Source organism: Brassica napus, chromosome C2, assembly GCF_020379485.1.
Source record: "Brassica napus cultivar Da-Ae chromosome C2, Da-Ae, whole genome shotgun sequence".
NCBI lineage: Eukaryota > Viridiplantae > Streptophyta > Magnoliopsida > Brassicales > Brassicaceae > Brassica > Brassica napus.
In genome coordinates, this window is record NC_063445.1 from 30340690 (window position 1) to 30411808 (window position 71119).

Sequence of the window (71119 nt, forward strand, 5' to 3'; positions counted from 1 at the left end):
AGAAGTTATTTAAATTACAATGTGGTGAGTCAGATTTTAATTGATGAATGAGAGAACTAAACGGAGTTAACGTCTCAAACGTCTGAAAAAAACAATAACGTCATTTTTTTGATTAATAATATTAAATTTGTGATGTTAACATCACAAAATTTAAGAATGTTGCCATGCATAACATATACTTTGTGTACCTAGATATACATTAGTTTAAACTGCATGGCTAGCCAGAGGCGGATATTATACCCTTACCGATACTGGGGCACGTGCTCCCTACTCTTTTTTATTATTTTTTGTTAAGAACATATGCTAACTTGTTTAATTGTTCTTAGATCTAGACATGTCAATTAGGTCGAAGTCCGCTGCCCCAGCCCATCCAGCCCTAAAAATTACCAGGTTTGGCCTTAGTTTTATAAGCTCAAAAAATAAATTGGACCTTTCGGGGTAAGTCCATTTGGGCTTTAGGTTTTTTGGGCCTAAGCCCGTTTGGGCTAGAGCCGGGTTGAAAACCCGAAATTTTATACTTTAGCTTAAATATTATTTTTCTTACAATCAAAACAATTATTAGTATTGACATATTATTTAACATTTTAATCTAAACTCTAATAAAGCAAATATAAAATTTGTTAATACACTTTGCTGTTTGATCATTACAAGTTTCTCATTTTAATTTTTGCAATATGTACCTTTCTTTCATGTACAACATTTTTTTTTATTTCAAATTACAAAGTATGAAACGTTTGACCATATCATAAATTTTGTTCTCTTATATGTTTAGTTTTAATTTATATTTAATTATTTAAATCTTGTTAAATTTAGTTTGTTTATAATATGTTTTTAAAGCATACGAAAAAGTAAAACATATTTGATAAAGAGGAAAAGTTTAAACTCACTTTATATTTTAAACAAAAAAAATAAAATTATTTTTAATGAAAATTCACATGTATTAAAACGATTGAAGTCACAATGAAAATCTATTTTTTTTGAAAAGCCAAAAAAAGCCTGAATAGCCATATAGCCCTATAAGAATCGTGTCGGGCTTTAAATTTTAGGTCCAAAATATTTTTGGATAAAACCGGACTGAGTTCAAATATTTACGGGTTAGCGGGTTTAGGCCAGGCCGGACCGGACCAGCCCGCATTGACACCCCTACTTAGATAAGTGAATAAACTAAACAAGTGCCCCAGTTCATAATTCTTTTGTTTTGTTTTTGGTATTGTACTCCCGACTAAAAGCATTTTTAGATATGTTACTGTAGCTAACCAAGTGGTGGTTAATACTTCAGATATATAACAATCATTTTTTCTATAAATTAAAAATAATTCAACCAATTATAAAATAAACATATCTAATATAATTAGTCGCATTTAATAAGAGTAATATTTACCTCTAAATATGAGAAATTATATTTTGAAACAACAACTATCGTAAACAAAAAATATTATAAAACTAATTCAACGATTTGAGAATTTTATATCGATCTACCTACGGAGGAGTATTATTCTAGTAGAGTAACTTTTTCATTCGTTGACTTAGACTTTTTTGTAATATTTCTTCAGATATTTTCCATTCCGGGGTTTGTAACCTTGTCATAAGAAAATAAGTCAACTGCCCTAGTAAATGCTTTCGAAAAATCAGGTTGGGAGGCAATTAGCACCGAAAATTAAATGCATCACTGATTTCTTCATTTGAGTTATTGGCATTTGTATATAATGTACTCCATAAAATAATTATTGGCATAGTTATCTCACTGAGAAAGAAAAATAGAGAGAGTCAACGCTGAGTGATAAATGCATTTTGCATACTGAAGTTGGCAGGCCATCTACTCGTTGTCTGACATCTCTCAAGTTGTTCCGTTCTGTTATACTTACACACACACTTGTTCATTTGTTCATTTGTTCATTTGTTCGCAGTTTACAAAGTCAATGTGCTGCAATATATGGAGAAAAAGAATCAAATGTAGTTATTGCATTTAGCAAAAAAAAAAAGTAGTTATTGCAGTCTAGAGTACCAGAGTTTAGAAGTTTGAGAGCATGTTTATCTCTAAGAAATCCATTGGGTTTTTTAGGTTTTTTTTTGTCTAAAAGAAAAAAAAATTAAAAAGCAAACCAACCGCAGACCGCCACGAGTCAGTGGGGCCCGCGAACAGTGTAAGAAACTCAATAAAATCGGTTCTTAATTAGTAGTTTTTGTAACCGATCCTTAAGGGTTTTGTGGGGACCCACACACTAAGAACCTCACTAAGGATCCCGGATAAACATGCTCTGAGAACAAAAAAAAAATCGTAATAAATGAATGAAGAATCTTTAAGCCAAAAAAAAGAATGATGAATCCATGTCTCCAGATCCATCTAAGAATGAATAATCGCTCAGGATACCCTTTTTAGCTTCTAGAATCTATTTCTTAGTTAAATATCTCTCTTAATAACTGGAATCAAAGAATTAGTAGATTGGTACCGCCCAAAATGGGAATGGACTAAGGTTATTGGCAAAAAGAACTATTTCCCCAGCTTGAATCTCGTTCAATCCATAAACTTGTGCAATCCCATCTCCAAGAGACCACTCAACAAAGCTAGAATGCTTATGTTGCGTATAGTAGCCAGGGGCCGAGCAAGAGACACAGGCTCATCAAACAGCGCTTTCTAGTTTTCTTCAGGATTTAGCCTGAACCGTGGGTTGGTATGGTATGAGAAGTTATGGAAAGAGTATATTACAACATTCTTAATTCGTGAATTTCTTAAAGATAATTACATATTTACAAAATACCATCTCAATTCATCCTTTCATCTCGGCCTTAGACTGCTACGGTTAGCTCTTTCCCGAGCACATGGACTGTCAATTCCCGCTTCGGCCGCTTCAAAAACCTCGAAGGATTTCTATTTTAAGGCCGTTGCTGTCTAACGACCCCCCCCCCCCCCCTCCCCCCCAACTCACGTCCCTTCTTGGAGCTTTTGGAGCTGGTTGGTCATGAGGCAGTGATGTTTGGGTGTTTCATTGGGTCTTCATTTGAAGAAATCAGGTTGGAGCTTTTGATTCTTTATCATGTCCTCTATAGCGTTAAGTCGCTTATCAGACCTTTTCTTAAGTAAGGTGTCGTCGCTCAATAGTTGGATTTGGTGGTAATTTGTTCAGTGCAAAGTAGCGGTGCTTTGAAGTTGTGCTATTCCTTGGTTTTTAACTTACATGTTTTCTAAATTTCTTTGCAAGGGATTGTGGATCATTAGCTCAATCACCTTCGGTCTTGAGTAGTTGAATATTAACCATGTTCTTCTTCGGCTACTTGGGTGGAGATCCATTTTTCGCGGCTTTCAACAATTGAAGCTTTTTCTGAGTGACGGTTGCTCTTTGTTCTCCTTGTTGGAACTTTTCTTGGAACTCTTCTCGTATATCAATAAATCTACATCGACCATCAATGTTTTCTTATTCAATATGACTTCTGAATTTGTCTTGCTTCACATTTATGTTGTGATGTTATATTCTTCAAAAGTTCTAGTGCTCCTTTTGTACCGTATTTTATTATTAAGTTATGTAATCGTTGTGTTTCTTTGATTTAGCTCTGGGTGGTAACACTTACCACGCCGGTTTTTGGCTCTGGCGAGGTGTCGTATCCTTGCAAGCTTTGTGTAGTATCACAGTTAAGACTTAAGTGGAACAAAAATCCAACAAATGAAAAAAGTAAAAAAAAAAAAAAAACCTTGTGTATTGATAAATGTAGTCGGGTAGGCCAAAAAGGTCTCGAGACACTCAACCAAATACACAAGAAAATGTATATCTTTCTTGTGGGGTTAATCAATTCACTCTAACAATTTCCTCGCCATTGAATCAAAGAAAAAGAAGCAAATTGGATAAAAGAGTCAGGAGCTGCTTACCAAATCCCCGAAAATAAAAGAAAGCTGATAAACCAAGCGAGAAAATTAAAAATCACGTCTTCTTTTTTCTATTACAAGATTATAGCCTTAACGAAATCAAATTAATTAAGGGGTACCAAATCATCAGCTTTCAACAAAACGTGATCGTTGGTTTACGATCACTTATAAAGTCAGACCTAAAATGTGCTATTGGTACACGACGTAACCATATACATTAGTTATATCATGCAGACCCTAACGTCATTACCTAACTATACATTTGTTGATCTCTTCTTAGTTCTTACGCTTATTAAATGTGAAATAGTAAAAAAATAAAAAGATTTTTTTTTCTTTCCCCTAATTCTTCTATTCTTTCCATCTTTTTCTGTCCTTCGGTTCTCAACTAATCTCATTTAATCTAGCACACATAGATAGACACACAATCTATAATACTATATAATATATGGTAATACTATCTTCTTCCACTTGCCCTCTCCCATATACTCTCACAATTTTACTAAATCCTCGACTTCAGAATCTGAACATTCTTTAATTTATCTCCAAACGAATTGTTTGCACTGATAGAAACTTAGCCAAATTTTCAAATCCCATTCAATTAGTATACACTCTCTCAACAGTCTCCATTAATGAGGGTTGCTGCTTCTGATGGCTAGCAGTAACAGTTTTTATTTTCCTCCACTTGTTTTTTCTTCTTAATGCCGTCTTCTCTCTATATATATTTTCCCAAGAAAACCAAATCCTTTTGTATTAAACTTTGATTTAATCTCAAACTCTAGTTTCGGAAACACCATTCAAATTCCTTAACTTTCCTGGAAAAAGAAACAACCATTTCATTTCCATATTAATCAATAATCACAACCTCCAATTACTATTTCGAGAGAGAGGAAAATCAAGTTGACCTCAGATATGGATGTATCCAATACGATGCTGCTTGTAGCGATCGCTGCAGCTTACTGGCTATGGTTCAAGCGGATCTCACGGTGGCTAAAGGGTCCACGTGTCTGGCCGATATTGGGCAGTCTTCCGGGTCTGATCGAGCAGCGTGACCGTATGCATGACTGGATCACTGAGAACCTCCGTGCCTGTGGCGGTACGTATCAGACATGTATCTGTGCAGTGCCTTTCTTGGCCAAGAAGCAAGGTCTCGTGACGGTCACTTGCGACCCCAAGAACATTGAACACATGCTCAAGACCCGCTTCGATAACTATCCTAAAGGTCCCGCGTGGCAAGCCGTTTTCCATGACTTCCTCGGCCAAGGAATCTTCAACGCTGACGGCGACACCTGGCTCTTCCAGCGCAAAACCGCCGCTCTTGAATTTACCACCAGGTAGATTTTTAAAATTGTGGAAGTAATTAATTTAGGCACACTAATTTTCTTAATTCAATCATCCGGTTTTATTTTGCTGGTTTGGTTCAGTATATTAATATGAACTGCTGGCTAAATAATTTGCAGGACGCTGAGGCAAGCCATGGGTAGGTGGGTAAACCGGGGAATCAAGCTCAGGTTCTGTCCGATTCTTGAAGCGGCTCAGATCAAATGCGAGCCGGTCGACCTCCAAGACTTGGTTCTACGCCTCACATTCGACAACATTTGCGGTTTAGCGTTTGGAAAGGACACTCGAACCTGTGCGCCAGGACTTCCCGAGAATGGATTCGCTTCGGCTTTTGACCGAGCCACCGAAGCTTCTCTGCAGCGGTTTATTCTGCCGGAATTCCTGTGGAAGCTCAAGAAATGGCTGGGGCTCGGCTTAGAAGTCAGCTTGAACCGGAGCTTGGGAGAGATTGATGGGTATTTAGATGCAGTCATTAATACACGTAAGCATGAACTGCTGAGTCAGCAAGAGAGTGGGGTCCAGGGACACGACGATCTCCTCTCCCGTTTTATGAAGAAGAAAGATCAGAAAGGTCAGTCTTACAGCGAGGGTTTCCTGCGGCACGTGGCGCTTAATTTCATACTAGCTGGTCGTGACACGTCATCAGTAGCACTGAGCTGGTTTTTCTGGCTCGTCACGACGCATCCAACGGTGGAGGATAAGATCGTGCGCGAGATATGCTCCGTTCTGATCGAGACGCGTGGAACCGACGTCTCGTCGTGGACGGAGGAGCCCTTAGGATTCGATGAGGTGGATCGATTGGTTTACCTCAAGGCGGCGCTCTCGGAGACGCTCAGGCTTTACCCATCGGTGCCGGAGGACTCGAAGCACGTCGTGAACGACGATATTCTGCCGGACGGAACCTTCGTACCGGCGGGATCGTCGGTGACATATTCGATATACGCGTCGGGGAGGATGAAGACGACGTGGGGAGAGGATTGCCTGGAATTCAAGCCGGAGAGGTGGATCTCGCCGGACGATGGAAAATTCCTGAACCACAATCAGTATAGATTCGTGGCGTTTAACGCCGGACCAAGGATATGTCTGGGGAAAGATCTAGCGTATCTCCAGATGAAAACGATAGCTGCGGCGGTTTTACTCAGGCACAGACTGACGGTAGCGGCGGGACACAAGGTGGAGCAGAAGATGTCGTTGACTTTGTTCATGAAGAACGGACTTATGGTAAACGTGCACAAGAGAGATTTGGAAGGCATCATGAAGAGTCTCATAACCAAGGAGAGTAACAACGTCATTGTCCTCAAAAAATGCAACGGCGTAATTGGCGAAGGCATTTCCGTTAATGCTGCTGTGGCTGTTGCGGTGTAGGCCTATAGTATCACAGCTTATCGGGTTTATCATTGATATTCTTTATACTATTTACTAAATACATACATTTTCGTCCGGGTTTTGTGATTGTGAGGTGGTAAAAGTCAAAGAAATTGGTTTGGTTGTGTGATATGAAACTTGTTACTTGTTATAATCAAAACAAAGGTAATGGTGTGGTTACTTTTGTTTTCTTTTCTCTTTTGTAAAAGCTTTTTACATTATGTAAAACAGGAGTACGTTTTGGAAATAGCCCTCAGTTTTCCACAAATATTACATCTTTATGCCACTGCCTTTAAAACACAGAGTTTTGATTTATTTTCTAAACCGAGACAAATGTTTCATGTATTATAATTTTCTAGCGAGGTTTTAGTTCTTTCTTTGCAAACCAGCTATACCGTTTTATATTACCAATTAATTATCGGTATTGTTTTGTCTACATAATCATACCATATCTATCCAAAATTCAATTATATAATTTATATCTCAATTGTATACGTGTTTCAATGCCATTAATTTATCGGTTTGGTATTTTCTACAGAATCACATACAAGTAATCAAAATTTCAATTTCATACTACTTTATAACAATTTTATATAACCTACCACATCAAAAACCGTTTCGTAATATATTTTTGTTGTCTAAGTATGGTTTTAATATATTTAAATTTTGGGCCTACTAAAAAATTTTATTGGACTATTAATAATTGGATTTAAAGAATATATGATCCATTGAATTTATAGATAGTATAAATTAAATAAATATAATTTAATGTTGTAATACTATATCTCCATATGTTAAAAATTTAAATATTTGTCGATGTTAACTTTTAAAATTACAAAGATTTTTTTTAAAATAACAAAAATCATATTATCTAACAATGATTAATTTTTACTACCTTAAACCGATGAAAACAAATTTTAAACTATATAGTTTATTTTAAAAATTAAACAAAAACTAAATGTTTAATTATTTGCTCGATAATATAATTCTATGAACCAGAAAGTTTAATTTTTAAAAAACTTTCTAAATTTGTGAAATGTTACAATATCTTTGAATATGACAATAAAACAATATTTTACTAATCTTTATATATATAGTTACGATTTTAATAATGAAATAATAATCTAAAAATATATATATAGAAGAAGATACAAATACATGTGAAAGTTTAAAAAAATCTATTCAATGAAAAAAATATACCGTAAACTTATTATGTTTTGAAAATTGATAGACACATATATTATAATATATACCAATTTAGAATTGAAAACAAAATATTTATATAAAAATAAATGAAAACAAAAATCCGCGCGGTTGCGCGGGTCGAGATCTAGTTGTTATATTAATTTTTCAATCGGTTGTTCTTATATATACAACCCCTTTGTGATTAAAAACCTTTTTTATATATAATTTTGAAAATTTATTTAAATGTGTCAAAATGGAGAATATTCAAAGATAATTTTGGTCCACCAAATCTAAACTAATAAATTAGTTGCACAATTAAATCAATAATATTTTATAAACCTTTCCTATTTTTAACCAATTAGCATTATTAAACAGATAACAATCAGCATCATCCATATATTCTCAAACAAACCACCTTGCACATCACGTCCAATTTAGCTAACAAAACAAATACTGTTACCAAAGATTTTACTCCTATTAAATGACCAATATTTATCCTTGCAAATCACGTTTTACTTACCTAATTCACGAATATACTATTATATATTTCTTTAACAGTAAAAGAATGTTTATTGTGAAATCTTTCAAAACGTATATTCTGTTGTTATAATTAATTCAAATCACAACTGAATAAATCTATACTATTAAAGCAGAATCCCTATTAGGATTATACCCTTGATTTTTAGAGTTATTTGCAGGCTATGTCATTCCTTTATTAAGATTTTTTTTAAATTATTTTGACCAAAAATTAAACACACGTTAACACCTATTTTGAAACTTAAATCTTTACCATATATACTATATTCTCTCATGTATCTAAGGAATATTCCAAAAGCAAAAAAAGTTAAACACTCTAATAATTAAATCTCTCCTATAATACTGGAATATAAATCTTTATTGCTTAATATTTTTTTTGGGTGCAATAGTTTCTTAATATAATGTATTAAATATATAATTACATGACAAAATATTTATGTGATCTACAGCCTAATCATTTACGGTTCTTTCCTACAATTGATTAATAACATCATTCAAATCATCATTAATTATCATTTTTAAAACTTGATTATATTTCAACTAGGATCGGTCCGGGCTACGCCCGGGATTTTCCAATAATTTTTGTTATATGTTTTGTATTTATATTTTTATATATGTATGTATAGATATGTGTTATAAAATGTATGGCGTTAAGCAATTTTAAAATTATTTTCAGTGTTTTGTCTAAAGAAAATTTTAATAATAAAAACTTGCTTTTTTAGGTGTTTCAAAAATAAAACTTGCTATTTTTATTATTAAAAGCTATGTATAACATAATGAGCAAAATGAATAAATAATGAATTAAATCTTAGATATGGTCTGAATATTTTTTTATCTTTCTTATTTATGTTTAATGTAAAATAATTGTTAAAGATACACTAATTAAATTTTACTTTGGCTTTAGAACCAATAATTTCGTAAATTTTAAGTGTCTTAGAACATTTATTTTTTAAGTTTTTTATTCAACCTATCCTACATATATTTTGAATTATTTGTACCACCTATATTTTCAAATATATATATATATATATATATATATATATATAATCAATTTTGAACAATGTTCATAATCTTATTTGCATAGTATTGTTATTTTCTTGAACAAAATTGTTATTAACAAAATTAATCTTATTTGGATGTCATATGATAATGTGTACTTTGACATTTTCCGTTTAAGAAAATTAATAAAAATTTGGAATTAAATATTAAGGTTTCAATAATTGTTAATGCAATTTCTAAATTAATATATTTAAGTATTTTATATGATATATACTTTAATTTAAATAATATATATATATATATATATATTCTGAATATCTATTAAACGATATTTTTATTCATATGATTTTATAATCATATATATCTTGATATAACAAAATAAAGTTAAATCACTGTTCACAAAATTTTCAATGTAGGATTTTTTATTATATAGTTAATGGGATGCTTAACATCTTTTTACAATATAAAATTAAACTAAAATGATGGAAAATACAAAAATGATTATCAAATCTTTATTAATTTGAATTATTTATTGTTATATATATTAATTATATTAGGTAATTTTGTAATGAATGTTTTTGTACACTACTAATAAATTTGATAGTTAATTTAATAAAATGTATAATATATGTTTAAATAAACCAATATTTTTTTTGAAAGATTTTAAAAAATCATTCTAGTCATGATACGTAGTTACTTTAAATACATAGTAGATGAAACAATAAGTTTACATTGCGTAAGTGTGTTATAAAAAGCCTTCGAAGTATAGAGTTTATTTGTTTCAAAAATAGTGACAAAAAAAATTAAAATTTGTTTGAAGGGTTCTACGATAACGTGTTTTTTTGTGGTATGTGGTCATGTTCGACTGACCACATGGATGTTCTATTTTTTTATCATCTGGTTTTCATAGATATTTATCTACTTTTTTTCTTTTATTTATTTTATTTTAAGTTTAATATTTGGGAAAGACACAAAAAATATAATGGATTAAGATACATATATTCTTTATACATTTTGTTTTTACTCTTTACGGCATTTTGTTGGCCAACGCATAGTTTTATTTTTGTATAAAATGAATTTTACTACCTACATTGTTATTCATGAAAAATAAGTAGAAAATGCTAAAAAATTGGTTGCATCCAACCAACCAATGTAACGTTCGAAGCATCAAAAGTAATGTTATTATGAGAGAGATGTGGGTAAAAGGAAATCAAAATTGATATATAATTTCCTTCATTTTTTCTCCTTCGACTCTAAATCGAAAACCCTGAAATTTTTTTACAATTCCATGACTTTGGAACTGGGTTTTATTACCATGACTTTTAATTTGTTAGTTTAGACTGAGAGTACGATGTTTACAACCTTTTTAGCGTCAATTAAACCCGTACCGTGAAACTTAACCGGTATAGAAACGTCAATTACGTAGGAATTTTTTTCTGTGTAATTTAAATTAAACCAAGTTGAAGAGGTTTTAGTTTATTAAAAGATCTGATATAACTTAGAAAAACAAACATTTGCGTTTCTCGATATCTTATTGTTGACATAGTCTAAAGTTGGATCTCAAGCTTCTGTTCAAAACGAAGATAGTGGTGACCGGAGAATTGAAAGGCTTGTGGGGATGGATTAACCATTCCAACCTCTTTCTTTCTTCTTCCTCCTTCTTAAGAAGACTTCTTCAAATTTTATTTTTGACTTTCAAATATGCAAAGAAAAACAATGGCGACCAATTCGTCTCATACCAAATCAACCGGCCCTGTGTTCTGTTCCCATCACCGTTAGGTCATTTCTGCGGTGCTTACTCTAAAGCCATCCCGTCGTCGTCTTCTCCGTCCTTGGAGTTGGCTTCGTCTACGACATCTAGCTTCTCATCTCCATCCCCAGCCTTCTTCAGCAACCACCACGATACCCACATCCACCACTGATCTGCGTCTTGACTCGTGTAAATCTATACAAACCCCAGCCGATGGCTCAATCGTTTCGGTATTCTCTCGACAACAGATCCATCTCGCCAACTAATGACCTGGCTTCAACTCCGAAAGAGATCTGGAATGCGGTCATCATTGTTGGAAGAGTATTTCTGTAAATCGAGTGGAAAAGACGGATGAATCTGTGGGAACCATCAAGCCGGAGGTACCTATTTATAGGTTTCAGATCACAAAAAGCTGAAGAGTACAGATGTTTTGAAGTAATGAGCGAGTTAATAGAGACTGAATGCAAGGTTTAATGGCTTCTTCTTTAAGTACGGTACTCCGTTACTCAGATCCACGGCTCGAGGAAGAGGAAGAGAAAGAGATTAGAGTCTTTCTCAATGTTGGCGACGAAGATGGTGAATGAATTTTTAATGGGCTGATATTAGGTAACACATACTGGAAGTTCAAATATATGGAAGCAGTCCACTAAGCCCAAATAAAAAAATTACAAATCTATATATATAAAGTACATGTTCCTTCTCTCCTAGGAATTAAATGAAACGCACAACTTTGCTAGAGAGACACGTGTCGTCACGCCGTCGACCGAATTGATGACGTGGATGTCGATGTGGACACCCTAAGAGAAAAGAAATCTGTACTTTATATATATAGATAGATAGATGAGTATACAAATTTTATACAACATAATCATCAAATAAAAACCTATATAAATCGACCAAAAAATCCATGTATTTATAAGTCATCCATCATTGATGATTATGTTTTAATGAGTCCTAAATGAGATGAGTCTAATTTTATAAATCTTAATTTTCAGGTTAAAATTTTTTATATGGTAACAATATATTGTTACAAAACATTTGTTCATAAAAAAGAAAGAAAAAACATAAACTTATTTTTAAAAAATTGTTATAAGATAGTAAAAAATATTGTATTTAAATTAAATGATGATAATTCTATGTAGATGGTAACATGTACATATTTATATATAAAATATTCACAAAACAAAAACTATTGTTACAATCAATTGAAAAATGGTAAACAAACACAGGCCAGTCCATTTAATTAACTAAACAAAATTGAATTACAATAATTTAAAATTAATTCGCAAGCTCAGATATAATTAAAATAATATATTATACAATTAAAAAGCCAAATAATAGTGAATCCATAGATATAAGAAAATATAAAGTATGAAATTTTATTATTTAAAATAATAGATTATTTATAAAAATTTAAAATTAGATTTTTCAACTGAAAAAAATCTCGCGCTTTGAAAGCGCGGGTAAAAATCTAGTATTTTCTTAAACCTACACACGTCTATCTTATTAAAGTAGAAGTACTTTAAGATTTTGTTTGGTAACATAGATAGTAATTAAAAAATAAATAGCATTTTTTTGGAAACATGAATAACAATAAGTAAGAAAAAAAAAGTAATGGGCTTATGCTATTAAAAAAATTGGAAATCCATTACATTATATTAAAAAATAATGAGCTTATGTTACTTGATATACATATTCAAATCAAAATAATAATTTAAAATTGATTTATATCAAAAATTCATTCAAAAATATACATATATTCAAAATTTGATTTTTACTAACATATTTTCCAATAACCATTATAAAAATGTTTTCAATATATTTTTAAAAATACAATACAAAGCTCAATTTCAAACACCAACTTAAATTATGGTTTTTATATTTCACATTGAAATTTAAAAATATAATATATGTGATTATTTATATGATTGTACGTATACAATATTATTAATTATAAGATTTTTTATTTGATGGTACGTATAAAATAAGATTAATTATATGATAAATATTTTTGTAACCTATGATGACACATATCAGATATATAATAGTGATTAGGGGTGGGTGTTCGGGTTCTTTTTCGGGTCTGTTTGGGATTTCGTGTTCGGTTCAGATCTTTGAGGATTCAGTTCGGATTTGGATAACCAAATTAAATTATTTTAAAAATTAAAAATTTATTATATGCTTTAAATTTTTAAAAAATCTATAAACAATATAATATATTACATATAAATTTGAATAACATATGTCAGAGTACCTAACTTGGTTTGGTTTAAGTATTTGGATAGATAATTAATAATTATTTAAGTATTTTTGGAGTTTGGAGTATATTTTAACTATTTTAGATATTTACGTTTGATTATTTGTATATATTTTCAAGTATTTAAACGAACTTAAAAGTATCATATATATTCTGGATGTTCTTATATACATTAAATTTAAAAAAATTAATATATATATATATAAGTATATAAATCTATTTTGGATACCCAAAATACTTCGGTTCGAATCGGATTAGGTTTCAGTTATTCAGATACTAAAATTTTGAATAATTCGGATATTTAATCAATTTCGGTTCGGATTTGGTACTACTTATTCGGATTGGGATCGGTTCGGTTCTTCGTATTTGAGTTTTTTGTCCAACCCTAAATTGTGACATAAAAAATAAATAGCATCATATATTTTTTTTAAATACATTCGCGCGGGTCAAAATCTAGTAACTAATTATAATTGTTGTTCTTCCCACCAAGAATAGCAAATCATTTAGCATTAATTATGATCTCATGACTATAACAGGGCTAGCTGGGCACATTTATCCAAAACAGAAGAACCAAATTGAACCGAAAAACGAGGTTCGGTTCGGATTTGGATTTATTAATTATACTAGTGGATCCTATATCTGTAGAATTTAAAACCAAAACCGAACCGATACCTGAATATCTTTAATATAATTTATATATTTATAAATATTAACTATACTTAGTTTTAAAATAATCAAATAATTTAAAAATAATATTTACAAGTCGAAACTAAATTTTTATCTGAAAACCTAAAAACATATCTTATATTTAGTTTGAAACCCGATTTTTTTTTTAATGTTTTTATCCAAATTAAACAAAAATCGGAGTCGAACTGGAACCGAATGGGATCCGCTATTATTTCAAATATAAGCCGGTTCCCAACTTTGTTACCCAACCGAACTAAAAACCAAAATAACCGAACTTTCTAAATAACCCTAACGGATCCTAAACCTAGGAATCGAATCGGTACCGAGTCAACAACCGAATGCCCATGGCTAATCACAACAAATTTAAAGAAGAGAAAAATATATAATGCTTTCTTCACACGTAACCAGTCCACTGCAGTAATTTCCTCTCCGGTTGCGAACAAGTTCCAGACTTGAGCTCCAATTAAATAAACGGCTACTTTGAGCACATCGCCTCAAGAACCTATAGTATGGATTGACGTCAAAATAACGGAGAAAATTTAATATTTTCTTTTTCCAACACATAATTAAGATCTAAATAAATACTTGAATTTTGATGAACCCGATATCTGCTCCACTTTAAATAAGATGTACATAATCTAACTATATCCAGATTATGAATACTATAGATACCTCGTTGGAGGATGTAGCCAGTAGCCGCAGTTCCAGAGACACCAGCGAGGACTCCTGCTGTGTTTAAAAGTCCTAAGAGTACACCCAGGAAGGATCCACGTCGAACATAGTTATTGCAAACAAATCATTTTCAACCTTAGATGTTTGGTAACAAAAGTAATGGAATGGAGGAACTACTTTTTATCTCACAGCGTAGCGTGGGGGGCAATGTCTTGATTATTAGAGTAGACACCCGACTAGGAGAATGCTTCAGAGCCCTGCTGGGGACAGCATGAGTCTTTATGTCAGAGCTGGACACCACTTTTGACTGGTTCTAAGTGAGACAACTGTCAGACATTTGCATTTAAGATATGTCCAATTATAGTTGCAGGTTTGCAAGTCTTAAAATGGCATCAGTTTTGAAACACTTCCAAGCTGTAAAATGCATAACTCTATGGCCACTCTGAATCCTTTTAATCATATGATGCCTACCTGACGGCACGTCATGCTGAGAACCGCCACTGCTGGAGTTTTGACACGGTTCAGCTGAGACAAGAAGAAAAGAGTAGGACCCAGAGAGCCCATTGATTACATGATCTGCTACATTGAAGAGTTTATCAGCAGAAAGAACTAACTGTTAGAATATACACACAATCCCCTTGATTGAGCTAGTATTATCATCTCTGTAAAGGCTGTATATTTACTTTCCATGTTCTCTGTCTATGACTTTGTATATAAGTCTATGACTGCAATATCAATAAACTTATCTTCCATATTCAACATGGTATCAGAGCAATGATTCTCTGACCTATTTTTTTTTTTTTTTCGCCGCCTCCACCCCTTCTCTTCTCATCGTCTTCTTCCTTTCTTTTTCTTAAAACTCTGTTCTCTGTTTCTGTCTGATTTGAATTCAACCATGACTACCTCAAGTCCGGGTTCCGTTGAACAAACCTCCGTGTTTAATGCTCAGAATCCCCAAAGCACGTTGCTTTCGGTGAATATGTCAAGTGTGACGAAACTCACCAACGTAAACTACCTCATGTGGAGTAAGCAAGTTACTGCGTTACTCGAAGGTCACGAGCTGCATACCTTCCTTGGCGAATCCGATCAGGTTCCTCCAACGACAATCACCGTCGATGGACAACTAATCGTGAATCCTGCGTTCGCGGCCTGGCGTCGCCAAGATCGTCTTCTGTTCAGTGCCATGTTCGGAGCCATCTCCCTTCCAGTTCAGTCGATCGTCTCAAGTGCCACTACGTCAGCTGAGATCTGGAGTCTTCTCGCCACAGCCTTTGGAAATCCTACTCGAGGTCATATCCGACAGCTCAAACATCAGATCAAGAGTTGCACCAAGGGTACCAAGACCATCTCAGAGTATCTACGCACCATCAAAGCAAAAGCTGATGACTTAGCACTTCTCGGGAAACCAATGGATCCCGAAGATTTTACCGAACAGATCCTTGCTGGATTCGGAGACGAGTACAAACCTGAAATTGATGCAGTCAATGGCAGAGATCAACCAATCTCTTACACCGAACTCCATGAACGCTTGCTTAATCGTGAAGCTATGATCTTGTGTGCGGATTCTTCTCAGCCCACTCCCATTGTCGCTAATGCTGCTGATACTCGGTCGTGGAGGCCTAACAACAACCAGCAAGGTCGCGGAAACTCACAATACCGGTCCAACAACAACAACAACACTCGTGGTGGTCATCACTACAACAACAATCAACAGCGTGGTGGCAGAGGACAATACCATGGGAGATGCCAAGCGTGTGGTATACATGGTCACAGTGCGAAGTTCTGTCCTGAGTTCCGCATGGTTCGTGGTTCTCAGTCCTCTCAGTCGTGGCAACAACCACCATACCAACAGCAGTGGCAATCAGGACCACAATCATGGCAGCCGAGAGCCAATCCAGCGATGTTCTCCGACTCGTCCACTTGGCTACTTGACTATGGTGCCTCCCACCACATGACATCAGACCTTAGCAACCTCTCTCTCCATACGCCATACAATGGTGGTGACGATGTGATGCTTGGAGACGGCTCGGGTCTCCAGATATCACACACCGGTTCTTTCTCTGTTCCCACATACTCTCGTCCTTTCTTTATTAATAACGTCTTATGTGTTCCCTCTCTTGCTAAGAATCTTATATCTGTTTTTCAATTATGTAAGGCTAATGGTGTTTCTGTTACATTTACACCAACTTACTATCAGGTGAGAGACCTTCAAACGGGGAGCCTTCGACTGGAAGGCAAGCCTAAAGACGGCACATACGAGTGGCCAACTCCGCGTTCTTCTCCACGCCTATCTCTTGCTTTTGCTTCCACCACCAAAACCAATATTTCGGATTGGCACTCTCGCTTAGGCCACCCTGCTTTTCCTATATTAAAACACATTATTTCAGCCTTTGATTTACCAGTTTCATCGAATGTTTTATTAGACAAGCCTTGTCATGCTTGTTCTATCAATAAGATGCATAAGTTGCCTTTTTCTACTTCAACCTTGCAATCCAAGCATCCTCTTGATATTATTTTCTCTGATGTTTGGACCTCACCAACGATTTCAGTAGACGGTTTTAAGTACTATGTCTTATTTGTCGATCATTTTACTAGATATATGTGGCTTTATCCCTTGAAGAAAAAATCTCAAGTCTTTGAAGTGTTTACTCGATTTCGTTCTTTGGTAGAAAACCAGTTTCAGTTTAAAATCAAGACTCTGTACTCTGATAATGGTGGTGAGTACATTGGTCTTTCGAATTTTTTAGCTACGCACGGTATTTCACATTTTACTACTCCACCTCACACACCTGAGCACAATGGACTAGCTGAGAGACGCCACCGACACATAGTCGAGACTGGCTTATCTCTTATGTCCCATGCTTCGATGCCTAGATCATATTGGACCTTTGCATTCGCAGCAGCGGTTTATCTAATTAACTGTATGCCAACACCAGTTCTTCAGCTCAAATCACCTTTTCAAAAATTATTTTCTCGTGATCCAAATCTTCAGAAACTCAAAGTGTTTGGCTGTCTCTGTTTTCCTTGGCTGAGACCTTATACATCTAACAAACTTGATGATCGTTCTACTCCTTGTGTTTTTCTAGGTTATTCTATCACGCAAAGTGCATACTTCTGTCTTGATTGTACCACATCTAGGATTTATACTTCTCGTCATGTTGTATTCCATGAAACTGTCTTCCCTTTTAGTGTTGCAGGAACACTTACAGGGTCTCAGTCTACTCCCATTGAGGATATATCAGCTCCAACTTCAACAGTTTCTCCAGCGATGATATATCAACAAGGACAAGCGCCATCTCCACCTGCAGTACCTCCAGCAGCTCCTGCCGCACCTGCAGCATCTCCACCTGCAGTACCTTCCGTAGTGACCACGGCCCCTGCAGCATCTGCACCAGCTCCTGGAGCTCAAGGCAATACCGTACCAGTCACAACAATGCCTGCTCCTACATCTACTGAACAAGCAATACAGCAACAATCATCGGCTCCACAACCACAGCCAACAAGAACGAGCAACAGGAACCGCAAACCTGTTCAGAAACTCAATCTCCATACCACAGTCCAACATCCAACAGAAACTATACCCAAATCTGTTGCTGAAGCTCTCAAAGACCCTCGTTGGAGAGCTGCAATGCAAGCTGAGATTGATTCTTTATTTCGCAATAAAACTTATACTTTGGTTACTCCTGATATTGCCTCAAACATTGTTGGTTGCAGGTGGATCTTCACAATTAAAAGACTACCTAATGGAGCTGTAGACAGATTCAAAGCTAGACTTGTAGCAAAGGGTTTCCATCAACGTCCGGGCATTGACTTTCATGACACCTTTAGTCCAGTAGTAAAGCCAGCAACCACCAGACAAGTCCTTAGTCTTGCTGTCTCACGCCACTGGTCACTGAGACAACTAGACGTTAACAATGCGTTCTTGCAAGGGCGCCTTGACGATGATGTGTTTATGGCTCAACCACCTGGTTTCCAAGACCCATCTCACCCTACAGCCGTTTGCAAGCTCCACAAGGCAATATATGGTCTCAAGCAAGCTCCTAGGGCTTGGTACAATGAGCTCAAAACGTTTCTTCTTCAGTCCGGGTTCAGAAATTCATTAGCAGATGCTTCCCTCTTCGTCTACAATCACAACAACATACTCCTCTACATGCTGGTTTACGTAGATGATCTTATCATCACTGGAAGCAACACTGCTTACCTCAATAGCTTCATCCAATCTCTCTCAACTTGTTTCTCTCTTAAAGATTTTGGAGATTTGTCTTATTTTTTGGGCATGGAAGTTCAACGTACATCCAAAGGTCTTTATCTAACCCAAACTCGTTACATTGCAGATCTTCTTCATAAAACAAAGATGTCTGACGCTAAACCTATGCCAACACCCATGTGCCCGTCCACAACACTCACGCTTCAGAGTGGTGATCCACTTCCTTCAGGAACAGAGTACCGTGCAGTTATTGAAAGCCTCCAATATTTCTCTCTCACAAGACCTGACATCGCCTTCTCTGTCAACAAACTTTCTCAATTTATGCATCTCCCACGAACTGATCATTGGACTGCTGCAAAACGAATACTACGTTACTTGGCTGGCACGCTTCACCAAGGAATCTTCTTCTCCGCTCACAACACACCATCTCTCTCTGCTTTCACTGATGTGGACTGGGCAGGAAACAGAGACGACTACACCTCCACTAGAGCATACATTGTCTACTTTGGCAAACATCCTATTGCGTGGTCCTCTAAGAAACAAACAGGCTTCGCTCGTTCATCAACCGAAGCTGAATACCGATCAATAGCCTCCACCACTGCAGAAGTGTGCTGGCTTCTATCTCTTCTGCGTGAACTCGGGATCAAGGTCACAACGACACCAACAATCTACTCAGACAACAAAGGAGCAACCTACTTAAGTGCTAATCCAGTCTTTCACTCCAGGATGAAACACTTGGCTTTAGACTACCATTTTGTTCGTGAACAAGTTCAGTCCGGGACGGTTAGAGTCACACATGTTTCCTCTCAAGACCAGCTGGCCGATATCATGACAAAACCTCTCTCCCGTGCCCACTTTCAGAGTATGAGTATCAAGATTGGAATCACTAAGAGTGTTCCATCTTGAGGGGGCATGTTAGAATATACACACAATTCCCTTGATTGAGCTAGTATTATTATCTCTGTAAAGGCTGTATATTTACTTTCCATGTTCTCTGTCGATGACTTTGTATATAAGTCTATGACTGCAATATCAATAAACTTATCTTCCATATTTAACACTAACAAGTATAATTTTGAGTTGCCTTGAGACACATAATTGACCCCGAGAACATATAGGTTTCCTAAAGGCTTATTTGTTTGTTAATTGAAAGCATCATATAGTAAGTTTAGCCTTAATCGGTACTTGAGATATTATGAAAATACATTTAATGGTCAGAAAATACAACTGTGTATTTCTTGCTTCTTTCTTTCCGAACGGCAGTAATAGAAAGACCTCCTCTGCTCATAGGAGTATCACCAATCCAACCTCCAATATGAACGAATATAGCCATGGTAAACCATGGTAACACGCGTAGGAGCCCCGATGGTAATATGTGGGCATCCATGTCCAGTGCCGGGCCCTGACCTAAAGTTGGGGAAGTAGCTGCTTTAGGCGCCAAACTAGGATAAATATTAATGGCGCCACAATGTATAATATATTCATGTAGCCCAGTAGTTGTAGAATGCTTTATTGCGTGTTAGATCCTGGGTTTGAATCTGGATGGGCGCCAAAATATTTTTTGCTTTAGGTAGTAGTTTACACTGGGCTGGGCCTGTCCATGTCAATTGTATGAATGTTCCTAATATGGCAGAAGTGGGATATTATGAGAGCCCATACAGGGGTTTTAGTCTAGAAAGTGTCAACTTACATGGGATAATTGTAACAAGTTCATGTGGTTTGCTACATCCGAGTATGACCTTCTTTTCTTCTTCATTTAGCTGAGGGTCATCATTGGGCGAGCTATATGCCTGAGAGGAAACAAAAGAAGTGTTTAAACAAGCATTAAGTTCGAGCTTTTCTAGATATTAGAATCTTGGCTCATGTCATAACTGGACTGAGAGCTGCTTATAACTCTAGATATTGTATTGGCCTGAAGCTGCTTAACATGTTTCCAAATGTAAAATACAATAATAGGTGTGAGCACCAAGCCCAGCTTAAAAAAGTAATGGGCCCTATGCATATTTTGTTTCTTTCTAACAATGGTGAGCTAATTTAAAAATTGAACCCTTAATTTTTAAGAATTTCAATATAGAAGGCCCTAAAATAGTAAAGAAAATTAAACCAAAGATGTGGAGCCCTGTGCTAGCACACCATCAAAGGCGGCACTAGTGAGCATGGTCACAGTCATGAATTTCGTCCCAATATTATCTCCTTCAAGTATCTACAAGGATATACTAGCGAACAGATCATGAGGCTGAGTATCGCATGGGTCGATTGGGTCAGGAAGTCATTGTCGAGTAAAAGTCTTAGGATCATTATCATGTTAGGATTAGGTTTTTGGGACTAACCTTGTAGCGGAATGATTCGCCTCACTAAGAAATTGTATAGTTGCCTATGCCTCATTTAATGTGGCAGGTTCTAAAGATGGTCCGGGTTGACGCAAGACAAGCGACCGAGGGTGTGAGTGATGTGGCCTAGTCATTTGGGTTTAGTATTGTATATGTTCAACATTATTATATTTAAACTACAATGTATCAAATCCATTATGATTAATAAAATGCAGCCATATGGCTTTCTTTGCTTCCGCGTATTGATTGAGTAGTTAAAGAATCTTTGGTTGAGAATCTCACTTGGATATTACATTTAAACAGGATTAGGACCTAAAATATAACCGACCAGAACTGGATCGCCTATCGGTTCGAGTTGTTTGATTCCGGTTCGGACTAGCGTCTGGGTCGGGTCTTACAATATGGCCTTTTTGGCGTCATCTCTTTTATCGGATCTATTTTCGATAAGGACATTTGATGCTCGACCTTTGGGTTTCAAGTCGTAACATTATGTGTGAAGCTTCGGTGAGGCGAGGTTGTGTCGTTCATTGGTGTCTAACTGATGGGTTTCTTCGGATTTTCTTGGTAAGAGACTATAGAGCTTTAACTCAATCGTGTTTGGTCTTTGATTAGTTTGATTTTCAACCGTTTCTACGTCGGCTGCTCGGGTGGAGATTCATTTTCTCGTGGCTTCAATTAGTTGAAGCTTGTTCTTGAGTGGTGGATGCTCTTGGTTCCTTGACGGAACCTGTCTTGGAGTTCTCTGTCACCTATAATAATTTTGACCTTCAATATCTTCCTGCTTATTCTGGCTTCCCTCGCCGTCTTGCTTTGCTTTTTTTTTTATTGTTATTAGGTCCATAAAGTCTTTGTAATCTAGTTCCTTCCTTGTCTTATGTTAGTTGCTTAGTAGAATTCATATATGTTTGGCTCCATGGTAGTGTTTATCTTGCCGACTGTTGGCTTTGAAAAGGTGGTGTACCTTTGCCGACTTAGCTATGTACCAATCGTTTGTATGTTAACTGTTTAATATAATCTTTGGATGACAATTTTTTTTTTACAAACAACCAAAAATACAACCAGCTACACAATCATCCTATGTATGTCAAAACAGCAGCAGCCATGGCGCACCCTTCCTACAGCCAAAACACTCAGCAATCTATGTGGAAACATAATCGATGGGGACAATAAGAAAAATCACAAATTTTTGTCAAAGATAAGGAAATCTCGGGTTGGCTCCTTCGGGCATTCTCAAAAAAAAAAAAAGTTTCACAAACCACACAACTAGGGAGCTGCCAAAAATATTAAACAAATTACCACTTGTGTCGTTCAAACCAAATCAAAACTATACTAAAAGCAGGATATAAGCCTCTATGGAGGTGTCCACGTGAGCTGAAAAAATCAGCCAATAAAAATAAACTATAGTGCCACATCATCATATTATTTCCTGTCTCGCGAATATCATCTAGGTTTCGTCTTCCTTTTTGTTCCCAATTGAATTAGACAATAAAGATGGTCTTCCTGTTCATCTTCCTTTCTCTCGGCGTACAATTTTTTTATGCCTTCTTGATATTACAAAGATGGTCTTCCTCTACCTTTTACCTCTACTGTCTCTTCATCTCCATCTCTTACTTACCCTCTTTCAACGTTTAATCTTCATATGTTCAATGAATTTGCTGTTTTCATTAAAACAATTTACTCCCACGAACTCTTTGTCTCCCTTCTTTACAATCCAAGCTTTATTCGATTTGAAACCGAAAGAACAACTCAAACCCTATAAATAAGAGAGGTTTGCGATTCCAATCCCCCTACACCGACACCCTCTAATCTTTCATCTACTTGCCAAAAACCAGACGCCTCCTTCAAGAATGTATTCCTCTGACGTTGTTGTTGCCCAATCAGATATCACTCAACCTTTGATGCTCTCAGATTTGGTAGGAATTCCCAATACATTGTTGGTCGTCTCATCCTTTTCTGGGGTTCGCTGGGATTTGCGCAGCATAAAAAAAACAAATAGGTTATGGGAATCATCCTCCTTTTCCTTGATGAAAAGGTATGGTCTTTTCACAATGTAAAGCATGATTTATTCTATCTTAGTTTTTAAACTAAAAAAAAAACTACACTGCGCATGATATAAAGCTTGGATTGTAAAGAGAGGTTGAAAAACAAATGTTGACTTCCTCTATTGATTGCATACGCAGAATTAGGTGATTCAAGGATTCATCCCATCTGCTCGCGCCGATCACTACCGTCCATCTTTAGTGGACGGTTCCATTATAAAACTTGATAGGTATGAAGTTGCAAGATGCACAAATATGTACAAGATTATGTTTCATCCCTCAAACAGGTATTGATGAAGGCCTAACCGCTACTCATGTGATTAACCTTCAGAAATTTATGCTTAGGAAGTTTGATCATCTCCAGGCTCTTGCAAACACAAATTTAGAACTGTCCGGTATTTTTTAGATTCACTTTTCTAAATTAATATTACACCATCATCTATTTATATTTGGGTATCAATCGTCAAGCTCTTTATCAATTTTCAGATGTTGTTGTCCAAATTCGGTATGTGCAAGGGTCTGACCTTAACAACGCTGCAGCAACGACGAGACTTGTGGTTCGTCTTCTGATTGAGCCGTAAGCCAAAAACCACGTACAAATCTCCTAATACTTTTTCCTTTATATTTTTCCTAATAAATATTAAAATCTCATATAACATGACGGTGGTACTTGTCGTTATGGAACGACGCTGCAGCAATGTTTCGCGGTCTCCTAATACAGGTGATAAAACAGTCTGTAATGGTGGTTACAACTGTGAATCCAAAGATATTCGGAGGTATAGTCTTTTATTAAGAATTATAAAACATTTTCACTACGGGTCTTTCCATACATGTATGATTTCTCTTTTATTTTACTTAATACTATAGTCTACAAAACAATCTTTATATCGCAGATAATCTCTATTTGAACACAATACCAGCAACCAAATTTTATTTTGACACCAATCTTCCTGCCATCAGAAAGTTCACAGCCAGGTTACAACTCATTCTTTATAGCGCTAAGACTCAGATTTAAATGTCTGCTAATATTCTGCTTAATACATGCTGTCTTAAGCTTGGGAGGTGCAGCAGGAGAGATCGGAACACTTTCGTCTCCAACTCTAATGAGCAGGTAGCGCTCAGGCTTACACTATAGTTTAATTGTCCTTTGTCACTTGAAAATAGCATTTGCTATCGTAACTGTATTGACTTTGTGAAGATGCGAGAAGCTGATTTCATTTGCAAAGCTCGGATTGTTGAGGTCCTCCACCAGAATGGCTGGCCGTTCGTTGCTTGCACTGGGTGCAACAGAAGTTGGACAAATATGGCACTTCTCTTCGTTGCAACAAATGCGTTTCTCCCAACGTTACCGGTGTTACCAGGCATGCAATTTACATTCTCACACACAGTTTAGATAACACTGAGTTTTAAAAGGATGTTTATTTTTTCAAACCTTTTTGCAGAGGTTCCGTGTCGAGCTATCAGTTGATGACGGCAACGATAATGCTACGTTTGTGGTCTTCGACATGGAGAAGACTAAGCTCACTAAGAGAGATGCTTCTGATCTGGGTCATGAGCTGTATGTTTTTCTCTTTCACCTACACGCTACATTTGTCTATATTTACAAGTGGGGCAAATCTCCAAAATAGCACCTTTCTAAGTTTATATCACAAAAATAGCACTCAAAAACTAAAATGACCAAAATAGCACTTTTCTAAGTTTATCATTTGAAAATTTTAATTTTTTTATTTTTCAAAATTTGAAATCTTATCCCCAAAACCTCATTTCTCAACTCTAAACCCTAAACCCTAAACTCTAAACCCTAAACTCTAAACCATAAACCCTAAATCCTAAACCCCACCCTTTAACTCTAAACCTTAAGTTTGTGACTTTTGATAAAACATTAATTGTTATTTTTGTGACTTTTGACCTTGAGTGCTAGTTTGGGAACAAAAACTTGATTTAATGCTATTTTTGTCTTTTTGTCTTACAATTGTTACAGTCACCCTGTATGTGTTTCTCTAAACCCTGAAACAAACTACAGATGAATGGCGTTGGAGGGCAGGAACTACCAACATGTCTTGAAGAGCTTGCTAGAAAGGAATAATACGTGTCACTTCATATATTTTCACATCAAACCATCGTACCTTCACCGTCTCTACAATAAGAGAAAATAGCTTCTTTGACACCAAACCAAAACGTTTTCTTCTTGCTAATTTGAAATAACACATTTACAACTATCTCAGAGAGTAGCAGCAACAACCAAGCCCCAGTTGTTGAAGGGGAAGGTGGAGAAACAGCTGCATCTGCCAGCAACACTGCTGCAGCAGGAGACGATGAACCAAATCCTCCCGGTTTTGAAGCGATAGAGAATAGCCGCAAACGCACGCGTGAGTGATAGTCCAAGCCCGTCCTGCTGTCAACCCCACTTAGCTTTCGTCTGTTTCGAATTTCCTAACTTGCTATGATTTGAATCGATTATATATGATTTTCAACTTTGATTTTTCTCTTAAATTTCTGGCTAAGTCTCTCCCACGAGGAGGACAATTACTAAATTTTTTTATTAAAAAGGCAGTGTTGACGGCATTTTGCATATTGATAATGTCCACAACTAAATACATCACTACATGTTTACATAGACTTTCGTAAGGAAACGTAGCTCAAGAAAAAATTGCATAAATCTCAGCTCTGTATCCATGCATATAGGTTGAGCATAAAGCTCTTGATTTTGTTTTTCTCTCTTTGAAAAGGAATTTGCGATGTTAAGATGAAAATAAATGCAAACAAATTAGATAGCCATAGTAGGCTACAGTTAAAACAACATTTTTAATACCACAATAAGAATATATACACATACCTACGTAAGTCCAAATGTATCCAAAATAGATTTATATACCTACATATATTACTTATTTTTAGATTTAATGTCCAAATATATAAGATACTTTTAAATTGTCCAAAATATTTGAAAATATATAAATAGTCAAAATTAAATGTCTAAAATAGCTAAAACATATTCAAAACACCAAAATATTTGAAATATCTATTGATTTCTTATTCAAATATTCAAATCAAGCCAATTTATATGTTAATTTAAGGTATTTTGACATATGTTATTCAAATTTATATGTAATATATTAATTTATTTATAGTTTTTGAGAAGATTTAAGCATATAATAAATTTTAAAAATTAAAAAAATAATTCGAACCCACAAAGATCCGAACCGAAACCGAACCGAAATTTGGAAATATCCAAATGGGGCTGGAATCTTTGAATTCAAAAATCCAAAATTCGAATAGACTCGAACCGAACTCGAATGGATACCCGACCGTTCATCCCTAACTCGGCTAATCCACTTCGCAATCTCAAAAGGAATTCCCAAACATGAGTCACTCTTTCATAGATAGAAACAACACAACACCAACGTTTAAATTTGCTCTACTTTATAATCTTTTTTTTGGTTTGGTCTTAAACATGACTAATTAATTTGGACTTATCGCTTGAATGGTTTAAGAAAGCAGTTCCGTTTTCTTATCTTACATAAATTGAAAATATGAATTCAATATCACAACAAAATCAAGCTCTAATCAGACACATAACATAATACATCTGTGTATTTTAGTCCATCTCACAGTCTTATACTAAATGGTCATGGTCGCCTCAATCATAATGTCATTTCCGGCAAAGATTATGAAGACAACCGGCTTGAATTTAACGCCTTGGTATTGGAATCAACAGATAATCTTTAAAACTCAGCAACAAATACCAAAAAACTAAAAGTACTGGTAGAGCTAGACCTAGGCATGGTCTGAACATCATAGACGAGGCTGAAATAAAAAAGATAACAAATGAAGTAAAAAATGAAAAAAGTTGAACACTACCTTCAAAACAAAGATTATGGCCAAAATACAAAAATAATAAATAATATGAACCAAAAGCTAGATAACAAAACATTTTAAATTGGTTCAAATAAAAATTTAGACGACAATTTACGACAACAACAAAATAATAAAACCAGTATCTATATACTCCCCAAAGTTAACCCGAATAATTCATTTCACTAAAATCAGTAAAAGATAAGCACCTAAGTATTAATCATTGTGTATTAATCATTGTGTTTTTAAATGGGAATTAAAAAATACAACAAAATATAACATTATATCATGTATAAGCCAAAAGAGAATAACAACTGAAAAAGATATATCAAACTAATTTTCCTATTTAATGTGTTAGTCATGTTATCCATTATTTTGTTTCACAAATAGAGAGAATCTATTTGATAAAATTAAAACATATGTGGTACAGAGTATAAATTTTTAGAAAAAACATATTTCTAATTTAATAGAAAAATAAAGCAAATGTAAGAAAATTATATAGCTCATAAAGATTTATAAAAAGAAATCCATACTTGAACAAAACAATTTATATAGTAAAAAATTCAAAATGCATAAACCGTGCAGTGAAGATGTTATCCACTAATACTAATATGTTTCTATTATGAAACTGTTCAATATGGTACATTAAAAATCAATAATTATAAAGTTTAAACAAAGTTTAAATCGGCTTTAAATTTACAATTGTTTTATACAAAACCAAAATAATAAGACAAAATGTATTTTAAACTATAACTAGGTTTAATTAACTTTCACTCATCTTACTTATCAATCTATATATGATTTTCTATAAAAATAAACAAAAAATTGTGCGTTAGATTATTTGAGATTTTTTAGACACAAGGCAATGAATAAATACAAACGAATTTAAATTTCTTACCAAACTAATAGTTTAAAATCGTTTGTAAATGTATAAAAACTTCATATTCAAATAATATTGTAATTTTCCGAATTTAATTTGAACTTATACGAATACCCCGGACGTAGCCCGGGAAAAGTCCCTAGTATCACTAATTATTATAATTCACATCCCATTCAGTGCCTACAAAGCCCATAATAAAATCATATTGTCAACCAAAAGAAACAACCCACTATATAACACAAGCACATCATAAAATGTAAAAACACATAATTTTAAAAATCAATTCCATCAACGCATGAGACTACCCCAATCCAAGCTTTATATCAATATCATGGCCAAATTGCCAACCATGGCTAACGAATTTTCTTGAAAATATTGCAACACTAAACACAACCAGCGGCCAACGCAACAAAACTTTAGACACTATAGTCCACAAATACGTAAAGGAAAATACACTTCTACCAAATTTAACTGCAAACAACAATTATAACACGAACGAAAACCTAACTACGAAATGTACTGTTAGATGGACTGTTTAGTCCACAAATACGTAAAGGAAAATACACTTCTACCAAAATTAACTACAAACACCAAATATAACACAAACAAAAAATCAACTACGAAATATACAGCTAGATGGACTGTTTACGCCCCCTCCCTCCCATTAACACACATGTGACCACGACAACCAACCATCGAATATAACAACGAACATCATCATTTAGAAAAATAAAAATTAAACACACAAAATCCCTAGATAACGATAAAAACATTGTTATCCAAAATCCTACCCGGAATTTATTGGGACTGGAATTTATCAGATACTATCCCTACTTTGTTATCCAAACCGAACAATAAACCAAAATAACTGAAACAAATCCAAACAAAATTTCATTAATAACCAAAGATTCTTATATCTCTACAACAGAAAACCGGAAATGAAATAACAAACCAAAATTGAATCAAAAACCAATCACCAAAGCCTAATAACAATGCAGAAATATACACAAACCAACAATTTAATAAGAGAAAATTGCCAAATATGACTCACAACTTGATTTCAAACACAAAAGTAAACCCAAACTTGAATCAAATGCAAAAGTAACCTAAAAACTATTGAAATTACCACCAACCCCTTGTGAACAAACAAAAAAACCGAATTTTTTTTTACGTTTCTAACCCCGTAAGTCGTCTGCCCAGACGACTTTACAGTAAGTCGTCCAGTTCTACTTAGAAATAATTTAAAAATTTTGTAAAAAATATTTTGATAAGTGAAAAATTGAAATCATGTAATTAACATATGTTTTAAGAGATATAAATTAAGATATAACAAAAGTTAATTGTTTTCAACATAGATGAGTGAAAGTAGTGAGTCATGATATTCTTTGGTTTAGGTTTTGCCAACATATGTTGTAGTATTGTATGTGTTCTTAGGGTTAGATTTTGGAATGCATAAATATTTTTTTGAAAACTTTAAAATTTACCTAAGTGTGTTTATTTCTGTGTATAGTAAACACTATTTAATTATAACTACGAGTTTATAACGTGGTTAGTTAGTTAATTTAGTCAATTTAGTTTAGGGGTTAAATTTAGGGTCTGGGACGACTTACTAGTAAGTCGTCTGATGTACAGTATTCAACGGACGACTTACTAGTAAGTCGTCCAAACCGGACCAAACCTTTAATTTTACAATGTACTTTTAAACCTAACCGGATTATTTACCGGCCATATATAAGGTGTTTTTTTTTCACTGTTTATCGAAAATCAGAAAACCCTAAAGCCGTTTCTCTCAAAGGCGATTTCGAAGGTGATTTCCGTCGATTCTCTCTAATCCATCGTTCTCATCGTTCTCACCGCCGGTTATCTCTCCGCCGTTATCACCGTCGTTCTCACCACCGTTCTCACAGCCGCTTCCTCTATTTAAGATCCGAGAGGAAACCCTAGCGCGCATTCTCTCAGAGGCGTCTCGTTGAACTCCGCCGCCGGTAAGTTATATCTCTTACTGTCGAGTCATTGATTGAGGAAAAGATGAACATAAAACTGGAAGTCTTAGAAGACTTATATTTAAGTCGTCTGGAAGACTTTCCAGACGACTTAATTATAAGTTTTTCAGCTGGAAAACTTGCCAGACGACTTAATTATAAGTCTTTGATTGTTTTGCAGGAAAAAAAAATGGAGATGCCAGAACTCCCCCGTAGGATATATACATTAGGGGAAGAGCCCCCCGCAGTGCATAACATTTCGTATCATACTTGTTGGATGTTGCATGCTGCTTTAAAGAAAGCTCTTCATGATGACGAATATGAAGAGTTGAAGGAGTCGAATTTGGGAGTTTTCATCAAGTTCCAAGAGCTGGGATTTGATGGGGCTTCAAGGCTGGTTCACTATATGCTCGGTTTCCAGCTGGACATAAAGAAGAAGTATGAGCTGTGGAGTCTCGTTGGTCCAGAACCTGTGAGGTTTTCACTGTTAGAGTTTGAAAATCTCACTGGTCTAAACTGCGAGTACATCGAGGACCTTGAGAGACCTCACTCTGTTGTTACAAAGGAGTTGACTTCTTTTTGGGAGATGCTGGGAGTTCATGTCGAAGCTGGGCCATCTACTCAGGAGATAATATCAGCATTTGTGAGATGCGAAGGGTGGTCTCGGGATGATCGCAAGCGGCTCGCGTACCTTGCCATCTTCACTGGATACATTGAAGGGAGAAAGTATTCAACCCCTACACGGGTTAGTCTGGCAAGGCTAGTGATGGAGCTAGAACGGTTTGAGAATTATCCATGGGGGAGAGTCGCGTTTAAGGTGCTGATGGACTCTGTGAAGGGCAGAGATATTTCGGGTTGTTACACTATTAATGGGTTTGCGCAAGCTCTCCAGGTCTGGGTGTACACAGCTCTTCCGGAATTGGGTGCTACTTTTGGTAATCCTCTCCCAAACAATCCGTCTCCACCGATACTGGCTTACAAGGGTCGCAAAGGACGCATACAGTTTAAAGAGGCTATCCTCAGTCAGGTATTTACTTCAATCTGGACGACTTCGCAGAAAACTTATAATTAAGTCGTCTGATAAGTCTTCCAATTAGACGACTTAGTAGAAGACTTATAATTAAGTCGTCTGGAAAGTCTTCCAGCTGGATGACTTAGTAGAAGCCTTATAATTAAGTCGTCTGGGAAGACTATCCAGACTACTTAATTATAAGTCTTCTACTAAGTCTTCCAGCTGGAAGACTTTCCAGACGACTTAATTATAAGTCGTCTGTGAAGTCTTTTCTTTCCATCTTTCTTAATCCGTCAAATATCTAAGTTCATATCTTCTATTTACTGCAGACTAGGATGATCAACTTTGTTCAGAAGGACACTGGTGAAATGTTTCCAAAATGGGAGTTTGATGTTGAGGACACGCTCGCGGAGAACATAATTAAACTCATGTTTGTGAAGAAACCGTGGAAGTGGACCATGGATTGCTGGGAAGTCACCGGTACTTGGGTCAATACAAAGCCGGCGGTTGTGAGTCCAGCGAAGAAAAAGGTAGTGAAGGAAGACAGTCCAAGACCTCGGAAGAAAGCTCGTAAAGAGGCACCTGCAGAAGCTAGTGAAGAGGCAGCTGCAGAGGCTAGTGAAGAGGCAGCTGCAGAGGCTAGTGAAGAGGTGACTACGACTGTTGGTGGGTTGACCAAAGAGGATATTAAAACCATGTTCAAGGACATAGCTGATGCCATGAGGGAAGGGTTTGGGACGTGCCTTAAGGAGATCAAGTATCTGTCGGAAAGGGTGGAAGCTGTGGAGAAGAAGGTTGGTATCACCACAAAACGGAAAGGGACATCATCTCAAAACACTACCTCTCCACCTAAACCGACGCTCGAACCCGGGGTTAGTAACGAATCCTCTCCCAACAAGAGATTGACTAGACAAAGTCTTAAGAATAAGAACTGAAAAGTTGCATTTGCTTTGTTTCTTGTATGTCAGAACATGTGTGCTTTGTTTATAGTGTATGGATTTTATATATGTATTTTGTTTCATGTTTGAAGACACTCATTGGTTATTATTGTTTGAAATGGATCTTTGGTTATTATTGTATAAACCCATCTTGAATATTGCAGAGTGAAAGTGTTAATGGGACGAACGCGGGAAGGAAGAGCTTGGCGGAGGATAAAGGTCCAGATGTGCCCGCAGCTGTGCCCGCAGCTGTGCCCGCAGCTGTGCCCGCATATGCTAGTTCCTCGAAAGATAAAGCTCCAGAACCGAGCCTTGTTCTATTGGACAAAAATTAACCCACTATTTTGGATTTACAGAAGAAGGATGCTAGATATCAGGAAAAGAGGGATGCTGCTCTGGCACTTTGTCGTGCAAAGAGTGATCGAACAAGGAAACTTGCTGCCTCACAGCAATCTCAACATCACGGCCAGAGTGATCATTTCAAACAGAAAGCTTTATCCAGGCTATAATCCTTTTGCACCAATTGACAAGAAGAAGTTGAAGGAGCTCGCTGATTGGTTGAAAACTTGTCCGTAAGTGGTTGCTTTTCCCATAATAGCTTGCTTTTCCCATAATAGCTTGCTTTAGTCTACAAAACTGATTGCTTTTCAACATTTTGTGTTTGCAGTCATTATAGAACAACTCTCGATAAAAAACCACGTAAAAGTAGAACTTGGTGGTATAAAATCCTCCGAACCTCCTTAGAGTGGCTGGAAGACTGTGTAAGTCTTCTGCTATGACTTAGATGACTTACTGATAAGTCGGCTACGTAGACGACTTATCAGACGACTTAATTCGTCTACGAATTGCTTGTAAGTCGTCTGATATCTTCTGACTTGTATTCTATTTTATATGCAGCATATTGATGCTTGGATTAATGTGCTGAGGAAGAGGTACGACGCTAACCCACAACATTTCAGGAGCGAGAGAATGTGCTTCCTTGATCATCTCTTTGCTCAGCAATGAAGATCAACTTCAAGGATTTTAAGGACTCAGAGCCCGATCAGAACAGTTTAGGAAGAGGACTCCCTGGTGGGGCGTGGAATTATTATGCAGGCACTATACCATCATTTTTCCAATCGAACAAGGTTTGGGGGATGGAGATTGATGATATCTATGCGCCAGTGAACTTCGCCGACACTCATTGGATTGCTATGTGGATATCGATCCCTAAGAGGCACATAGTCGTCTTTGACAGCATTTGTTCCAGTATCTCCCCAGAAGAACTCGATGTGGTAATGGAGCCTTTTCTCTACATGGTCCCTTATCTGCTTGTTGAGTGCGCTTCCTCAGACGAACAACGTGCCCAATACAGCCTGGAGCCATTCACATATGAGAGACCGACCAATATACCTCCGGCCCGAGCTGGTGATTGTGGCGTGTACACTCTAAAGTACATTGAATGTCATGCTCTTGGGATAGAGTTTAGTAAAAAAGACTTTGGTAAGGCCAACAGGAAGAGTATGAGGGATAAGATGGCGGTGGATATATTTCAAGAGCTTCCTGACTCGCATGAGTTCGAAAACAAGGACATGGATGACAACCTGAATGCGTATGATGGGTGATTAACATGCCACGTTAGATTATTTTGTATGATAGATTAGGCTGATGTGTGTATTTGAACTTGATCCCTATTTTGTATTTGAACTTGATCCCTATTTTGTAACTATATTCCGCGCAGTCTTCTGAGCGGTAACCTTTTGTAACTATATTTCGGATAATATAAAGGGCAAGACCATCTCAAATTTGTTTGGTAGTGCAATTTGACAAAGAAGTTGACACAGATAAGTTCATAACACAATTTTTTAGTACATAGACTGAACACTGGACGACTTAATTGAAGGTCTTCTGGAAGACTAAACACTGGACGACTAACTTAAAGGTCTTCTGGAAGAAAAAACATTGGACGACTAACTGGACGACCTTCTGGACGACTAACTTGAAGGTCTTCTGGAAGAAAAAACCCTGGACGACTAACTGGATGACCTTCTGGACGACTTAATTGAAGGTCTTCTGGAAGACTAATCACTGAACGACTAACTTGAAGGTCTTGTGGAAAAAAAAACCCAGGACGACTAACTGGATGACCTTCTGGACGACTTAATGGAAGGTCTTCTGGAAGACTAATCACTGGATGACTTACATTGTGGTTTCGTATGGCCAGTTTCCTTGCATTTTGAGCATCTATAAACCCTGTGTTGCTTCCAGGGTTTGCGTCCTCTCATCCTGGATAGCTCCAACCAAGATTGCCATCTTGATTTCTTCTGTCTTCCCGGACCACGCTTTACATCCAGAGAAAAGCATGTGCGTTCCTCAACTTGTTGTCCAACACAAGGATATATATTCTCTGAGTATCCTGCAAACAGAAAATCCTTTGAGTACACTGGACATACAAGTGTGGAGATATGCAAACCAGCAGATGTTCCAGCAGCTATAGCATGAGAGCAAGGTATTTTCTCCACTGCATAGACACCACAATCACACTTTCCATGTTCCAAATCAACCACACAGTCCATTTTCCCACCTTTCACAAAGAATCGCCATCCATCAATTGGTTGTACCGTCATCGTATCCGCTATCTCCGATCGAACAACAAGCAAGTATTCAACACCTCGACTATGTTGAGTTGGGAGACTCAAAGCATCTTCTCTCCTTTTCCAAAACCACTTTCCTAGCTTCTCCCTTATGAACTCCAACAGGAACTGAACCGGAAATCCTCTAGCTCGCTTCAGAGCGGAATTAATAGATTCAGCGATGTTGCTTGTCTTTATGTTGTACCTGTCCCCCTGACAATAAACCCTTGACCATAGGCTGACGTCGGCATTCTCCAAATACGTTGCAAGGTCCGGGTTTGCACTCCGTATCTCAGCCATGTACCGGTCAAAATCTGAAACCGTATGAGCATAAGCAGCACCTTTCACCAAGTACAAGAGATGTTTCCCTTTATACTTTTTGACAATGTTATCTTGAAGGTGATAATAACATATTCCTCGGGTTGCCCAAGGAAACACCTTATCACACGCACTTTTAATGGCCGCGTGCCGGTCAGAGACTATCACCAGAGGCTGCTCATCAGATACACAACTAGCCAATTTTGTGAAAAACCATTCCCAAGAAGGTTCATCTTCAGCATCTACGATCCCAAAAGCCAATGGAAATATCTGAAAATTCCCATCTTGTGCGGCTGCAACTAACATAACACCTCCATACTTCCCACTTAGGTGAGTCCCATCCACCACAATGACCCTTCTCTGATACTTAAAACCTTTGATAGAAGCTCCAAAAGAGAGAAATAGATACTTAAATCTATTGATAGAATCAAGTTCTATAGCCGTGATAGAATCGGGATTTGCTAAGGAGATTTGCTCGAGATATGATGGCAGACGCGAATACCCATCTTCTGCTGATCCTCTCACCAATGTTTGTGCATATAAAAGTGCTCTGTATGAAGTGGTGTAATCAAGCGTCATGCCAAACATGTTCTTCATTGCATCAGTGATATGCTGCGGATTCAACCCATCAATGATTCCAACACGATCAATGAAAAGCCTACCAACATACTTCGGAGTACAGTGTCTCCGCTGAGCGAGTCGGTCTCCCACTGAGCATGTATGTTTTTCCACATACTTTGTTACCCAAAACGTGTTTGTCCCATGTTTCACACTCGCTCTGACCTTCCATTGACAACCACTAACCGGACATGTTGTCACAAGGAGAGTTTTCGTTGACTTGTATATTCTGAAGGAGAACCTAAACCTCACTGCTGTCAACCGCAGCTCTGAAAGCAGTGCATCCTTGCTAACAAAACTCTGGTTGACATAGATACTGTTACCATTCGATCTTCCTCCTTCAATCTTTTTGATATCTTCAAAATACATATCATCATCTTCCTCATCCTCATCTTCAACCTTTCCATAAACACTGTAATCCTCACCATTCTCGTCCGCTTCAGCAACAATAGAGATACCAGCATCCTCCTCCCCATCGTCCTCCTCCCCATCGTCCTCCTCCCCATCATGATTTTCATCTTCAACCAAATCATCATCATCATCTTCAAAACATTCATCAGCTTCATCAGCTTCATCATCTTCTTCCCTGAACTCTGAAACCGTTTCCACCTTGCTACGGCTTGATACACAAAGCCGTACTCCATGCGTTTTGGTTATCTCGAGCAAGTTTCGAACTTGTCTATCACTTGTAACATGAATAGGAGGGGTGTCTGGAGCCTGCATCATTTCTGCTGGTAATGAGTAGGTTATCTCCACAGATTCTGTGCTCATGTCCAGGTTATAATCTTCTTGAGCCATTGCAAGAAGTTCAGCATGTGTCGAACCTTCCCCCCAAAAAATGATTCTCGCACCTTTGACATTATCAACCACAAAATCCCAACGGCAATCTTTCAACAACCATTCTCCATACACTGCATGTAACTGACGCATCATCTACAAAAATTCAAAATAAAACACATTAGTAAACATAGAGAAAATGCAAGTTTACTAAACATTGACGCAGACGACATACCAGTAAGTCGCCTGGAAGACTTACCAGTAAGTTGTCCAAACAGGTCATTTTTGCAATTGAATTTTAAATAGGACGACTTACTTGTAAGTTGTCCAGCTTTGTTTGTTAAAAAAAAAAACCTAGACGACTTACTGGTAAGTCGTCTAGGATAAACGAGTTAGTTTTGCATTTGACCGAATTGTGTCGGATTTGACTTTTGCTGGACGACTTACCAGTAAGTCGTCTCCGGGAAAACAAAAATTTCAATATTTTATTAAAGCTAGACGACTTATTTGTAAGTCTTCTCAGGTTAGTTTGCAATTCGAAAAAGAAACTTAAATATTTAACTTTACCCAGACGACTTACTTGAAAGTCGTCCAGGCAGACGACGTACGAGAAAGTCGTCCGAGATAAGCAAGGTTTAACCATAATCTAGGAAATAAATCTGGACGACTTTGCTTATCCTGGACGACTTTCAAGTAAGTCGTCTTACTTGACGACTTCCGCGTAAGTCGTCTGGGAAAAGTTAAATATTTAAGTTTTATTTTCCAATTGCAAAAGTAACCTGAGACGACTTCCAGATAAGTCGTCCAAATTTAATACAATATTGAAATTTTTGTTTTCCCGGAGACGACTTACTGGTAAGTCGTCCAGGAAAAGTCAAATATCTGACACAATTCGGTCAAATGCAAAACTAACTCATTTATTCTAGACGACTTATCAGTAAGTCGTCTAGGATATTCTCTAGATTTTTTTTTAACAAACAAAGATGACGACTTAAAAGTAAGTCGTCCGTTTGACCAGAAGACTTACCCGTAAGTTTTCTACAGCCAGACTACTTATGGGTAAGTCTTCTACACGAAAAGATCTGGAAAAAAAATTCAATTTCATACCTTAAACTAGTGAGATGACTTCCTTAGCACACATAGTCTTCTCCAACCACCCAGAATCTCAAACGAAAGTAACCCACCAAGAATAGTATGCTTGAATGGCTCTATCAACCATAAAAAATTTTGAATCAAAAACTTGAGTTTTTTGGATGAATATGGAGGCAAAGTGAAAGAGATGTTGTTTTTAGTTCATAACAAGTGAGAAAGAGAGAGTGTAAATCGATTTTAGGTGCATTAAGAGCTTCAAATTGGTTGTTCATGGTGGTTGGGGTATTGATAACAATGACAATCTTGTAATTATTTGAAGATGATGAGGGTGAGAGAATAAAAATGTCATTTTCGGAAAAAAAAATAAAAAAAAATTGATGGCATTTTCGTGAATATTATGAACTTGTGGGGTGAATAAGACAAAAGAAAAATCCAAAAAAGCATAGATTTGTTTTAGGTTTGACTTTAAGTTTTGAGTCAATATTGCAAAAAACCCATTTAATAAACAACACTCGTGTGAATCACATACAAACCACTGGTATTTTAGATGATGACATTCTTGCAAAATTTTCATACAAAATATATATTTTTTTGCTAAAAATTTCAAATATAGTAATAATATTTTTAATTCCTAATTAACGAATACAATCGTACAGTTATCAAACTAGTATCAAACCAAAAGATACACTTTTAATTTTTGATGAACATCAAAACATACACTATCTTCCTCCTCATCCCATAATTAAATTCTGGAATATTTTGTAGATGGGCTTTGAGACTTAGGGCCCATGAAAGTAGTACATTTTGCAACTTTGCGACCACGACATGATTAACACGTTTATCCACACTGATGTACAATGCACCCAAGGGTAGACGATAATTACATCCTTACTAAATCCATATCCATAGGTCCGACTAGGGATGTTAAAACGGGCTTACCGGCCCATTTACGTCCAAGCCCGTATACGTCCAAACCCGTTTAATAGATGTCCATTTAAAGCCCGTTTAAATCAGACCCATTTAGAACCCATTTATGTGAAGCCCATTTAACACTAAATTCGTTTCAAACTCGTTTCAAGCCCGTTTACTTAAAAAAAAATGAACATGATCTATTTATATCATAGCATTTCTTTTCGATGAAACCTGTTAAATACCTGTCAAATAAAATATGAATCCAGAACCTTACATTGTTTTGCTTCAACTAAAAATTCAAAGTTTACAAATCACAGTCACAACATAATTGAAAAATAAAGTTCACACTTCACACTAAGTGTCCATAAGTTACTCTTTTCCTTCTTGAACGTCTACCAGGATCTGTCCATGTTCAAAACATAACATATTATATATTTTCATCAAAAAAATTATAAACTGATGTAAAACAGAACCAGAAAACTATGTACTTTTGTTCCAGCAAACATATCAATCTTTTGATGCTGAAGACTCCACTCCATAATTACTTGCTTTCTTTCCAACATCTTCATTTTCATCAAAGAGATCTTCAATGGCACCTACAAAGTATAATATGAATTAGTTATAAGAAAAATATAGTCATAAAATAAAACGGTCTTCACAATGAATGCACTTAGCCCTTTCTTTTCCATCCTCTTCTACCCCCACTAGTACAAAATCTTTCCAAACAAGTGAGGTTTTTCGACGCTTACGTTGAGGTTTCGCTGCTTGTGTTGATGCAGTGGCTTGTGGTTCACACTGAACTTCTGCTTCTGCTTCTGTTTCTGTTTCTGCCATTTCTTCATCTATATCAAATTCAGCATCTTCATCATTCATGTCCATGTATTCACGTTGAGCTTCAAGAAGCGCCATTGTGTGCACAGTATCATAGTCCATCTCTGCAAAAAAAGAAAGAAACATATTTAATTATTAGTGGCTGCAAGGGACTATCAAAATTTGAGAGAAGATGGTAAGTTGGCAACCATTCAAAAACAGGAACAAATAAAGCATAGCGTATGGATACAAAGTAAAAAAACTTCACTAGTCTTGGATTAACGAAAGTATATGTCTACAATACGAGTCTTCTGTCCAAATACATCTTTATAGTATTTGTCTACACAATGACTCTTTAGCTAACGAAAAACTTGACAAAACCCATAGAAGCTAACTCACACGGTCACAGCGAAGAAGATGTTCATACAAAACATAGTTAATCATGTTGGTTATCGGTTATGTTCTTGTTTCCATACACATATTGTAGTCAAATGATCACTCAGTGAAAAAAAAGAATCACATACCACTTTTAATCTCAGCTTTGGTTGCAATTTTTGAGACTCCTTTGCATATGTCCGTGAAACCTGTTCACAAATCAAACCATTTTTAAACAAACCCACAAATTAATTGAAAGAACACTTATGAAATCAGTTTGAAACGAACCTTGATTGTATGATACGAGGAAACACGAGCTGGAGAGAGTGAAGAAGAAGAAGTAGAAGACACGGGAATCTCGGGAATCTCGTGACGAGATGAAAGGAGGCAAGGAGGTGAAGAACAACGACTCTAGAAGACAAATCGAAACCCTAGAAGCTTCATGATTCGAATCAGAAACTCATTTGGAGCAGTTTGATCTTTCGTAAGGAGGCAAAGAGCCAAGGAGGTGAAGAAGGAGGAAGAACGACGACGATAGATTAGGTTGAAGAGAAAAAAAAATTAAATGAACTTAATGGGCTGTCCAGTTATTTTTATCAAAACCCGTTTATTAAATGGACACAAGTGGACAAACCCGACGAAGCCCGTTTAATATTGTTAAGTAAATGGACTTTATATGGACACGAAAATTAAACGGGCTTGGACGTAAATGGGTAGGACAAGCCCATTTTAACATCCCTGGGTCCGACGATTGAATTGACTTTTTAGTTATTATTCAACGTCTCCATGAAAACTGAATCATCATCATCATCATCATCAGGTTAGTATCTCACAGATCTCATTACTCGTCGATAAGAGAGGAAAGTGAAGTTTGGTTTTTACAGTAGTGGAGTTCCTTGAGAAGGTACCCTTGTTGCATCGGTTAACTTCTTCTTCTCTGAAGAAAATCGCCCAAGTCCTTGTCTTCAAGCGTTACGGTCAGTGTGATCTCTAAGACTCTCTGATTTCAATCATCAATTTGATTAATGGTTCTCTGTTATATGCAGAGAGAGGGGATTATGTAGTTGGTAGAGATGAGGAGGAGATGGAGGGAGTCTATTTTGTCTTGGAAGGACAGGTTTGGATTGTTACTTTGTGTGACTCATATGAAGATAAAAGACAATTGCAACTTGTTATGTTTTTTTTTCAGGCTCAGGTTCTAGGACCTGTCGGAGAAGAGAACTGTTCAGAGTTTTTCTTGAAACCATTTGATTACTTCGGCCGTGGTGAGAGGATGATGATTGTTTCATTACTGACCTGTCTCTTTACTTAGTGCTCATTGTTCCTTTTTTTGTATCCTACACAGGCATTTTTGGGAATGTTTATGCAGTAGATGTTGTTGCTGTCTCACAGGTATTTTTTTTTATTTCTTCTTTATACAAAACTGCTGCTTTGGTATGCATCATTGAGTACTGTTTTTTTATGCCTCAGCTTACCTGCCTACTCTTGACTTGTGATCATTGTCATTTGCTTGAGACAAAGCCAATCTGTGATTTAGATAACCAACGCTCTCTCCTGGAACGCATTTTGTATATGGATCCATTAGATGTACCCCCAACTGCGCTTTCACCTTTTACCATTCTCTCTCACTTTTCTACATATATTTTTATATTACATATTTCTTTCTTGTAGTTGAATGTATTCAGGGGGTTCACTCTACCCAATGCCCCAGCCCTTGGAAAGGTTTTCGGAGGGCAATTTGTTGCACAGGTAATTTAATTAGACTACATCACCTATGCTTTGTTTATGTGCGGCTATCTATAGACATGACTAGTATTCATTGTTTACACAAACAACCTACACATTGGCAGGGACTTGCCGCAGCCTCAAAAACTGTTGAATTTATGAAGTTAGTCCATAGTTTACACGCCTATTTCCTTCTTTCTGGAGATACTAATAGTAAGGACTTTAATCTCAATATGCTTTTGCTAGCAAGCACATTGCTGTTTTCCTCTGAAAGTTCTCTTGCAGTTCCCATCATATATGAAGTTAGCCGCTTACGCGATGGCAACAACTTTGCCACCCGAAGAGTAGATGCAAGACAGAAAGGAAAAATCATATTCACCTTGTTTGCATCATTTCAGGTTTTCATTATGAATCATCATGAGATACTAGCTTTATAACAACAAATAAAACGCCTTTTCTGGTTATTACAGAGAGAGCAACAAGGTTTTGATCACCAGGAGTCGAACATGCCTCATATGCTACCTCCTGAAACGGTAAAAAAAAACATTTTCTCCTTGCTTTGAGGCTTATAACGAATGGTGATTATTGCCATTTCTATCTACTGCAGCTTGTATCAAGGGATGAAATGCTTCAACGACGTATGACTGACCATCTGATACCTAGGTTTTGTTGCCAGAGCCATTCTTCCAAGACCTTAGAGTAGAATGAATCACTTTTCAATTGTGGTTTTATTTTTTATTACAGGTATTACCGAAATAAAGTTGCAACCCAATATACTGCCCCATTGCCTATAGATATTCGATTTTGTGAGCCAAATTACTCTACAGAAGAGAGAAAGTCTCCTTCAAGGTCAACATATTTGTCTAAATCATGATAAACCCATTAATATATTGTGTCACTCTTAAACCATTACTAAATGTTAATGCAAAACTGGAAAATTGTCATCTTGCAGATTGAAATATTGGTTTAAGGCAAGGGGAGAACTTTCTGACGACCAGGCTTTGCACCGGTGAGCAACTTTACTTCTGTCAATTGGTACTTCTCTTATGATCTAGAAGATTTTAAATGTTGCGCTCCCTTCTAACACTCTAAGCAGTTCAACGATGAGGGTATCTTAGTATCACCAATTATTTATCTTTGGCCATTGACAACTTGTGGCGGGGGGATAGATCTACTGCAATGTTTAGGAAAATCTGTTGATTATAACTAAGGGAAGTGACTATATTGTGCATACACAGATGTGTGGTTGCATTTGCTTCAGATTTGATGTACGCCTTTATCAGTTCAGACCCTCACCTTAAAAAGGGCATGAGTGCAGTTCCTGTTAGCCTTGACCATTCGTAAGTCCTTTTCTTTTCTTTGGTTCGAGCCAAGTGTGTTTGTGTTTGCATTATTCATTATATAACTAAATTCTGTATTATTACAATCTAAGAAAACAATATTTGAGAGTAAGTTTATTACTCTTGTTAATTACCTTTTGCAGGATGTGGTTCCACCGACCTCTAAGAGCTGATGACTGGCTCCTCTTTGTGGTAAGAAAATTTCATCTTCTTTTTTCTGAAGATTTTCTGAAGAAGGAATAGCTCTTACTGATAGAAATCCAAATGCTTATTTTCTGAAACTCAAATTGCCTAAAGTACACTTAGCACAGATTTGAGTTGTTATTAAAAGACAAACCGTATGTATACTCAATATGAAGACGACATTGCAGTGTATCAAACCCGCGGGAACATCAACCACTAGATTAGAACAAGTTGCTTGTTTAGCTGATATTCGTTTGGTTTTATATCTCTGCTACTTATGAATCGATTTGGTTTGTGTTTAGAGTTGCATGTTAAAATTAAGTAAACCACAACATTTGAGTGTAATTGCCAAAGAAACAAAATCTCCGGACGAGAAAAATCTACATAACAACTTTGCTCTTATGCAGATGGTGAATCTAACAGCGTCTCAAAGTCGTGGTTTAGCAACTGGAGAAATGTTCAACAGAAAGGGAGAGGTACGTTGTTGTATCCTTCTTAGTTTTAACTTTTAAGTACACTATACACATACTCAGAGACCAGCTGAAGAAGCTAGTGGAGTTCTCTCATGCTCCTTTTAATCATCAATCAAATCTTCGATAAAAGAGTTATTTTGGATACAAAATGGATCTCTCATTTTTTTGTAAAGCGTAAAGAGTGTATGGTAAATGGGACTGTGCAGCTGGTGGTATCGTTGAAGCAAGAAGCTTTGCTCAAAGAAAATGTGACTAGTAACCCCATCTTGGACTCCAAGCTGTGAGTGATAGACGCACCACTACATACAAGGGAGTTTTTGCAGCTGATACATTCTAATGCTTGAAGCTGATACATTCTAATGCTTGAATGATTGTACTGCGATATTTGGTCAACAATTTTTTTAAAGAAAAAATCGAACCGGGAATTAGTGACGGTTTAAAATTAGGGATTTGGTTAGGGTTTATTCGAGTTTCAAGTTTTCGGGTTTAGATATTTATGTTCAGTTCAGATATTCAAAGATTTTGGTTTGGATCTTTACGGTTCCGTTTGGATTCGGATATCTCATAAACCTCAAAATACAAACATAAAAATAATATACTTTGTAAATTTTGAATATTGTACGTGAAATATCTAAAATTACCACAAAATTGGTTTGTTATGTATATTTGGGCGAGAAACTAATAGATATTTAGGGGTGTTTTTCTGTGTCCTGAGCCTGACATTCGCTTTCAACATATCTAACTAGCTTCATAGATCTTTGTCTATTCCCTTTAAAAGTTTATCATTTCGGACCTTCCAGATATACCAGATTATCCAAGGATAAAGGCCTCTGTCAAGCTCTGGTTCAGTAATGTCATTCTTCCTCCAGAAAAGATAGTCCATATTGGCATAAATGCTAGACAAAGGAAAGATGTCAGGAGCAGATGGTGTTGATGCTAGGGACCATACTTGCAGAGTTGGAGGACATTCAAATATGACATGAGTAGCGGTTTCTTCCTCCAGTAATTATCGCATCTCATGTTTCGACGTACTAGATTTATTGTTACAACAACTTGTCCCGTTATCAGTTGCCACATAAGGTGACATATCTTCGGAGGTGCTTTTACTTTCCAGACAAAGGCTTGAAGTTTGGTTATGCTAGGTTCCAAGGTCTGCTTCTCTTCATCGTTCCTCATTAGGTTTTGAGTTACCCAATATCCCGATTTAACTGTGTATTGACCATTTTCGGTGTAATTCCAGCAGAAGGAATCTCCGTGATAAGTTGAACTTATGGCCAAACTCTTAATGAAAGGTTATATCATCTGGACTAGGATACTTCTCCAGTAGTCCAACATCCCACTCTTTTATCTCTCCATTAATGAAATCACTAACTCAAGTTTAGATGCAGGACATGAGCAATTGGTGTAGCCGGCCTAGCTGACGTAGTAGAAATCCAAGGGTTCTCCCATACCCTAACCTCATATCCAAAATGATTTTTTTATCTAGTCTCTAAGAGTAGTAATTTTCGTGTAGCTGATATAGTTTATCCTTATGTATGATATATCAGCTAAATTATATAAATACCCAAATTAAAAATAACCGAAATCCAAATATACAATATACAGTATCGATTTCATTAGTTAAAATTAGTTTGTTTTTTTTTTTTGTTCTTTTAGACCATGGTGATCAAATTTGTTACAGTAGGCCGATCGAATATGTAGTAAGTACCGGAAAAATAAACCAGATGAAACCATAACAAACCAATCTCAAACCTAAAAACACTACCTTAACCAAAAGGGACGCAGACCGGGCTTACTAACCGGCACGATCCTCGCCGAGAAATTGACAATACCGTTCCTTTTGCCGTAATCGTCCCACAATCTGTAACTCAGACACTGCAAGAAACCCTCTGGCGCATATTCTCCCGTAAAATCCTTTATCGGCACACGTGCCGTTCCCACGTGTTTATCCTTCCCGCCGGAGATCTCGCAATAAACCCTAACGTACATGAAACCCTCTTTCTTCTCCGGCGGTAACGAAAACTCCGTCTCCAGGTTCTCTTTCCACACCGGATAATCCCCACAGACCTCCGTTCTCATTGCCCGGTTGCTATAATTGCCGGCGATGTCAAAGGCGACGAATGCGGTTTTCTTTACCGGTTTTCCACCGATGAGGAGACCCTCCGCCGATACGGCCGTGATTTCGAGTTTACGAGTCGTCATACTCTTTTGCCCTAACGCTGAAGCAGAAGAGACAACAAGCCTTTCACGAGGCGTTGGTTTTTCAGCAGAGAGAAGAAGGCTTTCACGAGACATGTATTGCTTCGAAACCTGTTTTTTTTTTTGTTGCGCAAGGAATGAAGGAACTTGTTTGTATTTATATAGAGATATAGTTTTTCCTTTTTTTCAGTTAGCTTAGGATTAGGGTTTAGGAAAGTGATGAGAAATTACGTTATCAAGAAGGAAATAAGCTACGGTCTTTCCTTATAAATATTTTGTGATATTATTATTATTATCGGATATTAATAGTTTTTATCATGAAAAGATAACATTATGATAAATATGCTAGGATTTTTCATTGTATTATTTTTCTTGTACTAGTGTGAAAAAAACACGTTTTCACAAAATATGAAACGGATTTAAAGGAAACTAAACGTCGGATCCTAAAGTATGGTGGATAAGAAAACTAGACTAGACATCAAATATGTACATGAAGAAAAATTGCTCCAACAAATATATATATAAAAAAAGATATACATGAAGAGAATTAAACAAACTGCTGAGTTCTTAAACTTGATGATTCCAAGTATGAAACCTTTAAAAAGGTATGTTCACTTGTCAAATAAAATCAAACTCCAAGCGCCTCTCCAAGGGTTTTAAACCTGAATAAGTGTTGTTGCGTTTCATGAGTAAGGAGCTGGTAGAAGAAGAATTTGAAACTGAATGTTCTTCCTCACTTGACAGGAGAGTCCGAGGACTTCTTTGAAACGGTGAGTCGTTTTCTTGTTTGCGCCGTGACGCTGGTGATCTTCTTCTGGAGATAATGGAAGGTGTGTTCTCGAAAGTACTCGCAGCCATTTTCCATCTCCCTATGATCTCCCTCACTTCTTGTCCAGCGCTGCTGCTCTGTGGAGTTTCCGGACTCAATGGAACTTTTACACAAGACGGAGTTGTTAATTGCGGAGTTAACCATACATTCTTGTGGTGATGGTCATCTGAAGAAGGTGTTATTGATATTTCAACCTTGCTATTGCGTCTTAACCAATCAGATTCTAGTGATGACGAGATTGTTGATTCTTCATCCCCTTTAAGGGAGTTTGTGGATGAAGACGTGTTCCTCCAATTCATGGGCTCTAGAGTTAATTCCAGTGAATCCCTTTGAGGACTCTTGGCAGCTTTCTTGATTTCCATCATGTTGCTTTGATTGAAAAAGCTAGATTCATAACCACAAGGTCCATAACCAGACAAGGGGCTACTAGTAACAAGGTGTTCCGATCTCCTCTTAAGTGAGCAATTCCAGTGGTTCTTGACATTGTTCTCCGTCCTGTGAGTTTTCATGACCAATATTTTACAAGAAAAAGCGAACAAATTGCAAAGATCCACAACGTTCTATCAAAATAGGACAAAGCTGATCATATATCTGAGTTCTAAGGACAAACCTTCCAGGCAAGAGCTTGGCAATCTCGGCCCACTTATTGCCTTGATCCCTTTGTGCCTGAACCAGAATCAGTTCCTCTTCTCTAGTCCACGGAGTCTTTTTGATAGTCGGATTTAGATGATTATGCCACCTATATAACATGCAAATATATAGTCAGCTTTAATTTTATGGGGGGAAACGTGGAGTTGAACATAAAAAGGAAAAAACATACCTTTCACGACATTGCTTGCCAATGCGACCAGGGAGTTGCTTGGATATTTTGGACCATTTAGGCTTATCATTCTCAATAAAGACATTAACCAATTCACTCAAGAGATCATCTTCCTAAAAATAACAAGAGAACTTTATATGATCGTCTGCAAAAAATGGAATTAAGAGGAAAGGAATATATCAAGAAAAGTTGATTACCTCTTTTCTCCAAGGTCCTTTGTTGAGGTTAGGATTAAGAACTTTTAGCCAACGGTGTTGACATTGGACACCAGTCTTCCTCTTGTCTTTTCTCCCAGGAACACTTTCAGCTAATTAACCAAAAGACAAGAGAGAAACAAATATATATATATATTGGATAGGTTTACAAGAGTTTTTGAGATGACAAAACCAAAATCAAAATATCAATTACCAATCTTTTTCCAATTCTTTCCTTTGTACCTCCACACACCATTCATCAAGAGTTTGTCCTTGACAAAAAGAAAACAAATAAGATGATGGAAAGAAAGATTTTCACCAATCACACAAAGACTTCCACATGAAACAATTGAGCTACCTGCTCTGGGGTCCATCCTCCTTTAGTTGATCTTCTGGTAGGACCACTTATTCTTCTGCATCTTTGACCAGACATGAAACATCAATAATCGAACACAACCTTGTTAATTGATCACACATATATATATATATATATATATATATATGTATACAGTTGTTCATACATACACACTGGAAGAAAGAAGATTAAGAAGAAGAACATACTCTTGAGAGTCAATTGCACAAGTAGGAGGAGTAACTTGGGCGCTGATATCAGACTTAGATCGAATCAAATGCTTAGATTCTGCCATTATTTCTGAATAAAAATATATGGACGAAACCGTAACTAACGACGACAATCCACCAAATCCGAGGAGTTACTAATAATTACATATTTTTTCTTAAATTATAAGACCAAACGGAGATTCAACAGGAGAACAGAGAAACATTATTTACTGGAGAACAAGAATGTAAATATCTAGGAGTAGAGAAATTAGAGATTTGTGTTATCCTTGAGAAGTTACTGACGAGTAACGGCTGCCAATATAAAATATCAAACAAATTCACTCTCAACAAAGAGAAATAAAAAAAATCAACCTGAGAGAGATTCACGCTCAATTATATCTTTTGTAACTTTTTGAAATATCATAACTAAATTTCAACCATAAAATAAATCAAATCAATCGACAGGATTAAAAAGATCTCCTAAATCATTTATTTAGAATTTTTATAACTGTTTTAAGAAATTTTACGTAATGTTTAAATGTGCATATGGCGACTTCTAGATGTTTTTTTTTTCTTTTGATTCATCAAATACTTTCATTCACCAACATTGTTTTGATATATTGAATTATCAGACCTAACTTGATACTTCAGCCATAATGGTACAAAATATAACTTAGGAAACTGGACACAAAAGTGAAAGACTCCTTTGCTATTCTATCAGCTGCCTTATTTCTACCTCTCAAAGAAAACCTAACTTGATAGCTCTGAATATGTGATAAGGTCGAATGGATCACCTCTATAGTTGGTTGCAGGACCGTCCAGACTTCCTCAGACCCATTGATCATCCTGACCAGAGCGAGAGAATCAGACTCTAAGATGATGTTGTTATAGCCAAAACTTGCCATTGTCTCTGCTCCCCATTTAAGCGCTTCTGCCTTTGCAAGAATAGATGATGCCGCCTTTGTCACAGCTCTCGTCCCTACCCATATTACATGACCATTCTCATCTTTGCAGATCCAGCCTAAACCACTGGTGGCTCTATCTTTGTGCCATGTTCCATCACTGTTACATTTCAGCCAGTTTCTAGGAGGAGGAGTCCACGAACTTATATGGTTAGTAATCATGGGTCATTTTGCCCCAAGTCTCTCAGCCTCAGATACTTCTGCATGTTTCTTCCTCTGCCATTCATCGGCATCCTCTTCAGCTCTCTTTAAGATACTCTCTGCCTCATATTCCTTCCCTTGAAATAGTAGCTCATTTCTATTTTTCCAGAGACGCCATAACAGCTATGGAACAATGTCGGCTTGTATATCATCTCGAGGGTATGCTTTCTGAATGTTAAGCATGTGATACACATTAGAGTATAGAGACTGCATCATTATACCTTCTGGAGGAGCCGGTATTGGCGAGAGAGCCCACACCAGTCTAGCAAAAGGACACTGAAAGAGCACATGATTTATCGTTTCTTCCTCGTGACCACATCTAAAGCATGCTGCTTCCTTTGATATATGCCTGCGAGCCATGTTCCCTGCTACTGGGATCGAGTTGCTTATGCAGCGCCATATAAAGTGGTGAATCTTTGGGCTGGTGTTAGTGCTCCAAGCCAGCTGGTAAATGTCGTCCAAGCTTGGCTGATCCTCTTCAACTAGCGTCCTGATGAGGACATTCATTTGAACCCAATACCCCGATTTCACTGTGTATGCCCCCGTCTTGTTATAGTCCCAAATGTAGATATCCTTACTGTTTCTCCCACAGGTTCGGATCCTCATGATTCTCTGCACTTCTTCCTCAGGGAAGAGTCGTGTTAGCACTTCTAGGTTCCATTCTCTCCCTTGGTTTATCAGTAAGTCTCTCACTTTTAGGTTTTGAAGCGGGTGAGGTCTCAATTCTTCTCTGTTCCATCGCACCACATTCGCTCACCTCGCCGGTTGTTGACCAATCCATAAGTCTTGGAAGACTTTAGTGTTTTCTCCATTGCCTATTAAGACCCTAGCCCTTGTTGTATCAATTGTTGCGCTGCATGAATGCTTCTCCAAGCATAGGAGGGTCTAGAACCCAAACCTGCACTAAGAGGGTCTGTCTTGGCGAAGTATCGACTCTTGAATACTCTGGTGTGTAACGCATCCTTATTAGATAGCATTCTCCACAGTTGCTTGCCAAGAAGCGCTAGGTTGAAAGCTTCAATATCCTTGAAACCAAGCGCTCCACATGCTTTCGGTTTACTCAACTGCTCCCAACTTTTCCAATATATTCCTCTAGTCTCCTTTTTATTCCTCCACCAAAATCCTGACATAATTAAGACAATCTTCTTGCACACTGTCTTAGGGAGTAGGAAGCATGACATCGTATAGGTGGGGAGAGCAAGAGCAACTGCCTTTAGCATGACCTCTTTCCCTGCAGGAGATAAGAAGCGAGTCTGCCAGCCCTGGACTCTTTCGCTCATTATTTCCTTTAAGTAGCTCAGAATCGAGACTCTAGAACCTCCAAAAGACTCAGGTAAGCCTAAATAGATGCCTTCTACTCCTTCTTGGTCGATACCCAACGTTAGCTTGATCTGATCTCTTCTCTCCCTCGGGATGTTCTTACCAAAATAAATGCTTGATTTCTGGTAGTTGATTCTCTGGCCTGAAGCCAAACTGTACCTGCTCAGAATCTGTTTCAAAAGTTCTAGCTCCTCTGCGTTTCCTCTACAATAGAACAAGCTATCATCTGCATAGAGCAGGTGAGAGATCGATGGCGCGCCCCTAGCTACCTTCAGGCCCGTTATGTGCCCCATTTCTTCAGCCTTGCCCATCATCTGCACTAGCATCTCTGTACAAATGACAAAGAGATACGGGGAGATCGGATCGCCTTGGCGAAGTCCCCTTGAGGGTTTGATGTCGCCATAAGGTCTCCCGTTGATCAGCACCTGATACTGAGCAGATGTAACACATGTCATGATCAGCTCGCACCATTGCTCAGAGAACCCCATGGTCTTCATAGCCATCCTCAGAAAGGACCACTCAACTCTGTCATACGCCTTGGAGATATCCGTCTTTACTGCAATGAACTCTTCTGCACATTTATTATTTGAATTTAGAGCATGGAGGAGCTCATGAGCTACTAGGATATTGTCCTGAATGATTCTACCCTCAATAAAAGTAGCCTGCGTTTCTGAGATGATCATCAGAAGTATTCTTTTGAGTTTTTTAGCCAAAATATTTGTAATTAGCTTGAAAGCCACATTACATAGACTTATCGGTCTAAACTCAGCTAGACTGTTGGCGTTGAGCTTCTTTGGTATCAGACAGATATTGGTTCTGTTGAGACCTTCTTCTAACTTTCCAGACCAAAAAAACTCCTTCACCATCTCGGTAAGATCTCCTCCCACAGACTCCCAGAAATGTTGATAGAAGTAAGCACTCATCCCATCTGGCCCTGGGCATTTTTGGGGGTTTGTTTCAAACACTGCACATCTCACTTCCTCCAATGTAACTTCTTTCAGGAGTTCTTCGTTCTGAGATTGAGTCACCTTCGGGGGCATGTCTTCCCACTTGCTCAACTATACTCCAATATCCTCTGATGCAAACAGGTTCCTGAAATACTCCTCTGCTACTCTTCCTAAATCATTTTCCTCGAATCATTCTTTCCCATCAGAGTCTACCAAACTGTGAATATGGTTATGCGATCTTCGGTTTTTGGTAGTAGCATGAAAAAAACCTCGTGTTCATGTCGCATGCTTTGAGGCAGTCGAGCCTGCTCTTCTGTTTCCAGAAGATCTCTTCATTATAATATTCTTCATTAAGCTCCTGTCGTAGCTAGCTTATCTCCCCTGGAATATAGAGATTCCGATGAGATGTGACGTCAATTCTGTGATGGAGCTGCTTGATTCTGATAGCTGAATTCGGTTTTGCCATATTTTTCCAACTGGAGATGGCTTTCCTGCAATTTGAGATCTTCTGCATCAGTCCTGCCTGTCCAAAAGCCCCACTGCTCCAGCTCTTTTTCACTGTGTCCGAGAATCCTTCCTGCTTGATCCATCTCTGATCATATTTAAACGTGACTCTCCTTCTCCATTCAACCCCATCTAAAAAAATTATGATTGGGCTGTGATCTGAGCATCCTCTCTGGAGATACCTCGATGTAGCTTGCGGGAAGAGATTCAACCAGGCTTGATTTGCAATTGATCTATCGAGCCTGCACTGTACAAGATCATTGTTTCGAATCCCATGCCAAGAGAGCTTGTGGCCCCTGTGTTGGATTTCCCACAGTCCACAGTCACTCAGCATCTGTCAGAAGTCCGCGCCCTCCTCCTCTCTTCTTACAGCACCGCCCTGCTTCTCAGATTGATCGATCATTTCGTTAAAATCCCCTGTCAAAAACCACGGCTCCTTCCTTAGTATTCCAATTCTTGTCAGCCGTTCCCAGACCCCGTGTCTGTTCCCCTTTACTGGCTCACCATACACCCCAGTCAAGAAGAACATTTTGTCTTTCCAGATCACCTTAAGATCCATTAACCTCCTAGTAGCCTGACAGACTTCAATTTTGCACGATTCCTTCCATAAAACGACTAGACCTCCACTCTTCCCTATAGGCTCCACTGTCCTGAGATCATGAAAGCCAAGTTTCTCCACTACATTTTCCATATATCAACGCCTGTTCATTGTTTCACTGAGGAATATTAGGTCCGGAGAATACACCCGGTGTATCTCCTAGAGTTGTCGAACTGTAGGGGTATTCCCCAACCCCTGACAGTTCCAACTCAATATCCTCATATTGGAGTTGAAGGGTTGGCATCAACCATCAACCCTTCTTCAACAATTTTGCCGCTGCCTAACACTATCCGCTGCGCATAACGGTTAGGGGCATTGGCTGCCATATAGGCAGAATGATGTTTCTCTCCGGAGCTTCTGCTTCCAGAGCCCTTTCCACTGGAGCCTAGTCTCTCAAATACCGATGGAGGTGTTTCCTCGTGTTCTCTTCCAAGCCTTGCTTTCTTTTGAACACTTTCATCGCTTCTACTAAGTCGTCTCCTCTTGTTCCCACTTGGCTCTGTATCTTCAATTTGTCTTTCTATAGACGAGCTCGAATCATGGCCACCCAGTCTCTCAAACACTGATGAGGATGATCTATCTTCCTTTCTCTGAGATCCCGAGAGCTGTCTTTCTTGTGGGGAGGTCTCCTTCTGGCCCTCAAGCCTTTTAAAAACTGATGGGGATTCTTGGCTGGCTCCAGATGATGCACCAGTTCCTATCATTCCTTGTGAGGTGCTTCTATTTTCTGGGTGTGCTGACGACTCCTCTGTACTCCTTGATCTCCCAACTTTTTTCAGTGGCAAGCTTTGGGAGCTCTTTGGTACCCATACTTGCGAGGCTTCTCCCACCACATTTTTTTCTTTCCTCTCCAACCCTCTTCTATTAGGCAGGTTAGTTGATCTTCGAGGGGCTAGCTCTGACTTAGAAGTTCTGGAACCTTTATGTCTCCCATTTGTTGCACTCCTTACTCCCTGGTCCTCCTTTCCTTGTCTACTCACACTAAACCGAGCTTCTGGTCTTGTATCTTGCCTAGATCTCGCTCTCAACTCTCTATAGTCTACAGCCAGATCCTCTTGCATATCACAGTAGATCTGATAGTGTGTGAGTCTTTTACACAAAAAGCACACCTTTATCAGCTTCTCGTACTCTAGCTCTGTTGGGACAAACTCTCCTGACTTTAACCTTGCGGTTCTCTCGAATTGGAGGGGTTCTTCAGTATTGATCTACACAACTGCTCTCACATATTCAACTGAGGAAGAGTTCTTTGCGTGGAGCTCCACTTTCTCCACTCTCCCCAGTGGCCCCAGCAGGCCTTCGACCGCTTGTTTCTTGAGGAGGTGGACTGGAATGCCTCTGATTCTGATCCAGAACGGGATGCGACATAGGAATTCGGGGCCCGGGTTCGGAGACCATTGGCCGAGGGAGACAATCCAACCATTCACAAACCATGGTCCTTTTATAAGCACATATTGCAGGTCTCTCTCATGCTGGAAGAAGAATTGGACCTTATTCTCCCCGACCCCTCTACCTTTTACGCTCTCCTCCAAACCCCAAATAGGTGGAAGAGCTTTCACCAATCCTCCAACTTTGTGGACCGTGGGGTTTAGGCATCTGACTATTATGCTCATTGAGTTCTCTTCAATCAGATCTTCATTCTCCAACTCCGGTATGTCTACGAACTCTCCTTCTCCCAGCAGCTCTAACTCCTTAAGCTCATTGAGGAGAGAAGACTTCTTCCTCTTTCTTGGACGATTCATCTCACTCTCTTCAAGCTTTCAGATTGAGTATGAGATACCTTCGAACTCCAACACCAAATCAAAGATTGATGCCACATAGGCCTAATGAGCTACTCCGATACTAGAAAAATCGGGTAGAATGAACTTCAGAGACCAGAAAACGCTATAGATCTACTTCTCAAACTCCACAAATTCTCAGATCTGGTTACCAGAAGACCGGCGACGAGTGTCTACGTTCCCAAAACAGCTCTCCTGGATGTTAGCTACTCAGATCTGCACTCGAAATGGGTGAACGGAGATAGAAACCCTAGCGCCGCCCTCGTCGCCCTTATTTTCGCCTTTCATTTTTGCTACCTGATTTTTAATACTAGCTGACTGAATCAATGTTTAGATACTTCTAGATGTTTTCTTGAAACCTCCTCTAGCATATTTTGAAAAATTCTATTAATTAAACCGGAAATTACGTAGTCTAAACTGGATGTATAATTTGCACACAAAAAAACTTGAATACGCTATGGTAATGGTACTCATGATAATCATACATATAAAAAGTTGGTTGAAAAAACAAGACTTATTAAGAGTAAACATATTTTATAGGTATCCTTGTGCTACTAGACGGCTTGAAAACAGGTATGGACGTTATTGCCTACTAGCCAAGTGACATCAATTGCAGCTAAGAAGCCTCCTTCAGGGGTTTTGTAAACTCAATACATCCAATATATATATATTCATCTATCTTTTTTTTACTGCAAACACCGTACTTTATTCAACCGGTTCAAATGGATTAGGCTGAAAAGCTAACCCGGAGGAACCACATTGTTTACATGGCAAAATTCAAAAGCTTTCGCACGAGCTCCTTTCGCAAGGAAATCGGCTCTAACATTAAAATCACGAGAAATAAAAGACAGAGTAAATAGCGTAAACAAAGAACGGATATGGAAAAATTCTTCCCATTCTGTGAAGGCAAAGATGGCCAAAAATCTTCTTCTTCGAACAACTTTACCATTTGCAGGCAGTCCGACTCGAAATGCATAGTATCATGCCTCATATGGAGAGAAGTTCGCATAGCCCAAAGTAGTGAATTTATCTCCACGTGCAGGGGAGTGAGGACTTGTTTCCCCCCAGAGAACCAGAAATCATAGACCCGTCTTCCAGCTCCATAACGAAACCACCTCCAAAAGTAGACTGGTTGGTTGCCCAAGATGCATCCACTTGACATCTGGATTTATGCAACCTATTCATCTCCTCCTGGTCATCTGAATGTGATCACTCCTTTGCATTTCCTATCGTCATCACTTGTTGCGCCACCAGCCACTCCCACTCCTCGCATTCTTGAGTAGCCTTTTGAAGTGAGTCCATAGGTGATACCTAAACTCCATTCAACAGTTTGTCATTCTTTGCTTTCCATAAGAACCACATGATCCATGGGAATTTGGCTAGTCGTTGCATCAATATACTTTTTGTTGGGGCTCTGAACAAAAAGAAATCAAAATTTTCATAAACTGATGTACTCGGGAATTGTCCCTCGATGGTAGATCCGATAAAGCCCATGTCTGGAGTGCTGGAGGGTATTCAAAGAGAAGATGATTTATGTATATTGAAATGGATAAATAAGCAAGAAAATGTATGATTGCGTACAAAAAAACAGAAAAAAAAACATTCCTATGTTATGGATGATTGGGATAAGAAAAAACATTCCTATGTTGAAATAATGAATAAATAAAGCACAAAAGCTGCAGTCAACAAAGAAAACACAAGTTCAATATGGATGTACTTGGAGGGGGTGGTGATAATTAACGCGTACTTTCTGATTGATTGATGATCAAATAATATTGGGATAGATATGTGATCAAATGATCTTTGGACAGCATAACCACAATATCCCAACCAAATTTGTATTGAGTAATTCAATATCTTCAATGCATCCTTGTAAACCTCTACGGCTTTACTATTTGTCATCAATGGTTTCTCTTTATTCGCATAGGTGATCCAATATGTAGAATTCCATGGGAAAAGAAGTTATTTTCATTCTTGTCAACAACGTTGTTAAACGATGATGTGTGAATTTCTAGCTTGTGTGTGTTAAAAATAATGTGTTGTTTCTGCTATTTGTTCCATTGTATGTATATGTGTATGTTTAAGAGTAGTTTAATGAATTTATTCCCTTAGTTGTGATTTTGGTTCATCATATTTAGTTTAGTTTGTACTAATTTAACTCATTTTCTTATTATAGGGTTTGTGTGCCAAAGATATTATTCTCGGGCTCTATTCATATCTTCTTCCGTTTGTTTTTCATGTCATTAGATTGGTCCAAGTTTCATTATTCTTGGATTTAGAAATTCAATTGAATTTGAAGGAATTAAAGTTTCTGTTTAAACTTTTATTATTTAAAACTTTTATGTTATTAGATTAAGTATTTGTAATAATTCTTCTGAAATCTATTATCTATAATAATAAAATAGACTTTAGTGTATCCTTATTGTGCCACATCAGCATCAGAGCATGGGGCAAATTTTGCCACATGTCACTCTATTTTAACGATCTAAAAATTCTCTCTCGGACATTTGTTTATTGGACTTTCCTACTCATTTCAAATGGAAACCCAATTTTTTTTAGAGTAAGAGTCATTATCGAAGACATAGTAGCTGCTGAATAAAATAGGAGTGTCTCTTCGGTGATCCTCCGATCAACGCATGTGTAACAGCTTCATTTTTCGTGGATCTTCTACATTAATCCAATCATTTATGTTGTTTCCACCACTTCTCCTACTCTCTCGAAAGGTAACCGATTAAAGCTCTGACTATAAATGTTTGCTTCGTAGCTCTTACCGGGGAGGATCGAACAGTCCTTCTTAGTGTTCTTAGGTCAGTTTTACTAGGACGAAGCGGAGATTTTGGGTTTACTTTAGGCATTTGTTTTAGCTACCAATTAGACTAAGATGATTCATAGAACTGGACTTCGCTTTGAGGATTATCTCTTCATCTTTACTTTGAATGTTATTTCACTTTTGAAAGTTTTTGTAAACTATAGTAGCGGTTCTTGCTTTTACTGATTCGATGTCACTAAAATGATTTAGAACAACAGACTTTGGTTTGAGGATTGTCTCTGTAACTCGAGATTGTTATTATGTCTGTTTGTGCTGATTTTGTATCTTTTTGCTGAACAAGTTGTAGTATTTGGCCTGGCTACGCTCGGCTGTCCTTGAGAACTTGAGTCTCACTGTCATGAAGCGAGGTTCTCAGAGAGACTCAGGCGAGTCAATCTTCCACCTAGATGAAATGTAACTTCTCTTTTCATTTGTGATCTTTGATTTTGATTCCTCAGTTAACAGTAAGACTTCACTCGGTCGTACGAGTATAATTGATATTGATGATTTTATGTTTTACTAAATGATGAATCACATACATCGATATGAGATTGTGAATGGTGTATTTGAATTTCAAGGTGTACCTGAAGAAGTAAAAACAAAACAAAAGGATCGGATAAAGATGTCGAAGGTGTGTGTTAGCTTCCAATGATGTTGAAATCATGTTTCAACTGATATGACCGTCTCTTTTTATTTTCTGCAGAGAAAGGAGTACTGGATTCCTGGCTACTTCCATTGAATAACAAAGAAATTTCAGATAAGGATCTTCGTTTTCAGGATACTCTTCTTTTGTTTATATGAAAAGTGGATTGTCTTAATCTTGATGTTTTTTTGTTCTCATTATTTTATATAACTGAGCGAGATGAAGGTGCTCTTAAGTGATTCTTAAGGATATCAAATGGAACAGGATTGAAGAACCAAAAGGGTTCAAGACTGACTTTATCTTTGATCAGAGCCCTTACTTCAAGAACACAATCTTGACCAAGACATATCACATGATTGATGAAGATGAGCATATCCTTGAAAAGGCCATTCAGTATGATATCTAGCTCTTATCTTCTGTTTGATGTTTTTTTCGCAAGACAAAGAAGTCTTGTCTTATTGATCGTTAACAATTGTCTTGGATGGAGATTAAGTGGTATCCTAGAAAATATTTGACTCAGCAGATCCTTAGAAAAAGCCAATGAAGGGATCCAAAACAAAAAGCCGATCATTTAGACTAAAGATTCTGAGAGTTTCTGCAAATTCTTCATTCCACCTAAAGTTCCGGAGGAAGACAATGATCCTGATGATGAATAGGTATCTCCATCCCCAAAAGCAATTTAATATTTGATTTAGTACTTCAGTGCGTTAATTGCTAACCTGATAATTTCTTATTGTACAAGCTGGAGAGCTCCATGGAGCACGACTATGACACATGGTCTGTACCTTCTTTTTCATCTTCAGTTCTCTTAGCTTTTTTTTTTATCAACAGTTCTCTTTTCTTTTTAGTTCAGGTCTAGGATCTAAATCTGTCAACTGTTTATTCTGTAGATCAACCATTAAAGAGAAAATCATCTAGAATGGTGTGTCATGGTTCACTGGTGAAGTTGTTGAAGCAGATGACCTTGAGATGGACGACGATGATGATGAGATTGATGTTGATGATGATGAGACGGGGAGGGGAGGAAGATGAGGTGGAGGACAAGGACGATGATGAAGAGGATGGGCAAGGAAAGAATAGTAGAAAAATGTACTGTGTGGTTAAAACGGTTTTTTCATAAAACTCAAACTCAAACGATTGATATTGGTCCCTTTGTTTTATTGCAATCATCTGTTGGGCAGAAGGTTTTAACATCACTCAGTCTAGAACTTATGTTCTATTTCTTCTTAATTATTTAAAGCTGTTTATAACATGAGGTTCTTTTATCTCTAACAAAAGTCTGGAAGTAATCAACTTGCGGAAGGTCAACAAAGTGAGAGGCCACTGAAGTGTAAGCAGGAGTGAAAAAGAGTCAGGTCATTGTGTTTTTAAGTTACTGAGTCATGGTCTGGTTTAATATGATATACAAGTTTTGAAGGGTGGTTTGCAAATAATTGGTTATCTGGTTGGTTTGTGTCTGATTTTTAATTTGTAATGTATTATAGTATTTGTCGTTTTGTTCACAGTTAATATTTGGAGTTTCTACCATTTTTAGCCTTCGTCTGCCTAGGTAAATATATTCTTAAGGGTTCTTTCAGTTTGTTTAGGAAAAAAGTACTTATGTGTTCATCTAACAATTCAGGATCCAAAACCAGTAACCTCAATTGAATGTTTTAAAGACTTTTTATATTTATGATAAATCACATAAATTTCACTAATCTCAACTTTTTAATTTATATAATGCATGCATCATATTTAGACACCAACTAATTTGAAAATTTTGGAAATCACAGTGATGTTCAAGAAAAGGTTTTCAGAAAAAAAAAAGGAAAGAACATAAACAATGGTGTACTAATTTATTTAGTTTTACTCTATTTTTTATTTTAAAAATATTTTTCTTTCAGAATATAAAAATAACTCTTTCAACAAGACAAAAGTTTAATTAATAAAATAAAAAAATCTTAAGACACTGAAAGTTCAAAATCATATATGTCAAAAATAAAATTAATAAATCGTAATCTCTAATATATAAAAGGGATTCATTTGAAAGTATCTTAAGCTATAAGTAACAATAAGAGATTTAACACCACCAATAAAATATGTCAAATAAATAACATAATTTTCTGTACTATTAAGTTAAATTAAAAATGATTTGTAGAAAGTAAGTAATTTTCATCCAGTGTAAAAATTAAGTTCAAATGTATAGTATAATTTTAATTTAGTAAAAAATTTAGTTAATAAAATAATTTAATTTAAAGTCAATATGATAAATAGAAAAAATAACGAATAAAAAGAGAGAAGTTGATTTATAATATCGTTTTCCACGTTTTATTGATAAGATGTCTCTTTGTTGGTAAGTCTAAACTCACTATATGCAAGAGTATATCAAACAAAAAAAACCACCAATTAAACACTTTATCATCTCTAATTAGCTGTGGAAGGTTTCTATCTCAATATCATGCACTTATATGGCGTAACCATGTTATGCAAAAGAGATAAAAATCTTGGAAATATATGTTTGGACAAACTTCAATGAAGACAAAACCACATATAATCAATGCATGTTAGGAACATATCAAAACATATTTCCACAAAATATAAGTCATACAACTCTTATGCTACGTACATAACAACACTCACGACAATAAAAGCGGCAATATTAATGTGTAATTCCAACAACATAAATTTGTGTATTTCATAAAACTCCTTTTCTTAAGTTTTGATTTAAATAGCACAACTGTTAGTCCGCCTGTTTTCGTTTACAAATAAAACAATTTATATCTGTATGTTTTATATATTAAAAAAATTACAGACGATATTATCACAAAATACAATTATTATTTAACAAATAACACATAAATTATCGATCCAAATGATTGCCAAATTTCACACTCGACCAAAGTCATTTTTCTACTTTTCCGAAACAGTTTACCACTGCGTACAAAAGGCAAAAACCATCAGATTAAGTACTATCAAACTAAACAAAAAAAAACTCACTCCCATTTTAGGGCAACAAATACCAAACTTAAATATACAATGGCAATACACCCGCCCAGCCACTAGTTATAAAGTATAGTTTCCTTCTCTCCCAGGGGGTCCACGTCGGATTGCAGGTCATCAATTCCGGTGACATCGTGACGACACGTGGCATACTCATTTACAAATCGAAAGCTTTTGTGTTTTGTTTCTGGGCTTTCCCGAGTATTAGGTTATAGACAATGAGTTAATTATGTTTGGGACAAAATCCAGACAAGATAGACCCATAACACTTTAATCTTCTTCCGACACAATTTTAGGATTCATGGACTCTAAGACTCGGATTCTGTCTGCCAACAATGGCGGTTTTGAGATTGCCCAAGACTCGATGATTCGTTGTTAATCCTCCTGTGGATACGGCGGACGCGGTGGTTACGGTGGCGGCGGTAGAGGAAACCAAGGTATGGGATTTAGATTGTTCTAGATCTGAAAGGATACATCTTTATGATTCTTTAGATCTCTAGCTTGGTTTCTTCTGTTGAATCATTACTTTCTTTAAATTTGCTAATGATTTGATTCGATTCAGGCGGTGGTGGTTATCAAGGAGGTGATCGCGGTGTAAGAGTAGGTGGCGGCGGTGGCGGGAGAGGTGGTGGTGGCAGAGATGGTGGCGGCTGAGATGGTGATTGGCGTTGCCCTACCCCAAGGTAATTACTTCTTTAGTCTTTTAATCCATTCTTTCTGCCTGTGTAATGATTGAAATTGGATTCTCTGTGGAATAGTATGTTTTGGAGTTGTTTAACGTTAAACTGTTTTGTATATATAGTTGTGGGAACGTGAACTTTGCATGGAGAGTTGAATGTAACAAGTGTGGGGCACCTACTCCTTCTAGCACTGGTGACCGAGGAGGTGGCCGAGGTGCCAGCGATCTTGGTGGTGGTCGTGATAGTAGTCATGATAGTGGTAGGAGCTATGAGAGTAGTAGATATGATGGTGGCAGTAGGAGCGTTGGTGGTGGTGGTGGTGGTGGCTCTTATGGTAGTGATAGTAGGGGTAATGGTTCTTATGGTCAGGGTTCTCCACCTCCTTTGGCGGCTATTCCATCCTATGATGGTTCTGGCAGTTACCCTCCGCCCATGGGGTATGGAATGGAAGCAGTTCCCTGCCTTCAAGCTATGCTGGTGGTCCCCCTTCTTATGGTGGTCCCACAGGGGGTTATGGCGGTGATGCACCGGGCACTGGTGGTCGGGGTGGTAGAGGTGGTAGTTACGATGGTGATAGTGCTCCTCGACGCCAGGAACCTAGCTATGGAGATGCACCTGCTGAAAAAGTCAAGCAGTGCGACAAGAATTGTGATAATGCCATAATATTTATCAATAATTTACCTCCAGATGTGACAACCGATGAACTCAAGGATCTCTTTGGAGGCATTGGTCAAGTAATTACACTGGTCTTTTTTACTTCTTTTGTGTCTTTACATCTGGGAATAAGTTTTACCTTGGAGTAGATTCATCTTTCTGTATTTGTTTATTGGTTTGCTGATGGGGAGTGCACTTTTTGTTGAATCTATAATAGGTTGGAAGAATCAAGCAGAAGAGGGGTTACAAAGATCAGCGGCCCTATAACATCAAGATTTACACTGTTGAGATGGGAAAGAACAAAGGTGACGCCTGCCTAGCTTATGAACAAAGCACACTCGGCAGGCGGCTTTTTCAACAGTATGACATTCACAGAAATGCTTTTATCAGTAAGAAACTCTTCTCCCTTAACCAATTTAAAATTATGATTTTACCGTGATAGAGTTAGTTGTTAGCTACTCTTTTCTGATGCGAGGATTGGGAGGAATCCTTGCTTTAAGCTGATAATATGATTGCAACAATGTGTATGTAATATGTACACTGTGTAGTTAGTAATCTGTATGTATATAATAGGTGTATGTAGTATGTACACTGTGTAGTTAGTAATCTGTATGTATATAATAGGTGTATGTAAGATGATTAGAAGAAAGTAGAGCATATCCAATTAGTCACTGACTATGTCAATAGTGTTAAAGCATGAGAATAAAACTATTTTGGAGCTCCTTATGATAAGAATCAGGCTAAGCTTGAAGTAAAGATTGAAGGAGTTTTGTTTCTTTTTCGATGACCTCTTAACTTTTCTCTTTCCAGAAAATAAAAATAAGTTCTACAAGAATGCCAAGTATGTGAGCAAGTTTACAAAGTCAACGAAGCACACAACTTTTGTGAGAAGGATAAGATGAAGCTGCACACCTTTTATGCAGAGGATCAGAATAAACAACTTTCGTGTAGTTTATCCTAAAAAAACATGAAAAGGCACTCAAGCATACCGTGGACTTTATAATTCACATGTGCATTTACATTTTATCTCTTTTCATTCTCCCTAAAAGATCAAGAGCAAACCAAAACATAGCCTTTTCTCTAATTTGGCTACGTAAAAACTTAATGTTAACAACAGTTTTCTGATTAATCTAACTCTTAGACTAGATTACTCTTTTTGTCGATTTCAAAAATTTTATTATGTTTTTTCTCTATTCTCCAAAAATGTTGAGAGCACTGCAAATCTAACACTTAGCAGTTGTAAAGGAGAGTCGTCCTATTTATATTTGATATCGTGACAACACTTATATGTAACGACGTAGTATTAAACCGACAGCTATGCACACTAAGATACAGAACGTACCCGGCATATATATGGCCAAATACTTCTTTAACGTTATAAACATCCAACTTGAATAGAAAACACTTAGCTCAAGATTTGTATTTTATAAAATTTGTAAACCATTTTTAATTTAAACTAGCTTCTGCTAACAAATTCATGTGAAATCACAAGATGCATCATGTATGGTTATTCGATTATTTCTTACAAACTTCGAGATCTAAGATTAATATATATTGTACATATTAAATAGGATAATACTCTCTGTCTTTTATTGTAAGTAGTTTAAATAAAATTTGTTTGTTTCAAAATATAAGTAACTTTCATAATTTTAAGTAACTTTTACCTTTACTGGGTATAGTATGACCAATCAAATAATATATACTTATTTATAATTGATTTAACTACACCTAATTTAAATATCAAATGCTACTTTTAGAAAAATTAATATTTTTTTTTATTATTTGTGCATTCATCTAAAACTGCCTACATAAAAAGACAGAGGGAATAGTAATCACTGTGTTGTTAAAATATGTGAAGAATATACAAATGTAGGATTATATTGACACTATGTTAAATGTGTTTTTATAATTTCTAAAATGAATAGTAAAATACATAAATAAAATTGTTGTAAAAAATTATAAATCACAATGCTACTTTTAGTTAAAATAAATCAAAAATTTAAAATAAATTTGTACTAATAATTTATTTACGGTTTACCCTAGTCTTATAAATTCTAGTGTTATTCAATTTAGTGATTTCCTAATTCCATTAAATATTTGTGTTATTTAATTTTTGGTGGATCTTGTGGTAATTGTATTTGAAAGGAATTTAATGGAAAATTTACTAAAAATGTATAGAACCAATTCTTTGTCTTTGGGTTGGGATTTTAAGATAAGTTTTATATCGCTTATCTATCATATATATAAGTCAAGATTTTTATTGATCATTATAATATATGAGATTTGAAATTTTAATTTTCATTATAAATTTTAAAATATGTTATCATCTTGACAAAGATATAAATATATTATTTGTCGTAATTTATATTCCTATAAAACTGCCTTATAATTAATTAAATTACTATTATTAAGTGTTTTAAAAATCGTTCTACACGCATAATCAAGCACATACAAGTTCTAGGTGCCCAATTAATCAATAATATTTTATAAAGCACTTATTTATCGCCTAACAATTTCTTGAACATTGATTTTCATTAATCAAGTTTTTTTTCTTAAATGATTTTCTTTAATTATATGAAATAAAATGATTTAAGTTTTTGTAACTTTCACTAGTCAAATTTTTATTCAATTTTTTTCCTTGTGTAAAAGTTCATAGAATTTAAAGGAATTAATATCTATCAAATTTATTTAGATTCTCTTAAAATCCAGAACAACATAATTAGACAAATGCATTAAATTTTTTATCAAATCTTTTAAAATACTTTGAAAGCTATTGTTTATATCTTCAATTGAATTATTCTATGATCAATTAAATTCTTGTATTCAATACTACATCCCCAATTGGACGAGTGTTATAAATCAAGTGATGAATGTCCATAACCGGCCCGGTCCATAACCGGCCCAAACCCTAAAAGAAAGAGACATAGTCGAAACCCTAGAGAGAGGAGAGAGAGGCGGCCACATGCCTTAGAGGAGAGAGAGAGGCGGCCACAAGCTTTAGAGAAAAGAAAATCCTATTTCATTTTCCTTGTATATGTAATCTTTCCATTTATGTATTTAGTAGTTATCCTAAATCTAGTTGGATTAGGATTTGTACTCTTTCCTTTTATCTCTATCTTGTAAACCTTATATAAGGGATGTCTTATTCATTAATGAAACATATAGAATTTCCATTCTTTTACAACACGTTTTCAGCACGATTTTTCTCTGCAATCTAAGCTAAAATCGCCAATCCCTTAAACCTAACCTAGCCGGCGACTTTAACTTAATCCCGACGAACCCTAATTCGTCCTAGCTCGCGTTCCAGCTCGTCAGGAACCGATCAGCTCCATCCCTAAGGTGTTCCTGATCCTAGACGACCTCAGCTTCCGTTCACATCACAGCCAGCTCGTGTTCCCGATCAACCAGCTCGCAATCCCGATCAGCCGCTTGCAAACCCGATAGGAAGCAGACGCGTCCCGTCCCGTTCAGCTCGCATCCGACGACAGCCAGCTCGCGTCCGTCCGTGTGCAGCTCAAGGTTCATCCGTTCTCTTTGGTGGTCCGGTTTCAACCCTACAAACAAAGGTATACCGATTAATATAAGAACATAATGATCAAACCCTAAAACCCTAATCCATTATTATGGAAATCCAATGTTCTTGATAAACCCTAAAAATTGGTATAACCTAAAACTGATCATCTTATAATCACTAGATTGAAATCGATTCCATTAGAACATGTTGATTGATTGTTCTAATCTGAATTATGAAAACCCTAAATCTTGGAATCGAAAACCCTAAAACCATAAAGCTTGAAGTCGATTTTAAATTGTTCTTGCTTGATTGAATGATTGATGATCTGAGTTTTAAGATTAATAGATTGATTGAATCTCGAAACTAAAATCTTAAGGCCTTGAAACCTTGATCTCATATTGCTAAAATCGAATTCTAGTATTGCTTAAATCAAAACTCTAATTTTCATAATAAGAAACCGATTGATTAGGGTTGTTTGCATAAATATATAAAACTGAATATGAATTTCATTCGTCTTGTTTTAAAATATCGACCAGCATGACATATAGATCGTATAAACTTGAATAGTTTGCATCATATAATTGTATGGCCGTGCGGCCTAATATAGAATCTATGATTGATCGCACCATGGTCGTTTTAGATTGTTTGAAAACATGATTGTATAAGACTTGCTTGTGGCCGAGATTATTGATTGTCTTGCGGCCACATGATCACATTGTGAAACCCTAAATTTCGAATGATAATGTGATTCAGATGTCGAAAATCTCAACCCTAGACTATGCTGCCCTTAATCTCTCCAGAGACAACTATTTGCAATGGGCACTTGACACAAAGATTAACTCGAGGTCAAAGGAACTCGGTGATGCTATCATCGAGGGCAACAATGAGACTGATAAGAATCGGTATAGGGCTATAAGTATTATACGCCACCATCTCATTGAGGGTCTAAAAGATCAGTACCTCACCATGGAGAATCCACTAGACCTTTGGACCGCTTTACAGCGACGATATGATCACCAGAAAACGGTGCTATTACCAAAGGCTAAACATGAGTGGAAGAATCTCAGATTTATGGACTATAAGCATGTGGATGAATACAATTCAGTATTGTTTAAGATAGTCTCAATGATGAGACTTTGTGGTGAGGAAGTAACCGAGAAAGAGTTGCTTGATAAAACATTCTCCACGTTCAATTGGACGAACGTGTTGCTGCAACAGTAGTATAGAGAGAGAGGCTTCGCCTCATACACTGATCTGAAACCACAATAACCGTGGTCGTGGTTCCAGCTATGGTCGTGGCCGAGGCAGTTATGGCCATGGTCGAGGCGGCATATCCAAACCGTCTAACTCGACCAAATCAGCTTGTCACAGATGCGCGATGAGTAACCATTGGGCCAAGAATTGTAGAACCCCTAAACATCTATGTGAGCTCTATCAAGAGAGCCTTAAGAACAAGAACCCAGAAGCCCATATGGTTCATGATACCGGGTATGATGCTGGTGATGATTCCGACCTTGAAAAGGACGACCTCTTGGATTTTGAGACTTCTGATTGTCTCAAAGACTAAAATCGACATCTTGTCATATTGTTTTATGAAATGCTTTGAGTTCATTGCTATTATATCTTGCATGATTTTGCTTGATAATGTGAATGATTTTATTGATAAAGAAATTGCCTAAAGGCATTATAGTACGAGTATAGTAGCCTAGTAAGAAATCTATGGCCAAGGCATTGCCTAAAGGGCATTATATACACCCAAGAATGTATGACCCATTGAGTTAATATGGTTTCCAAATAGAAACAATGGGCAAAAGGAAACAAGTTCCTTCAGATTTAAGAAAGAAAGAAAACGCCTAAGACCCTTTAAGAAAGTGGTCAAGACTATACCTATGTAATCTACTGATCAAAACAAAGCTACAGATCAGTATGATAAGAGGCAAGAGCCGTGGTGATCATACTGATATATCCCACGAAAATTATACACTTTATGGAAAGACCGGATTAGCCATCCTAGTCTAAACTTGATGCAAAGATTGATATTGAGAAGGCACAAAGAGTTATCCCATAAGATCTCACGTTGTGAAACATGTACACAAAGGGAAACTCATTAGGCTTTATTGTCCTACATCACGAAATTATAGCATGTTCATGAAGGGGAGAGAGGATAAACCCGTGATACATGATCAATACTACAAATTCGTGAACAAATTCGTGAACCATGGTCTATGACCATGATATAAACGGCTTGGCCGTGCAGTCCATTACCTATAAGGATCGGACATCCATCCTAAAGCTTAGGGACATCATGGATTTACATGTATATAAAGTAAAAATATATCAGGCCATATAAGTGAGCATAGATATTCTCATCTCAGATTGAATATGGGTCATAAACCAGACATACACCATCTTAAGAGACTTTGAATAAACCACCACAGACATATGTGCCGTCTAAGATGGAACCTCAGAAGAGGATTGTGAATATATGTTGGATAAGAGTATGACTTTCTCCCACGACTTCTAAGAGACCTTGAGCCAAATATGGGTGATCAGAAAGTGGCCAGGTACACGGATTGCATGATCAATGAATCCGACTATCCAACATTAAAAGGAGAAAGCTATAAGCTGGTAAAGAGTAAAGAATGATAAGAAACAGAATGGTATCAACCATCATTGTCTTGGCAAAGATCCTCGGATTAGACTTATAGACGTCCAAAGAAAGAAAAGATTATACATAGCTAGCTAATCGAGATGCCAGACACTGACCCGAAAAGAAAAGAAAAGAATGACTAAGTCATAACCAGCTTAGCACCAAACGAAATCTGATGTCCTAGAAAGAGACACAGTCTACAGAGTCTATACAAGATAGACCAAAGTGTTCCATAAGATAAGGAACCTCAGAAAGAAAAAGAGAAAAGTGCATAGAATACAAATCCGAGGTCATAAGGAAACCAGACTAGACATTGAGAAAAGGCTACGCAGCTAAACATCTAAGGTACCAAACCATGTAGTTTGGGACGCCAAGCTACTAGGTAACAAAGGTCCTGGATAATGAAATCTCAAATCGATTAGATCATGTCTGGAACACAATGGAACCATATATAAGTGTCAACACATAAAGATATATTTGTACATAAGAGAGTAGCACTTGAACATAAAGATATAAACGAGGATCAGAACCCATGAAAGAGTACTCATAAAAATTAAAGATTAGATTGAAAAGATAAACGTGGGGTTTAAAGTATCTATAAAGAAGAGATAGGCGTATTGGCCATACATACATATACAGAAACACCATCTGATATAAACCAGTGAAATAGATGGGTCTTGTGAGGGAAAAGAAACCGTGAGATGTGGTACATGATCACGAGGTCTAAAGGTGTTCATGTTTCCTACTAACAGCATACGATCATAGCTTGTTACACAAGGATACTCACAGAGACCATGGAACAGATTATAAGGAGATAAACTCCTATGTGGTGGATTCTGCTACACAATTTCGAAATTGACAAAGGTCTGGTCATAAGAAAGAAATTAGATTGACATATAAAGATGTAGTAAGCAGCATATGAATCACTGGATAAAAGACATCATTGTTCCTAAGCTGTTCATGGACTGAAACAAAGCAGTTGCATATAGTATGTAATACTAGTAAAGGAGTTCTATAAGAACGATCAAATTCAGTCCATATGTAAACTAATAAAGAAATTCAAATTCTTTGTGTTTATACTAAACCAACCTAAAGAGAGGTTAAAAGGTTTATACAGATCTGTGACACTAGCATGGACCGACTAGATTGTAGTACGGGCTAGTGGAAAAGAAAGATCAGCCCAAAGAAAGGTAATTCGGATTGCCTCAGCTTGCTACCTCGGATAGCATGTTCTCCGGATAGACCAATCCAACATCAGATCCCTTAGATAAGGATCCGGCATAGCAGAACAGTCTGCTGCTGCTGTGAGGCTGAGAGGAGACATTTAATCTATCCTTCTCGATCGGATACCAATAGGTTGCAGTCCATAAGAATGTGTGATCGAAGTCCATGACCTAATGTATATTCAGTGTGTGATATGATCCACGGCAGAGAGGTCATGGGACGCCATCAAGATATGGATAAAGGACTGCAATGTCTGATATATATGGCATTACCGAATGCAAGAGAGATTGATAACCGAGGTCCATGAATGTATTTGGCCGCAGAGCCATAGTTTGATATGACTGTAAAATCCTTGCAGCAATGATCTTGGACGCTCATGGAACGAGTTGCGGACATATATAGACAATGTCTATAATTCAAAACATGAATCGATCAGAATATAGTATGGGCGATGGTAATCCGCACTTTATCATCATAACTAATCATAATAGCCAAGGTATTCGAGAGCTTATGTGGTTGAGATCTATGACTCAACATGATAATAGAGAAAGATCAATGGCCAAGATATTGTACACATCCGTGTAGAAGATACACCGGATCATAGGTTTACAACCTGAGATTATTAAGTCATGGAACCATGCTCGGTATATTGTCCATATACACACGATTTGCAAAGACTCATGCACACATGAGTTTGCAAAGAACCGACAGTGATCTTCGAGTACAATGCAATCCGCATTGCTCAGCACATCTACTTTACTAAGACACACGATGTCAAAGGACATGAGAAAAGGCCGAAGAGGTCGAAGTGGTCCAATTACGGTTCAGTAATAACTTGACCGATTTGTTTACTTTCCACCTGCACGTTCAGGAAGATCACGCATCAGATGCGTAGACTAAAGAACTTTCACTGAGGTTCACATCAGGGGGAGTAGTACGTGTTGTACTCTTTTTCCTTCATCATGGTTTTGTTCCACTGGGTTTTTCCAGATAAGGTTTTAATGAGTCAACGTGAAGCGTATTACAATCATGTATGGTTATGGCATCCAAGGGGGAGTGTTATAAATCAAGTGATGAATGTCCATAACCGGCCCGGTCCATAACCGGCCCAAACCCTAGAAGAAAGAGACATAGCCGAAACCCTAGAGAGAGGAGAGAGAGGCGGCCGCATGCCTTAGAGGAGAGAGAGAGGCGGCCATGAGCTTTAAAGAAAAGGAAACCCTATTTCCTTTTCCTTGTATATGTAATATTTCCATTTATGTATTTAGTAGTTATCTTAAATCTAGTTGGATTAGGATTTGTATTCTTTCATTTTATCTCTATCTTGTAAACCTTATATAAGAGATGTCTTATTCATTAATGAAACATGTAGAATTTCCATTCATTTACAACTAGAGCCATTTTTTATGTTTATACATTATCAAGCTTCACTCTGCAAGTAAATACGGCGGACTTGACGACCGTCATGGTCATGGGCTTAGTCCAATGGTTTACTAGCCAATTTAAAATTGTGCATCATTCCTCTTAAATAAAATTTTTTTCTAATGTTACCCTTCAAATCTAAGACGGCAAGTTTATACCTATCTCCAACTTAATTCCAAAACACCATTTTAATGTAATTTTTACATCAAAAGCTCTCCAATTCAACTGAAAAAATTATATCAGTTTAGTGCAAAGCTACAGTACCGCACAAAATTTGGTGTGTTACTATTCACAACGCCAAACATTGTTTACTTACTTTTATTAATAAAATATTAATTAAATAAATATTAGTATCAAGATAAACACATATAAAATAGATAAATAATTATATAATAATTAAATAATTACAGATATTGGAATAGTTTATTTTAGTTTGTTATTTTAGTATTGTTATATTTAAAAATAATAATAATTTATTTTAAAACGAATATTTTAGTGTTATACATT

General features: G+C 36.9%; 7 protein-coding genes, 1 long non-coding RNA gene and 2 pseudogenes across 22 annotated transcripts; 6 read left to right on the plus strand and 4 right to left on the minus strand.

Moving 5' to 3' along the window:
• Nucleotides 1-4175: 4175 nt before the first annotated feature.
• LOC111204414 (cytochrome P450 86A2-like) lies at nucleotides 4176-6809 on the plus strand. Its single transcript, XM_022699023.2, has 2 exons — nucleotides 4176-5190; nucleotides 5317-6809. Exons 1-2 carry the CDS (start codon nucleotides 4769-4771, stop codon nucleotides 6560-6562), a joined length of 1668 nt encoding a protein of 555 aa, XP_022554744.1. The 5' UTR covers nucleotides 4176-4768; the 3' UTR covers nucleotides 6563-6809.
• Nucleotides 6810-22063: 15254 nt separating this feature from the next.
• Nucleotides 22064-25790, plus strand: LOC106388204. Of its 4 annotated transcripts, none has more exons than XM_013828226.3 (10): nucleotides 22064-23218; nucleotides 23367-23455; nucleotides 23557-23620; nucleotides 23712-23802; nucleotides 23921-24001; nucleotides 24119-24200; nucleotides 24280-24336; nucleotides 24424-24586; nucleotides 24668-24783; nucleotides 25207-25790. In XM_013828226.3, exons 5-10 carry the CDS (start codon nucleotides 23923-23925, stop codon nucleotides 25250-25252), a joined length of 543 nt encoding a protein of 180 aa, XP_013683680.2. In that variant the 5' UTR covers nucleotides 22064-23218; nucleotides 23367-23455; nucleotides 23557-23620; nucleotides 23712-23802; nucleotides 23921-23922; the 3' UTR covers nucleotides 25253-25790. The 4 variants fall into 4 exon arrangements, with proteins under 4 accessions (XP_013683680.2, XP_013683679.2, XP_013683682.2 ...); XM_013828225.3 differs by having other exon boundaries at nucleotides 22071-23218; nucleotides 23712-23818; XM_013828228.3 differs by having other exon boundaries at nucleotides 22076-23218; nucleotides 23712-23818; nucleotides 25249-25790.
• Nucleotides 25791-30132: 4342 nt separating this feature from the next.
• LOC106387552 lies at nucleotides 30133-33708 on the plus strand (annotated as a pseudogene).
• A 4740-nt stretch (nucleotides 33709-38448) lies between these two features.
• On the minus strand, nucleotides 38449-39936 carry LOC125581920. The gene is made up of 5 exons (XR_007319689.1): nucleotides 39695-39936; nucleotides 39556-39615; nucleotides 38971-39156; nucleotides 38710-38817; nucleotides 38449-38623 (listed from the first exon to the last, which is right to left on the minus strand). It is a non-coding gene; the product is annotated as an uncharacterized LOC125581920 (long non-coding RNA).
• A 196-nt stretch (nucleotides 39937-40132) lies between these two features.
• LOC106388205 (acyl-CoA hydrolase 2) lies at nucleotides 40133-43661 on the plus strand. Of its 12 annotated transcripts, none has more exons than XM_013828235.3 (17): nucleotides 40139-40226; nucleotides 40291-40383; nucleotides 40453-40523; nucleotides 40596-40671; nucleotides 40752-40798; nucleotides 40877-40993; nucleotides 41078-41155; nucleotides 41257-41344; nucleotides 41417-41529; nucleotides 41602-41664; nucleotides 41739-41794; nucleotides 41876-41980; nucleotides 42084-42140; nucleotides 42370-42471; nucleotides 42615-42663; nucleotides 43062-43130; nucleotides 43301-43661. In XM_013828235.3, the coding sequence occupies exons 1-17, from the start codon at nucleotides 40193-40195 to the stop codon at nucleotides 43409-43411; spliced, it is 1329 nt and encodes a 442-aa protein (XP_013683689.1). In that variant the 5' UTR covers nucleotides 40139-40192; the 3' UTR covers nucleotides 43412-43661. The 12 variants fall into 12 exon arrangements, 11 of the variants coding, with proteins under 11 accessions (XP_048604087.1, XP_013683683.1, XP_013683689.1 ...); XM_013828237.3 differs by having other exon boundaries at nucleotides 40146-40226; nucleotides 43334-43661; XM_048748134.1 differs by having other exon boundaries at nucleotides 40152-40226; nucleotides 40294-40383; nucleotides 43334-43661.
• Nucleotides 43662-44888: 1227 nt separating this feature from the next.
• On the minus strand, nucleotides 44889-45422 carry LOC111206548 (BON1-associated protein 2-like). The gene has a single exon (XM_022703705.2). The coding sequence runs from the start codon at nucleotides 45420-45422 to the stop codon at nucleotides 44889-44891; it is 534 nt and encodes a 177-aa protein (XP_022559426.1).
• Nucleotides 45423-45804: 382 nt separating this feature from the next.
• On the minus strand, nucleotides 45805-49327 carry LOC106355774 (transcription factor MYB3R-2-like). The gene is made up of 7 exons (XM_022704738.2): nucleotides 47731-49327; nucleotides 47528-47588; nucleotides 47384-47441; nucleotides 47173-47282; nucleotides 46976-47088; nucleotides 46766-46894; nucleotides 45805-46650 (listed from the first exon to the last, which is right to left on the minus strand). Exons 1-7 carry the CDS (start codon nucleotides 47814-47816, stop codon nucleotides 45945-45947), a joined length of 1263 nt encoding a protein of 420 aa, XP_022560459.1. The 5' UTR covers nucleotides 47817-49327; the 3' UTR covers nucleotides 45805-45944.
• Nucleotides 48378-48854, minus strand: LOC106355775. Its single transcript, XM_013795664.1, has one exon. The coding sequence runs from the start codon at nucleotides 48852-48854 to the stop codon at nucleotides 48378-48380; it is 477 nt and encodes a 158-aa protein (XP_013651118.1).
• An 8141-nt stretch (nucleotides 49328-57468) lies between the features above and the next one.
• Nucleotides 57469-62947, plus strand: LOC106355777 (annotated as a pseudogene).
• A 3122-nt stretch (nucleotides 62948-66069) lies between these two features.
• Nucleotides 66070-66883, plus strand: LOC125575336. The gene is made up of 2 exons (XM_048748969.1): nucleotides 66070-66533; nucleotides 66604-66883. Exons 1-2 carry the CDS (start codon nucleotides 66070-66072, stop codon nucleotides 66881-66883), a joined length of 744 nt encoding a protein of 247 aa, XP_048604926.1.
• The last annotated feature ends 4236 nt before the right edge of the window (nucleotides 66884-71119 follow it).

Excerpts from the sequence above, each read along its gene's own strand:
- LOC111204414 (XM_022699023.2), top strand. The coding sequence starts at position 4,769 with ATGGATGTATCCAATACGATGCTGCTTGTAGCGATCGCTGCAGCTTAC. Across the intron at positions 5,191-5,316 it reads GCTCTTGAATTTACCACCAG|GACGCTGAGGCAAGCCATGG; the intron begins GTAGATTTTTAA and ends AATAATTTGCAG.
- LOC106355775 (XM_013795664.1), bottom strand. The coding sequence starts at position 48,854 with ATGATTACTAACCATATAAGTTCGTGGACTCCTCCTCCTAGAAACTGG.
- LOC106388204 (XM_013828226.3), top strand. The coding sequence starts at position 23,923 with ATGTTTCGCGGTCTCCTAATACAGGTGATAAAACAGTCTGTAATGGTG. Across the intron at positions 24,002-24,118 it reads GAATCCAAAGATATTCGGAG|ATAATCTCTATTTGAACACA; the intron begins GTATAGTCTTTT and ends TTTATATCGCAG. Across the intron at positions 24,784-25,206 it reads TCTGATCTGGGTCATGAGCT|TCACCCTGTATGTGTTTCTC; the intron begins GTATGTTTTTCT and ends CAATTGTTACAG.
- LOC125575336 (XM_048748969.1), top strand. The coding sequence starts at position 66,070 with ATGTCGAAAATCTCAACCCTAGACTATGCTGCCCTTAATCTCTCCAGA. Across the intron at positions 66,534-66,603 it reads ACGAACGTGTTGCTGCAACA|CTATGGTCGTGGCCGAGGCA; the intron begins GTAGTATAGAGA and ends TCGTGGTTCCAG.
- LOC111206548 (XM_022703705.2), bottom strand. The coding sequence starts at position 45,422 with ATGTCTCGTGAAAGCCTTCTTCTCTCTGCTGAAAAACCAACGCCTCGT.
- LOC106388205 (XM_048748130.1), top strand. The coding sequence starts at position 40,193 with ATGAAAACTGAATCATCATCATCATCATCATCAG. Across the intron at positions 40,384-40,452 it reads CCTTGTCTTCAAGCGTTACG|AGAGAGGGGATTATGTAGTT; the intron begins GTCAGTGTGATC and ends TGTTATATGCAG. Across the intron at positions 42,472-42,614 it reads CCTGTTAGCCTTGACCATTC|GATGTGGTTCCACCGACCTC; the intron begins GTAAGTCCTTTT and ends TACCTTTTGCAG.
- LOC106355774 (XM_022704738.2), bottom strand. The coding sequence starts at position 47,816 with ATGGCAGAATCTAAGCATTTGATTCGATCTAAGTCTGATATCAGCGCC. Across the intron at positions 47,442-47,527 it reads GAGGATGGACCCCAGAGCAG|GACAAACTCTTGATGAATGG; the intron begins GTAGCTCAATTG and ends CTTTTTGTCAAG. Across the intron at positions 47,089-47,172 it reads AAGGACCTTGGAGAAAAGAG|GAAGATGATCTCTTGAGTGA; the intron begins GTAATCAACTTT and ends TGTTATTTTTAG.